We start from the raw sequence: 72089 nt of genomic DNA, 5'->3' as shown, positions 1-72089 counted from the left end.
CGTTCCCTAACCCTAACCCTAGCCCGGAACGGAAACCCACCACCAGCCCTAAACCTTACCCCCAAGCCGTAGCCTACTCCTGGCCCGTACGCTGGCACTGACCCGTGCGTCAGCACGTAGCCTGACCCTCCCACGTTTCCGTACCCTCACCTGTGCCCTAAGCCTTGCCGTTCCCTAACCCTAACCCTAGCCCGTAACGGAAACCCACCACCAGCCATACACCTTACCCCCAAGCCTTAGCCTACTCCTGGCCCGTACACTGGCACTGACCCGTGCGTCAGCACGTAGCCTGACCCTCCCACGTTTCCGTACCCTCACCTGTGCCCTAAGCCTTGCCGTTCCCTAACCCTAACCCTAGCCCAGAACGGAAACCCACCACCAGCCCTACACCTTACCCTACACCGTAGCCTACTCCTGGCCCATACGCTGGCACTGACCCGTGCATCAGCACGTAGCCTGACCCTCCCACGTTTCCGTACCCTCACCTGTGCCCTAAGCCTTGCCGTTCCCTAACCCTAACCCTAGCCCAGAACGGAAACCCACCACCAGCCCTACACCTTACCCAGAAACCGTAGCCTACACCTGGCCGGTACGCTGGCACTGACCCGTGCGTCAGCACGTAGCCTGACCCTCCCACGTTTCCATACCCTCACCTGTGCCCTAAGCCTTGCCGTTCCCTAACCCTAACCCTAGCCCGGAATGGAAACCCACCACCAGCCCTACACCTTACCCTACGCCATAGCCTACTCCAGGCCCGTACGCTGGCACTGACCCGTGCGTCAGCACGTAGCCTGACCCTCCCACGTTTCCGTACCCTCACCTGTGCCCTAAGCCTTGCCGTTCCCTAACCCTAACCCTAGCCCGGAACGGAAACCCACCACCAGCCCTACAACTTACCCCCAAGCTGTACCCTACTCCTGGCCCGTACGCTGGCACTGACCCGTGAGTCAGCACGTAGCCTGACCCTCCCACGTTTACGTACCCTCACCTGTGCCCTAAGCCTTGCGGTTCCCTAACCCTAAGCCTAGCCCGGAACGGAAACCCACCACCAGCCCTACACCTTACCCCCAAGCCGTAGCCTACACCTGGCCTGTACGCTGGCACTGACCCGTGCGTCAGCACGTAGCCTGACCCTCCCACGTTTCCGTACCCTCACCTGTGCCGTAAGCCTTGCCGTTCCCTAACCCTAACCCTAGCCCGGAACGGAAACCCACCACCAGCCCTACACCTTACCCACAAGCCGTAGCCTACACCTGGCCGGTACGCTGGCACTGACCCGTGCGTCAGCACGTAGCCTGACCCTCCCACGTTTCCGTACCCTCACCTGTGCTCTAAGCCTTGCCGTTCGCTAACCCTAACCCTAGCCCGGAACGGAAACCCACCACCAGCCCTACACCTTACCCTACGCCGTAGCCTACTCCAGGCCCGTACGCTGGCACTGACCCGTGCGTCAGCACGTAGCCTGACCCTCCCACGTTTCCGTACCCTCACCTGTGCCCTAAGCCTTGCCGTTCCCTAACCCTAACCCTAGCCCGGAACAGAAACCCACCACCAGCCCTACAGCTTACCCCCAAGCCGTACCCTACTCCTGGCCCGTACGCTGGCACTGACCCGTGCGTCAGCACGTAGCCTGACCCTCCCACGTTTCCGTACCCTGACCTGTGCCCTAAGCCTTGCCGTTCCCTAACCCTAACCCTAGCCCGGAACGGAAACCCACCACCAGCCCTACACCTTACCCTACGCCGTAGCCTAATCCTGGCCCGTACGCTGGCACTGACCCGTGCGTCAGCACGTAGCCTAACCCTCCCACGTTTCCGTACCCTCACCTGTGCCCTAAGCCTTGCCGTTCCCTAACCCTAACCCTAGCCCGGAACGGAAACCCACCATCAGCCCTACACCTTACCCTACGCCGTAGCCTACTCCTGGCCCGTACACTGGCACTGACCCGTGCGTCAGCACGTAGCCTGACCCTCCCAAGTTTCCGTACCCTCACCTGTGCCCTAAGCCTTGCCGTTCCCTAACCCTAACCCTAGCCCGGAAAGGAAACCCGCCAAAAGCCCTACACCTTACACCCAAGCCGTAGCCTACTCCTGGCCCGTACGCTGGCACTGACCCGTGCGTCAGCACGTAGCCTGACCCTCCCACGTTTCTGTACCCTAACCTGTGCCCTAAGCCTTGCCGTTCCCTAACCCTAACCCTAGCCCGGAACAGAAACCCACCACCAGCCCTACAACTTACCCCCAAGCCGTAGCCTACTCCTGGCCCGTACGCTGGCACTGACCCGTGCGTCAGCACGTAGCCTGACCCTCCCACGTTTCCGTACACTCACCTGTGCCCTAAGCCTTGCCGTTCCCTAACCCTAACCCTAGCCCGGAACGGAAATCCACCAGCAGCCCTACACCTTACCCCCAAGCCGTAGCCTACTCCTGGCGTGTACGCTGGCACTGACCCGTGCGTCAGCACGTAGCCTGACCCTCCCACGTTTCCGTACCCTCACCTGTGCCCTAAGCCTTGTCGTTCCCTAACCCTAACCCTAGCACGGAACGGAAACCCACCACCAGCCCTAGACCTTACCCTACACCGTAGCCTACTCCTGGCCCGTACGCTGGCACTGACCCGTGCGTCAGCACGTAGCCTGACCCTCCCACGTTTCCGTACCCTCACCTGTGCCCTAAGCCTTGCCGTTCCCTAACCCTAACCCTAGCCCGGAACGGAAACCCACCACCAGCCCTACAACTTACCCCCAAGCTGTAGCCTACTCCTGGCCGGTACGCTGGCACTGACCCGTGCGTCAGCACGTAGCCTGACCCTCCCACGTTTCCGTACCCTCACCTGTGCCCTAAGCCTTGCCGTTCCCTAACCCTAACCCTAGCCCGAAACGGAAACCCACCACCAGCCCTACACCTTACCCACAAGCCGTAGCCTATACCTGGCCGGTACGCTGGCACTGACCCGTGCGTCAGCACATAGCCTGACCCTCCCACGTTTCCGTACCCTCACCTGTGCCCTAAGCCTTGCCATTCCCTAACCCTAACCCTAGCCCGGAACGGAAACCCACCACCAGCCCTACAACTTACTCTACGCCGTAGCCTACTCCTGGCCCGTACGCTGGCACTGACTCGTGCGTCAGCACGTAGCCTGACCCTCCTACGTTTCCGTACCCTCACCTGTGCCCTAAGCCTTGCCGTTCCCTAACCCTAACCCTAGCACGGAACGGAAACCCACCACCAGCCCTACACCTTACCCTACACCGTAGCCTACTCCTGGCCCATACGCTGGCACTGACCCGTGCATCAGCACGTAGCCTGACCCTCCCACGTTTCCGTACCCTCACCTGTGCCCTAAGCCTTGCCGTTCCCTAACCCTAACCCTAGCCCGGAACGGAAAACCACCACCAGCCATACAACTTACCCACAAGCTGTAGCCTACTCCTGGCCCGTACGCTGGCACTAACCCGTGCGTCAGCACGTAGCCTGACCCTCCCACGTTTCCGTACCCTGACCTGTGCCCTAAGCCTTGCCATTCCCTAACCCTAACCCTAGCCGGGAACGGAAACCCACCACCAGCCCTACACCTTACCCCCAAGCCGTAGCCTACTCCTGGCCCTTACGCTGGCACTGACCCGTGCGTCAGCACGTAGCCTGACCCTCCCACGTTTCCGTACCCTCACCTGTGCCCTAAGCCTTGCCGTTCCCTAACCCTAACCCTAGCCCGGAACGGAAACCCACCACCAGCCCTACACCTTACCCACAAGCCGTAGCCTACACCTGGCCGGTACGCTGGCACTGACCCGTGCATCAGCACGTAGCCTGACCCTCCCACGTTTCCGTACCCTCACCTGTGCCCTAAGCCTTGCCGTTCCCTAACCCTAACCCTAGCCCGGAATGGAAACCCACCACCAGCCCTACACCTTACGCTACACCTTAGCATACTCCTGGCCCGTACACTGGCACTGACCCGTGCGTCACCACGTAGCCTGACCCTCCCACGTTTCCATACCCTCACCTGTGCCCTAAGCCTTGCCGTTCCCTAACCCTAACCCTAGCCCGGAACGGAAACCCACCACCAGCCCTACACCTTACCCCCAAGCCGTAGCCTACTCCTGGCCCGTACGCTGGCACTGACCCGTGCGTCAGCACGTAGCCTGACCCTCCCACGTTTCCGTACCCTCACCTGTGCCCTAAGCCTTGCCGTTCCCTAACCCTAACCCTAGCCCGGAACGGAAACCCACCACCAGCCCTACAACTTGCCCCCAAACTGTAGCCTACTCCTGGCCCGTACGCTGGCACTGACCCGTGCGTCAGCACGTAGCCTGACCCTCCCACGTTTCCGTACACTCACCTGTGCCCTAAGCCTTGCCGTTCCCTAACCCTAACCCTAGCCCGGAACGGAAACCCACCACCAGCCCTACACCTTACCCACAAGCCGTAGCCTACTCCTGGCCCGTACGCTGGCACTGACCCGTGCGTCAGCACGTAGCCTGACCCTCCCACGTTTCCGTACCCTCACCTGTGCCCTAAGCCTTGCCGTTCCCTAACCCTAACCCTAGCCCGGAACGGAAACCCACCACCAGCCCTACACCTTACCCACAACCCGTAGCCTATACCTGGCCGGTACGCTGGCACTGACCCGTGCATCAGCACGTAGCCTGACCCTCCCACGTTTCCGTACCCTCACCTGTGCCCTAAGCCTTGCCGTTCCCTAACCCTAAACCTAGCCCGGAATGGAAACCCACCACCAGCCCTACACCTTAACCTACACCTTAGCATACTCCTGGCCCGTACGCTGGCACTGACCCGTGCGTCACCACGTAGCCTGACCCTCCCACGTTTCCATACCCTCACCTGTGCCCTAAGCCTTGCCGTTCCCTAACCCTAACCCTAGCCCGGAACGGAAACCCACCACCAGCCCTACACCTTACCCTACGCCGTAGCCTACTCCTGGCCCGTACGCTGGCACTGACCCGTGCGTCAGCACGTAGCCTGACCCTCCCACGTTTCCGTACCCTCACCTGTGCCCTAAGCCTTCCGTTCCCTAACCCTAACCCTAGGCCGGAACGGTAACCCACCACCAGCCCTACAACTTACCCCCAAGCCGTAGCCTACTCCTGGCCCGTACGCTGGCACTGACCCGTGCGTCAGCACGTAGCCTGACCCTCCCACGTTTCCGTGCCCTCACCTGTGCCCTAAGCCTTGCCGTTCCCTAACCCTAACTCTAGCCGGAACGGAAAACCACCGCCAGCCCTACACCTTACCCCCAAGCCGTAGCCTACTCCTGGCCCGTACGCTGGCACTGACCCGTGCGTCAGCACGTAGCCTGACCCTCCCTCGTTTCCGTACCCTCACCTGTGCTCTAAACCTTGCCGTTCCCTAACCCTAACCCTAGCACGGAACGGAAACCCACTACCAGCCCTACACCTTACCCTACGCCGTAGCCTACTCCTGGCCCGTACGCTGGCACTGACGCGTGCGTCAGCACGTAGCCTGACCCTCCCACGTTTCCGTACCCTCACCTGTGCCCTAAGCCTTGCCGTTCCCTAACCCTAACGCTAGCCCGGAACGGAAACCCACCACCAGCCCTACACCTGACCCCCAAGCCGTAGCCTACTCCTGGCCCGTACGCTGGCACTGACCCGTGCATCAGCACGTAGCCTGACCCTCCCACGTTTCCGTACCCTCACCTGTACCCTAAGCCTTCCGTTCCCTAACCCTAACCCTAGCCCGGAACTGTAACCCACCACCAGCCCTACAACTTACCCCCAAGCCGTAGCCTACTCCTGGCCCGTACGCTGGCACTGACCCGTGCGTCAGCACGTAGCCTGACCCTCCCACGTTTCCGTACACTCACCTGTGCCCTAAGCCTTGCCGTTCCCTAACCCTAACCCTAGCACGGAACGGAAACCCACCACCAGCCCTACACCTTACCCCCAAGCCGTAGCCTACTCCTGCGTGTACGCTGGCACTGACCCGTGCGTCAGCACGTAGCCTGACCCTCCCACGTTTCCGTACCCTCACCTGTGCCCTAAGCCTTGTCGTTCCCTAACCCTAACCCTAGCACGGAACGGAAACCCACCACCAGCCCTACACCTTACCCTACACCGTAGCCTACTCCTGGCCCGTACGCTGGCACTGACCCGTGCGTCAGCACGTAGCCTGACCCTCCCACGTTTCCGTACCCTCACCTGTGCCCTAAGCCTTGCCGTTCCCTAACCCTAACCCTAGCACGGAACGGAAACCCACCACCAGCCCTACACCTTACCCTACACCGTAGCCTACTCCTGGCCCATACGCTGGCACTGACCCGTGCATCAGCACGTAGCCTGACCCTCCCACGTTTCCGTACCCTCACCTGTGCCCTAAGCCTTGCCGTTCCCTAACCCTAACCCTAGCCCGGAACGGAAACCCACCACCAGCCATACAACTTACCCACAAGCTGTAGCCTACTCCTGGCCCGTACGCTGGCACTGACCCGTGCGTCAGCACGTAGCCTGACCCTCCCACGTTTCCGTACCCTGACCTGTGCCCTAAGCCTTGCCGTTCCCTAACCCTAACCCTAGCCGGGAACGGAAACCCACCACCAGCCCTACACCTTACCCCCAAGCCGTAGCCTACTCCTGGCCCTTACGCTGGCACTGACCCGTGCGTCAGCACGTAGCCTGACCCTCCCACGTTTCCGTACCCTCACCTGTGCCCTAAGCCTTGCCGTTCCCTAACCCTAACCCTAGCCCGGAACGGAAACCCACCACCAGCCCTACACCTTACCCACAAGCCGTAGCCTACACCTGGCCGGTACGCTGGCACTGACCCGTGCATCAGCACGTAGCCTGACCCTCCCACGTTTCCGTACCCTCACCTGTGCCCTAAGCCTTGCCGTTCCCTAACCCTAACCCTAGCCCGGAATGGAAACCCACCACCAGCCCTACACCTTACGCTACACCTTAGCATACTCCTGGCCCGTACACTGGCACTGACCCGTGCGTCACCACGTAGCCTGACCCTCCCACGTTTCCATACCCTCACCTGTGCCCTAAGCCTTGCCGTTCCCTAACCCTAACCCTAGACCGGAACGGAAACCCACCACCAGCCCTACAACTTACCCCCAAGCCGTAGCCTACTCCTGGCCCGTACGCTGGCACTGACCCGTGCGTCAGCACGTAGCCTGACCCTCCCACGTTTCCGTACCCTCACCTGTGCCCTAAGCCTTGCCGTTCCCTAACCCTAACCCTAGCCCGGAACGGAAACCCACCACCAGCCCTACAACTTGCCCCCAAGCTGTAGCCTACTCCTGGCCCGTACGCTGGCACTGACCCGTGCGTCAGCACGTAGCCTGACCCTCCCACGTTTCCGTACCCTCACCTGTGCCCTAAGCCTTGCCGTTCCCTAACCCTAACCCTAGCCCGGAACGGAAACCCACCACCAGCCCTACACCTTACCCACAAGCCGTAGCCTACTCCTGGCCCGTACGCTGGCACTGACCCGTGCGTCAGCACGTAGCCTGACCCTCCCACGTTTCCGTACCCTCACCTGTGCCCTAAGCCTTGCCGTTCCCTAACCCTAACCCTAGCCCGGAACGGAAACCCACCACCAGCCCTACACCTTACCCACAAGCCGTAGCCTATACCTGGCCGGTACGCTGGCACTGACCCGTGCATCAGCACGTAGCCTGACCCTCCCACGTTTCCGTACCCTCACCTGTGCCCTAAGCCTTGCCGTTCCCTAACCCTAAACCTAGCCCGGAATGGAAACCCACCACCAGCCCTACACCTTAACCTACACCTTAGCATACTCCTGGCCCGTACGCTGGCACTGACCCGTGCGTCACCACGTAGCCTGACCCTCCCACGTTTCCATACCCTCACCTGTGCCCTAAGCCTTGCCGTTCCCTAACCCTAACCCTAGCCCGGAACGGAAACCCACCACCAGCCCTACACCTTACCCTACGCCGTAGCCTACTCCTGGCCCGTACGCTGGCACTGACCCGTGCGTCAGCACGTAGCCTGACCCTCCCACGTTTCCGTACCCTCACCTGTGCCCTAAGCCTTGCCGTTCCCTAACCCTAACGCTAGCCCGGAACGGAAACCCACCACCAGCCCTACACCTGACCCCCAAGCCGTAGCCTACTCCTGGCCCGTACGCTGGCACTGACCCGTGCATCAGCACGTAGCCTGACCCTCCCACGTTTCCGTACCCTCACCTGTACCCTAAGCCTTCCGTTCCCTAACCCTAACCCTAGCCCGGAACTGTAACCCACCACCAGCCCTACAACTTACACCCAAGCCGTAGCCTACTCCTGGCCCGTACGCTGGCACTGACCCGTGCGTCAGCACGTAGCCTGACCCTCCCACGTTTCCGTACACTCACCTGTGCCCTAAGCCTTGCCGTTCCCTAACCCTAACTCTAGCCCGGAACGGAAACCCACCACCAGCCCTACACCTTACCCCCAAGCCGTAGCCTACTCCTGCGTGTACGCTGGCACTGACCCGTGCGTCAGCACGTAGCCTGACCCTCCCACGTTTCCGTACCCTCACCTGTGCCCTAAGCCTTGTCGTTCCCTAACCCTAACCCTAGCACGGAACGGAAACCCACCACCAGCCCTACACCTTACCCTACACCGTAGCCTACTCCTGGCCCTTACGCTGGCACTGACCCGTGCGTCAGCACGTAGCCTGACCCTCCCACGTTTCCGTACCCTCACCTGTGCCCTAAGCCTTGCCGTTCCCTAACCCTAACCCTAGCACGGAACGGAAACCCACCACCAGCCCTACACCTTACCCTACACCGTAGCCTACTCCTGGCCCATACGCTGGCACTGACCCGTGCATCAGCACGTAGCCTGACCCTCCCACGTTTCCGTACCCTCACCTGTGCCCTAAGCCTTGCCGTTCCCTAACCCTAACCCTAGCCCGGAACGGAAACCCACCACCAGCCATACAACTTACCCACAAGCTGTAGCCTACTCCTGGCCCGTACGCTGGCACTGACCCGTGCGTCAGCACGTAGCCTGACCCTCCCACGTTTCCGTACCCTGACCTGTGCCCTAAGCCTTGCCGTTCCCTAACCCTAACCCTAGCCGGGAACGGAAACCCACCACCAGCCCTACACCTTACCCCCAAGCCGTAGCCTACTCCTGGCCCTTACGCTGGCACTGACCCGTGCGTCAGCACGTAGCCTGACCCTCCCACGTTTCCGTACCCTCACCTGTGCCCTAAGCCTTGCCGTTCCCTAACCCTAACCCTAGCCCGGAACGGAAACCCACCACCAGCCCTACACCTTACCCACAAGCCGTAGCCTACACCTGGCCGGTACGCTGGCACTGACCCGTGCATCAGCACGTAGCCTGACCCTCCCACGTTTCCGTACCCTCACCTGTGCCCTAAGCCTTGCCGTTCCCTAACCCTAACCCTAGCCCGGAATGGAAACCCACCACCAGCCCTACACCTTACGCTACACCTTAGCATACTCCTGGCCCGTACACTGGCACTGACCCGTGCGTCACCACGTAGCCTGACCCTCCCACGTTTCCATACCCTCACCTGTGCCCTAAGCCTTGCCGTTCCCTAACCCTAACCCTAGACCGGAACGGAAACCCACCACCAGCCCTACAACTTACCCCCAAGCCGTAGCCTACTCCTGGCCCGTACGCTGGCACTGACCCGTGCGTCAGCACGTAGCCTGACCCTCCCACGTTTCCGTACCCTCACCTGTGCCCTAAGCCTTGCCGTTCCCTAACCCTAACCCTAGCCCGGAACGGAAACCCACCACCAGCCCTACAACTTGCCCCCAAGCTGTAGCCTACTCCTGGCCCGTACGCTGGCACTGACCCGTGCGTCAGCACGTAGCCTGACCCTCCCACGTTTCCGTACCCTCACCTGTGCCCTAAGCCTTGCCGTTCCCTAACCCTAACCCTAGCCCGGAACGGAAACCCACCACCAGCCCTACACCTTACCCACAAGCCGTAGCCTATACCTGGCCGGTACGCTGGCACTGACCCGTGCATCAGCACGTAGCCTGACCCTCCCACGTTTCCGTACCCTCACCTGTGCCCTAAGCCTTGCCGTTCCCTAACCCTAAACCTAGCCCGGAATGGAAACCCACCACCAGCCCTACACCTTAACCTACACCTTAGCATACTCCTGGCCCGTACGCTGGCACTGACCCGTGCGTCACCACGTAGCCTGACCCTCCCACGTTTCCATACCCTCACCTATGCCCTAAGCCTTGCCGTTCCCTAACCCTAACCCTAGCCCGGAACGGAAACCCACCACCAGCCCTACACCTTACCCTACGCCGTAGCCTACTCCTGGCCCGTACGCTGGCACTGACCCGTGCGTCAGCACGTAGCCTGACCCTCCCACGTTTCCGTACCCTCACCTGTGCCCTAAGCCTTCCGTTCCCTAACCCTAACCCTAGGCCGGAACGGTAACCCACCACCAGCCCTACAACTTACCCCCAAGCCGTAGCCTACTCCTGGCCCGTACGCTGGCACTGACCCGTGCGTCAGCACGTAGCCTGACCCTCCCACGTTTCCGTGCCCTCACCTGTGCCCTAAGCCTTGCCGTTCCCTAACCCTAACTCTAGCCGGAACGGAAAACCACCGCCAGCCCTACACCTTACCCCCAAGCCGTAGCCTACTCCTGGCCCGTACACTGGCACTGACCCGTGCGTCAGCACGTAGCCTGACCCTCCCACGTTTCCGTACCCTCACCTGTGCTCTAAACCTTGCCGTTCCCTAACCCTAACCCTAGCACGGAACGGAAACCCACTACCAGCCCTACACCTTACCCTACGCCGTAGCCTACTCCTGGCCCGTACGCTGGCACTGACCCGTGCGTCAGCACGTAGCCTGACCCTCCCACGTTTCCGTACCCTCACCTGTGCCCTAAGCCTTGCCGTTCCCTAACCCTAACGCTAGCCCGGAACGGAAACCCACCACCAGCCCTACACCTGACCCCCAAGCCGTAGCCTACTCCTGGCCCGTACGCTGGCACTGACCCGTGCATCAGCACGTAGCCTGACCCTCCCACGTTTCCGTACCCTCACCTGTACCCTAAGCCTTCCGTTCCCTAACCCTAACCCTAGCCCGGAACGGTAACCCACCACCAGCCCTACAACTTACCCCCAAGCCGTAGCCTACTCCTGGCCCGTACGCTGGCACTGACCCGTGCGTCAGCACGTAGCCTGACCCTCCCACGTTTCCGTACACTCACCTGTGCCCTAAGCCTTGCCGTTCCCTAACCCTAACCCTAGCCCGGAACGGAAACCCACCACCAGCCCTACACCTTACCCCCAAGCCGTAGCCTACTCCTGCGTGTACGCTGGCACTGACCCGTGCGTCAGCACGTAGCCTGACCCTCCCACGTTTCCGTACCCTCACCTGTGCCCTAAGCCTTGTCGTTCCCTAACCCTAACCCTAGCACGGAACGGAAACCCACCACCAGCCCTACACCTTACCCTACACCGTAGCCTACTCCTGGCCCGTACGCTGGCACTGACCCGTGCGTCAGCACGTAGCCTGACCCTCCCACGTTTCCGTACCCTCACCTGTGCCCTAAGCCTTGCCGTTCCCTAACCCTAACCCTAGCCCGGAACAGAAACCCACCACCAGCCCTACAACTTACCCCCAAGCCGTAGCCTACTCCTGGCCCGTACGCTGGCACTGACCCGTGCGTCAGCACGTAGCCTGACCCTCCCACGTTTCCGTACACTCACCTGTGCCCTAAGCCTTGCCTTTCCCTAACCCTAACCCTAGCCCGGAACGGAAATCCACCACCAGCCCTACACCTTACCCCCAAGCCGTAGCCTACTCCTGGCGTGTACGCTGGCACTGACCCGTGCGTCAGCACGTAGCCTGACCCTCCCACGTTTCCGTACCCTCACCTGTGCCCTAAGACTTGTCGTTCCCTAACCCTAACCCTAGCACGGAACGGAAACCCACCACCAGCCCTAGACCTTACCCTACACCGTAGCCTACTCCTGGCCCGTACGCTGGCACTGACCCGTGCGTCAGCACGTAGCCTGACCCTCCCACGTTTCCGTACCCTCACCTGTGCCCTAAGCCTTGCCGTTACCTAACCCTAACCCTAGCCCGGAACGGAAACCCACCACCAGCCCTACAACTTACCCCCAAGCCGTAGCCGACTCCTGGCCGGTATGCTGGCACTGACCCGTGCGTCAGCACGTAGCCTGACCCTCCCACGTTTCCGTACCCTCACCTGTGCCCTAAGCCTTGCCATTCCCTAACCCTAACCCTAGCCCGGAACGGAAACCCACCACGAGCCCTACAACTTACCCACAAGCCGTAGCCTATACCTGGCCGGTACGCTGGCACTGACCCATGCGTCAGCACGTAGCCTGACCCTCCCACGTTTCCGTACCCTCACCTGTGCCCTAAGCCTTGCCGTTCCCTAACCCTAACCCTAGCCCGGAACGGAAACCCACCACCAGCCCTACACCTTACTCTACGCCGTAGCCTACTCCTGGCCCGTACGCTGGCACTGACTCGTGTGTCAGCACGTAGCCTGACCCTCCTACGTTTCCGTACCCTCACCTGTGCCCTAAGCCTTGCCGTTCCCTAACCCTAACCCTAGCACGGAACGGAAACCCACCACCAGCCCTACACCTTACCCTACACCGTAGCCTACTCCTGGCCCATACGCTGGCACTGACCCGTGCATCAGCACGTAGCCTGACCCTCCCACGTTTCCGTACCCTCACCTGTGCCCTAAGCCTTGCCGTTCCCTAACCCTAACCCTAGCCCGGAACGGAAACCCACCACCAGCCATACAACTTACCCACAAGCTGTAGCCTACTCCTGGCCCGTACGCTGGCACTGACCCGTGCGTCAGCACGTAGCCTGACCCTCCCACGTTTCCGTACCCTCACCTGTGCCCTAAGCCTTGCCGTTCCCTAACCCTAACCCTAGCCGGGAACGGAAACCCACCACCAGCCCTACACCTTACCCCCAAGCCGTAGCCTACTCCTGGCCCTTACGCTGGCACTGACCCGTGCGTCAGCACGTAGCCTGACCCTCCCACGTTTCCGTACCCTCACCTGTGCCCTAAGCCTTGCCATTCCCTAACCCTAACCCTAGCCCGGAACGGAAACCCACCACCAGCCCTACACCTTACCCACAAGCCGTAGCCTACACCTGGCCGGTACGCTGGCACTGACCCGTGCATCAGCACGTAGCCTGACCCTCACACGTTTCCGTACCCTCACCTGTGCCCTAAGCCTTGCCGTTCCCTAACCCTAACCCTAGCCCGGAATGGAAACCCACCACCAGCCCTACACCTTACGCTACACCTTAGCATACTCCTGGCCCGTACACTGGCACTGACCCCTGCGTCACCACGTAGCCTGACCCTCCCACGTTTCCATACCCTCACCTGTGCCCTAAGCCTTGCCGTTCCCTAACCCTAACCCTAGCCCGGAACGGAAACCCACCACCAGCCCTACAACTTACCCCCAAGCCGTAGCCTACTCCTGGCCCGTACGCTGGCACTGACCCGTGCGTCAGCACGTAGCCTGACCCTCCCACGTTTCCGTACCCTCACCTGTGCCCTAAGCCTTGCCGTTCCCTAACCCTAACCCTAGCACGGAACGGAAACCCACCACCAGCCCTACACCTTACCCTACACCGTAGCCTACTCCTGGCCCGTACGCTGGCACTGACCCGTGCATCAGCACGTAGCCTGACCCTCCCACGTTTCCGTACCCTCACCTGTGCCCTAAGCCTTGCCGTTCCCTAACCCTAACCCTAGCCCGGAACGGAAACCCACCACCAGCCCTACAACTTGCCCCCAAGCTGTAGCCTACTCCTGGCCCGTACGCTGGCACTGACCCGTGCGTCAGCACGTAGCCTGACCCTCCCACGTTTCCGTACCCTCACCTGTGCCCTAAGCCTTGCCGTTCCCTAACCCTAACCCTAGCCCGGAACGGAAACCCACCACCAGCCCTACACCTTACCCCCAAGCCGTAGCCTACTCCTGGCCCGTACGCTGGCACTGACCCGTGCGTCAGCACGTAGCCTGACCCTCCCACGTTTCCGTACCCTCACCTGTGCCCTAAGCCTTGCCGTTCCCTAACCCTAACCCTAGCCCGGAACGGAAACCCACCACCAGCCCTACACCTTACCCACAAGCCGTAGCCTATACCTGGCCGGTACGCTGGCACTGACCCGTGCATCAGCACGTAGCCTGACCCTCCCACGTTTCCGTACCCTCACCTGTGCCCTAAGCCTTGCCGTTCCCTAACCCTAACCCTAGCCCGGAATGGAAACCCACCACCAGCCCTACACTTTACCCTACACCTTAGCATACTCCTGGCCCGTACGCTGGCACTGACCCGTGCGTCACCACGTAGCCTGACCCTCCCACGTTTCCATACCCTCACCTGTGACCTAAGCCTTGCCGTTCCCTAACCCTAACCCTAGCCCGGAACGGAAACCCACCACCAGCCCTACACCTTACCCTACGCCGTAGCCTACTCCTGGCCCGTACGCTGGCACTGACCCGTGCGTCAGCACGTAGCCTGACCCTCCCACGTTTCCATACCCTCACCTGTGCCCTAAGCCTTCCGTTCCCTAACCCTAACCCTAGGCCGGAACGGTAACCCACCACCAGCCCTACAACTTACCCCCAAGCCGTAGCCTACTCCTGGCCCGTACGCTGGCACTGACCCGTGCGTCAGCACGTAGCCTGACCCTCCCACGTTTCCGTGCCCTCACCTGTGCCCTAAGCCTTGCCGTTCCCTAACCCTAACTCTAGCCGGAACGGAAAACCACCGCCAGCCCTACACCTTACCCCCAAGCCGTAGCCTACTCCTGGCCCGTACACTGGCACTGACCCGTGCGTCAGCACGTAGCCTGACCCTCCCTCGTTTCCGTACCCTCACCTGTGCTCTAAACCTTGCCGTTCCCTAACCCTAACCCTAGCACGGAACGGAAACCCACTACCAGCCCTACACCTTACCCTACGCCGTAGCCTACTCCTGGCCCGTACGCTGGCACTGACCCGTGCGTCAGCACGTAGCCTGACCCTCCCACGTTTCCGTACCCTCACCTGTGCCCTAAGCCTTGCCGTTCCCTAACCCTAACGCTAGCCCGGAACGGAAACCCACCACCAGCCCTACACCTGACCCCCAAGCCGTAGCCTACTCCTGGCCCGTACGCTGGCACTGACCCGTGCATCAGCACGTAGCCTGACCCTCCCACGTTTCCGTACCCTCACCTGTACCCTAAGCCTTCCGTTCCCTAACCCTAACCCTAGCCCGGAACTGTAACCCACCACCAGCCCTACAACTTACCCCCAAGCCGTAGCCTACTCCTGGCCCGTACGCTGGCACTGACCCGTGCGTCAGCACGTAGCCTGACCCTCCCACGTTTCCGTACCCTCACCTGTGCCCTAAGCCTTGTCGTTCCCTAACCCTAACCCTAGCACGGAACGGAAACCCACCACCAGCCCTACACCTTACCCTACACCGTAGCCTACTCCTGGCCCGTACGCTGGCACTGACCCGTGCGTCAGCACGTAGCCTGACCCTCCCACGTTTCCGTACCCTCACCTGTACCCTAAGCCTTCCGTTCCCTAACCCTAACCCTAGCCCGGAACTGTAACCCACCACCAGCCCTACAACTTACACCCAAGCCGTAGCCTACTCCTGGCCCGTACGCTGGCACTGACCCGTGCGTCAGCACGTAGCCTGACCCTCCCACGTTTCCGTACACTCACCTGTGCCCTAAGCCTTGCCGTTCCCTAACCCTAACTCTAGCCCGGAACGGAAACCCACCACCAGCCCTACACCTTACCCCCAAGCCGTAGCCTACTCCTGCGTGTACGCTGGCACTGACCCGTGCGTCAGCACGTAGCCTGACCCTCCCACGTTTCCGTACCCTCACCTGTGCCCTAAGCCTTGTCGTTCCCTAACCCTAACCCTAGCACGGAACGGAAACCCACCACCAGCCCTACACCTTACCCTACACCGTAGCCTACTCCTGGCCCTTACGCTGGCACTGACCCGTGCGTCAGCACGTAGCCTGACCCTCCCACGTTTCCGTACCCTCACCTGTGCCCTAAGCCTTGCCGTTCCCTAACCCTAACCCTAGCACGGAACGGAAACCCACCACCAGCCCTACACCTTACCCTACACCGTAGCCTACTCCTGGCCCATACGCTGGCACTGACCCGTGCATCAGCACGTAGCCTGACCCTCCCACGTTTCCGTACCCTCACCTGTGCCCTAAGCCTTGCCGTTCCCTAACCCTAACCCTAGCCCGGAACGGAAACCCACCACCAGCCATACAACTTACCCACAAGCTGTAGCCTACTCCTGGCCCGTACGCTGGCACTGACCCGTGCGTCAGCACGTAGCCTGACCCTCCCACGTTTCCGTACCCTGACCTGTGCCCTAAGCCTTGCCGTTCCCTAACCCTAACCCTAGCCGGGAACGGAAACCCACCACCAGCCCTACACCTTACCCCCAAGCCGTAGCCTACTCCTGGCCCTTACGCTGGCACTGACCCGTGCGTCAGCACGTAGCCTGACCCTCCCACGTTTCCGTACCCTCACCTGTGCCCTAAGCCTTGCCGTTCCCTAACCCTAACCCTAGCCCGGAACGGAAACCCACCACCAGCCCTACACCTTACCCACAAGCCGTAGCCTACACCTGGCCGGTACGCTGGCACTGACCCGTGCATCAGCACGTAGCCTGACCCTCCCACGTTTCCGTACCCTCACCTGTGCCCTAAGCCTTGCCGTTCCCTAACCCTAACCCTAGCCCGGAATGGAAACCCACCACCAGCCCTACACCTTACGCTACACCTTAGCATACTCCTGGCCCGTACACTGGCACTGACCCGTGCGTCACCACGTAGCCTGACCCTCCCACGTTTCCATACCCTCACCTGTGCCCTAAGCCTTGCCGTTCCCTAACCCTAACCCTAGACCGGAACGGAAACCCACCACCAGCCCTACAACTTACCCCCAAGCCGTAGCCTACTCCTGGCCCGTACGCTGGCACTGACCCGTGCGTCAGCACGTAGCCTGACCCTCCCACGTTTCCGTACCCTCACCTGTGCCCTAAGCCTTGCCGTTCCCTAACCCTAACCCTAGCCCGGAACGGAAGCCCACCACCAGCCCTACAACTTGCCCCCAAGCTGTAGCCTACTCCTGGCCCGTACGCTGGCACTGACCCGTGCGTCAGCACGTAGCCTGACCCTCCCACGTTTCCGTACCCTCACCTGTGCCCTAAGCCTTGCCGTTCCCTAACCCTAACCCTAGCCCGGAACGGAAACCCACCACCAGCCCTACACCTTACCCACAAGCCGTAGCCTATACCTGGCCGGTACGCTGGCACTGACCCGTGCATCAGCACGTAGCCTGACCCTCCCACGTTTCCGTACCCTCACCTGTGCCCTAAGCCTTGCCGTTCCCTAACCCTAAACCTAGCCCGGAATGGAAACCCACCACCAGCCCTACACCTTAACCTACACCTTAGCATACTCCTGGCCCGTACGCTGGCACTGACCCGTGCGTCACCACGTAGCCTGACCCTCCCACGTTTCCATACCCTCACCTATGCCCTAAGCCTTGCCGTTCCCTAACCCTAACCCTAGCCCGGAACGGAAACCCACCACCAGCCCTACACCTTACCCTACGCCGTAGCCTACTCCTGGCCCGTACGCTGGCACTGACCCGTGCGTCAGCACGTAGCCTGACCCTCCCACGTTTCCGTACCCTCACCTGTGCCCTAAGCCTTCCGTTCCCTAACCCTAACCCTAGGCCGGAACGGTAACCCACCACCAGCCCTACAACTTACCCCCAAGCCGTAGCCTACTCCTGGCCCGTACGCTGGCACTGACCCGTGCGTCAGCACGTAGCCTGACCCTCCCACGTTTCCGTGCCCTCACCTGTGCCCTAAGCCTTGCCGTTCCCTAACCCTAACTCTAGCCGGAACGGAAAACCACCGCCAGCCCTACACCTTACCCCCAAGCCGTAGCCTACTCCTGGCCCGTACACTGGCACTGACCCGTGCGTCAGCACGTAGCCTGACCCTCCCACGTTTCCGTACCCTCACCTGTGCTCTAAACCTTGCCGTTCCCTAACCCTAACCCTAGCACGGAACGGAAACCCACTACCAGCCCTACACCTTACCCTACGCCGTAGCCTACTCCTGGCCCGTACGCTGGCACTGACCCGTGCGTCAGCACGTAGCCTGACCCTCCCACGTTTCCGTACCCTCACCTGTGCCCTAAGCCTTGCCGTTCCCTAACCCTAACGCTAGCCCGGAACGGAAACCCACCACCAGCCCTACACCTGACCCCCAAGCCGTAGCCTACTCCTGGCCCGTACGCTGGCACTGACCCGTGCATCAGCACGTAGCCTGACCCTCCCACGTTTCCGTACCCTCACCTGTACCCTAAGCCTTCCGTTCCCTAACCCTAACCCTAGCCCGGAACGGTAACCCACCACCAGCCCTACAACTTACCCCCAAGCCGTAGCCTACTCCTGGCCCGTACGCTGGCACTGACCCGTGCGTCAGCACGTAGCCTGACCCTCCCACGTTTCCGTACACTCACCTGTGCCCTAAGCCTTGCCATTCCCTAACCCTAACCCTAGCCCGGAACGGAAACCCACCACCAGCCCTACACCTTACCCCCAAGCCGTAGCCTACTCCTGCGTGTACGCTGGCACTGACCCGTGCGTCAGCACGTAGCCTGACCCTCCCACGTTTCCGTACCCTCACCTGTGCCCTAAGCCTTGTCGTTCCCTAACCCTAACCCTAGCACGGAACGGAAACCCACCACCAGCCCTACACCTTACCCTACACCGTAGCCTACTCCTGGCCCGTACGCTGGCACTGACCCGTGCGTCAGCACGTAGCCTGACCCTCCCACGTTTCCGTACCCTCACCTGTGCCCTAAGCCTTGCCGTTCCCTAACCCTAACCCTAGCCCGGAACGGAAACCCACCACCAGCCCTACACCTTACCCTACGCCGTAGCCTACTCCTGGCCCGTACGCTGGCACTGACCCGTGCGTCAGCACGTAGCCTGACCCTCCCACGTTTCCGTACCCTCACCTGTGCCCTAAGACTTGCCGTTCCCTAACCCCAACCCTAGCCCGGAACGGAAACCCACCACCAGCCCTACAACTTACCCCCAAGCCGTAGCCTACTCCTGGCCCGTACGCTGGCACTGACCAGTGCGTCAGCACGTAGCCTGACCCTCCCACGTTTCTGTACCCTAACCTGTGCCCTAAGCCTTGCCGTTCCCTAACCCTAACCCTAGCCCGGAACAGAAACCCACCACCAGCCCTACAACTTACCCCCAAGCCGTAGCCTACTCCTGGCCCGTACGCTGGCACTGACCCGTGCGTCAGCACGTAGCCTGACCCTCCCACGTTTCCGTACACTCACCTGTGCCCTAAGCCTTGCCTTTCCCTAACCCTAACCCTAGCCCGGAACGGAAATCCACCACCAGCCCTACACCTTACCCCCAAGCCGTAGCCTACTCCTGGCGTGTACGCTGGCACTGACCAGTGCGTCAGCACGTAGCCTGACCCTCCCACGTTTCCGTACCCTCACCTGTGCCCTAAGACTTGTCGTTCCCTAACCCTAACCCTAGCACGGAACGGAAACCCACCACCAGCCCTAGACCTTACCCTACACCGTAGCCTACTCCTGGCCCGTACGCTGGCACTGACCCGTGCATCAGCACGTAGCCTGACCCTCCCACGTTTCCGTACCCTCACCTGTGCCCTAAGCCTTGCCGTTACCTAACCCTAACCCTAGCCCGGAACGGAAACCCACCACCAGCCCTACAACTTACCCCCAAGCCGTAGCCGACTCCTGGCCGGTATGCTGGCACTGACCCGTGCGTCAGCACGTAGCCTGACCCTCCCACGTTTCCGTACCCTCACCTGTGCCCTAAGCCTTGCCATTCCCTAACCCTAACCCTAGCCCGGAACGGAAACCCACCACGAGCCCTACAACTTACCCACAAGCCGTAGCCTATACCTGGCCGGTACGCTGGCACTGACCCATGCGTCAGCACGTAGCCTGACCCTCCCACGTTTCCGTACCCTCACCTGTGCCCTAAGCCTTGCCGTTCCCTAACCCTAACCCTAGCCCGGAACGGAAACCCACCACCAGCCCTACACCTTACTCTACGCCGTAGCCTACTCCTGGCCCGTACGCTGGCACTGACTCGTGTGTCAGCACGTAGCCTGACCCTCCTACGTTTCCGTACCCTCACCTGTGCCCTAAGCCTTGCCGTTCCCTAACCCTAACCCTAGCACGGAACGGAAACCCACCACCAGCCCTACACCTTACCCTACACCGTAGCCTACTCCTGGCCCATACGCTGGCACTGACCCGTGCATCAGCACGTAGCCTGACCCTCCCACGTTTCCGTACCCTCACCTGTGCCCTAAGCCTTGCCGTTCCCTAACCCTAACCCTAGCCCGGAACGGAAACCCACCACCAGCCATACAACTTACCCACAAGCTGTAGCCTACTCCTGGCCCGTACGCTGGCACTGACCCGTGCGTCAGCACGTAGCCTGACCCTCCCACGTTTCCGTACCCTCACCTGTGCCCTAAGCCTTGCCGTTCCCTAACCCTAACCCTAGCCGGGAACGGAAACACACCACCAGCCCTACACCTTACCCCCAAGCCGTAGCCTACTCCTGGCCCTTACGCTGGCACTGACCCGTGCGTCAGCACGTAGCCTGACCCTCCCACGTTTCCGTACCCTCACCTGTGCCCTAAGCCTTGCCATTCCCTAACCCTAACCCTAGCCCGGAACGGAAACCCACCACCAGCCCTACACCTTACCCACAAGCCGTAGCCTACACCTGGCCGGTACGCTGGCACTGACCCGTGCATCAGCACGTAGCCTGACCCTCCCACGTTTCCGTACCCTCACCTGTGCCCTAAGCCTTGCCGTTCCCTAACCCTAACCCTAGCCCGGAATGGAAACCCACCACCAGCCCTACACCTTACGCTACACCTTAGCATACTCCTGGCCCGTACACTGGCACTGACCCCTGCGTCACCACGTAGCCTGACCCTCCCACGTTTCCATACCCTCACCTGTGCCCTAAGCCTTGCCGTTCCCTAACCCTAACCCTAGCCCGGAACGGAAACCCACCACCAGCCCTACAACTTACCCCCAAGCCGTAGCCTACTCCTGGCCCGTACGCTGGCACTGACCCGTGCGTCAGCACGTAGCCTGACCCTCCCACGTTTCCGTACCCTCACCTGTGCCCTAAGCCTTGCCGTTCCCTAACCCTAACCCTAGCACGGAACGGAAACCCACCACCAGCCCTACACCTTACCCTACACCGTAGCCTACTCCTGGCCCGTACGCTGGCACTGACCCGTGCATCAGCACGTAGCCTGACCCTCCCACGTTTCCGTACCCTCACCTGTGCCCTAAGCCTTGCCGTTCCCTAACCCTAACCCTAGCCCGGAACGGAAACCCACCACCAGCCCTACAACTTGCCCCCAAGCTGTAGCCTACTCCTGGCCCGTACGCTGGCACTGACCCGTGCGTCAGCACGTAGCCTGACCCTCCCACGTTTCCGTACCCTCACCTGTGCCCTAAGCCTTGCCGTTCCCTAACCCTAACCCTAGCCCGGAACGGAAACCCACCACCAGCCCTACACCTTACCCCCAAGCCGTAGCCTACTCCTGGCCCGTACGCTGGCACTGACCCGTGCGTCAGCACGTAGCCTGACCCTCCCACGTTTCCGTACCCTCACCTGTGCCCTAAGCCTTGCCGTTCCCTAACCCTAACCCTAGCCCGGAACGGAAACCCACCACCAGCCCTACACCTTACCCACAAGCCGTAGCCTATACCTGGCCGGTACGCTGGCACTGACCCGTGCATCAGCACGTAGCCTGACCCTCCCACGTTTCCGTACCCTCACCTGTGCCCTAAGCCTTGCCGTTCCCTAACCCTAACCCTAGCCCGGAATGGAAACCCACCACCAGCCCTACACTTTACCCTACACCTTAGCATACTCCTGGCCCGTACGCTGGCACTGACCCGTGCGTCACCACGTAGCCTGACCCTCCCACGTTTCCATACCCTCACCTGTGACCTAAGCCTTGCCGTTCCCTAACCCTAACCCTAGCCCGGAACGGAAACCCACCACCAGCCCTACACCTTACCCTACGCCGTAGCCTACTCCTGGCCCGTACGCTGGCACTGACCCGTGCGTCAGCACGTAGCCTGACCCTCCCACGTTTCCGTACCCTCACCTGTGCCCTAAGCCTTCCGTTCCCTAACCCTAACCCTAGGCCGGAACGGTAACCCACCACCAGCCCTACAACTTACCCCCAAGCCGTAGCCTACTCCTGGCCCGTACGCTGGCACTGACCCGTGCGTCAGCACGTAGCCTGACCCTCCCACGTTTCCGTGCCCTCACCTGTGCCCTAAGCCTTGCCGTTCCCTAACCCTAACTCTAGCCGGAACGGAAAACCACCGCCAGCCCTACACCTTACCCCCAAGCCGTAGCCTACTCCTGGCCCGTACACTGGCACTGACCCGTGCGTCAGCACGTAGCCTGACCCTCCCTCGTTTCCGTACCCTCACCTGTGCTCTAAACCTTGCCGTTCCCTAACCCTAACCCTAGCACGGAACGGAAACCCACTACCAGCCCTACACCTTACCCTACGCCGTAGCCTACTCCTGGCCCGTACGCTGGCACTGACCCGTGCGTCAGCACGTAGCCTGACCCTCCCACGTTTCCGTACCCTCACCTGTGCCCTAAGCCTTGCCGTTCCCTAACCCTAACGCTAGCCCGGAACGGAAACCCACCACCAGCCCTACACCTGACCCCCAAGCCGTAGCCTACTCCTGGCCCGTACGCTGGCACTGACCCGTGCATCAGCACGTAGCCTGACCCTCCCACGTTTCCGTACCCTCACCTGTACCCTAAGCCTTCCGTTCCCTAACCCTAACCCTAGCCCGGAACTGTAACCCACCACCAGCCCTACAACTTACCCCCAAGCCGTAGCCTACTCCTGGCCCGTACGCTGGCACTGACCCGTGCGTCAGCACGTAGCCTGACCCTCCCACGTTTCCGTACCCTCACCTGTGCCCTAAGCCTTGTCGTTCCCTAACCCTAACCCTAGCACGGAACGGAAACCCACCACCAGCCCTACACCTTACCCTACACCGTAGCCTACTCCTGGCCCGTACGCTGGCACTGACCCGTGCGTCAGCACGTAGCCTGACCCTCCCACGTTTCCGTACCCTCACCTGTGCCCTAAGCCTTGCCTTTCCCTAACCCTAACCCTAGCCCGGAACGGAAACCCACCACCAGCCCTACACCTTACCCCCAAGCCGTAGCCTACTCCTGGCCGGTACGCTGGCACTGACCCGTGCGTCAGCACGTAGCCTGACCCTCCCACGTTTCCGTACCCTCACCTGTACCCTAAGCCTTGCCGTTCCCTAACCCTAACCCTAGCCCGGAACGGAAACTCACCACCAGCCCTACACCTTACCCACAAGCCGTAGCCTATACCTGGCCGGTACGCTGGCACTGACCCGTGCGTCAGCACGTAGCCTGACCCTCCCACGTTTCCGTACCCTCACCTGTGCCCTAAGCCTTGCCGTTCCCTAACCCTAACCCTAGCCCGGAACGGAAACCCACCACCAGCCCTACACCTTACCCTACGCCGTAGCTTACACCTGGCCAGTACGCTGGCACTGACCCGTGCATCAGCACGTAGCCTGACCCTCCCACGTTTCTGTACCCTCACCTGTGCACTAAGCCTTGCCGTTCCCTAACCCTAACCCTAGCCCGGAACGGAAACCCACCACCAGCCCTACACCTTACCCTACACCTTAGCCTACTCCTGGCCCGTACGCTGGCACTGACCCGTTCGTCACCACGTAGCCTGACCCTCCCACGTTTCCATACCCTCACCTATGCCCTAAGCCTTGCCGTTCCCTAACCCTAACCCTAGCCCGGAACGGAAACCCACCACCAGCCCTACACCTTACCCTACGCCGTAGCCTACTCCTGGCCCGTACGCTGGCACTGACCCGTGCGTCAGCACGTAGCCTGACCCTCCCACGTTTCCGTACCCTCACCTGTGCCCTAAGACTTGCCGTTCCCTAACCCCAACCCTAGCCCGGAACGGAAACCCACCACCAGCCCTACAACTTACCCCCAAGCCGTAGCCTACTCCTGGCCCGTACGCTGGCACTGACCCGTGCGTCAGCACGTAGCCTGACCCTCCCACGTTTCTGTACCCTAACCTGTGCCCTAAGCCTTGCCGTTCCCTAACCCTAACCCTAGCCCGGAACAGAAACCCACCACCAGCCCTACAACTTACCCCCAAGCCGTAGCCTACTCCTGGCCCGTACGCTGGCACTGACCCGTGCGTCAGCACGTAGCCTGACCCTCCCACGTTTCCGTACACTCACCTGTGCCCTAAGCCTTGCCGTTCCCTAACCCTAACCCTAGCCCGGAACGGAAATCCACCACCAGCCCTACACCTTACCCCCAAGCCGTAGCCTACTCCTGGCGTGTACGCTAGCACTGACCCGTGCGTCAGCACGTAGCCTGACCCTCCCACGTTTCCGTACCCTCACCTGTGCCCTAAGCCTTGTCGTTCCCTAACCCTAACCCTAGCACGGAACGGAAACCCACCACCAGCCCTACAACTTACCCCCAAGCCGTAGCCGACTCCTGGCCGGTACGCTGGCACTGACCCGTGCGTCAGCACGTAGCCTGACCCTCCCACGTTTCCGTACCCTCACCTGTGCCCTAAGCCTTGCCATTCCCTAACCCTAACCCTAGCCCGGAACGGAAACCCACCACGAGCCCTACAACTTACCCACAAGCCGTAGCCTATACCTGGCCGGTACGCTGGCACTGACCCATGCGTCAGCACGTAGCCTGACCCTCCCACGTTTCCGTACCCTCACCTGTGCCCTAAGCCTTGCCGTTCCCTAACCCTAACCCTAGCCCGGAACGGAAACCCACCACCAGCCCTACACCTTACCCTACGCCGTAGCCTACTCCTGGCCCGTACGCTGGCACTGACCCGTGCGTCAGCACGTAGCCTGACCCTCCTACGTTTCCGTACCCTCACCTGTGCCCTAAGCCTTGCCGTTCCCTAACCCTAACCCTAGCCCGGAACGGAAACCCACCACCAGCCCTACAACTTACCCCCAAGCCGTAGCCTACTCCTGGCCTGTACGCTGGCACTGACCCGTGAGTCAGCACGTAGCCTGACCCTCCCACGTTTCCGTACCCTCACCTGTGCCCTAAGCCTTGCCGTTCCCTAACCCTAACCCTAGCCCGGAACGGAAACCCACCAACAGCCCTACACCTTACCCACAAGCCGTAGCCTATACCTGGCCGGTACGCTGGCACTGACCCGTGCATCAGCACGTAGCCTGACCCTCCCACGTTTCCGTACCCTCACCTGTGCCCTAAGCCTTGCCGTTCCCTAACCCTAAACCTAGCCCGGAATGGAAACCCACCACCAGCCCTACACCTTAACCTACACCTTAGCATACTCCTGGCCCGTACGCTGGCACTGACCCGTGCGTCACCACGTAGCCTGACCCTCCCACGTTTCCATACCCTCACCTGTGCCCTAAGCCTTGCCGTTCCCTAACCCTAACCCTAGCCCGGAACGGAAACCCACCACCAGCCCTACACCTTACCCTACGCCGTAGCCTACTCCTGGCCCGTACGCTGGCACTGACCCGTGCGTCAGCACGTAGCCTGACCCTCCCACGTTTCCGTACCCTCACCTGTGCCCTAAGCCTTCCGTTCCCTAACCCTAACCCTAGGCCGGAACGGTAACCCACCACCAGCCCTACAACTTACCCCCAAGCCGTAGCCTACTCCTGGCCCGTACGCTGGCACTGACCCGTGCGTCAGCACGTAGCCTGACCCTCCCACGTTTCCGTGCCCTCACCTGTGCCCTAAGCCTTGCCGTTCCCTAACCCTAACTCTAGCCGGAACGGAAAACCACCGCCAGCCCTACACCTTACCCCCAAGCCGTAGCCTACTCCTGGCCCGTACACTGGCACTGACCCGTGCGTCAGCACGTAGCCTGACCCTCCCACGTTTCCGTACCCTCACCTGTGCTCTAAACCTTGCCGTTCCCTAACCCTAACCCTAGCACGGAACGGAAACCCACTACCAGCCCTACACCTTACCCTACGCCGTAGCCTACTCCTGGCCCGTACGCTGGCACTGACCCGTGCGTCAGCACGTAGCCTGACCCTCCCACGTTTCCGTACCCTCACCTGTGCCCTAAGCCTTGCCGTTCCCTAACCCTAACGCTAGCCCGGAACGGAAACCCACCACCAGCCCTAAACCTGACCCCCAAGCCGTAGCCTACTCCTGGCCCGTACGCTGGCACTGACCCGTGCATCAGCACGTAGCCTGACCCTCCCACGTTTCCGTACCCTCACCTGTACCCTAAGCCTTCCGTTCCCTAACCCTAACCCTAGCCCGGAACGGTAACCCACCACCAGCCCTACAACTTACCCCCAAGCCGTAGCCTACTCCTGGCCCGTACGCTGGCACTGACCCGTGCGTCAGCACGTAGCCTGACCCTCCCACGTTTCCGTACACTCACCTGTGCCCTAAGCCTTGCCGTTCCCTAACCCTAACCCTAGCCCGGAACGGAAACCCACCACCAGCCCTACACCTTACCCCCAAGCCGTAGCCTACTCCTGCGTGTACGCTGGCACTGACCCGTGCGTCAGCACGTAGCCTGACCCTCCCACGTTTCCGTACCCTCACCTGTGCCCTAAGCCTTGTCGTTCCCTAACCCTAACCCTAGCACGGAACGGAAACCCACCACCAGCCCTACACCTTACCCTACACCGTAGCCTACTCCTGGCCCGTACGCTGGCACTGACCCGTGCGTCAGCACGTAGCCTGACCCTCCCACGTTTCCGTACCCTCACCTGTGCCCTAAGCCTTGCCGTTCCCTAACCCTAACCCTAGCCCGGAACGGAAACCCACCACCAGCCCTACACCTTACCCTACGCCGTAGCCTACTCCTGGCCCGTACGCTGGCACTGACCCGTGCGTCAGCACGTAGCCTGACCCTCCCACGTTTCCGTACCCTCACCTGTGCCCTAAGACTTGCCGTTCCCTAACCCCAACCCTAGCCCGGAACGGAAACCCACCACCAGCCCTACAACTTACCCCCAAGCCGTAGCCTACTCCTGGCCCATACGCTGGCACTGACCAGTGCGTCAGCACGTAGCCTGACCCTCCCACGTTTCTGTACCCTAACCTGTGCCCTAAGCCTTGCCGTTCCCTAACCCTAACCCTAGCCCGGAACAGAAACCCACCACCAGCCCTACAACTTACCCCCAAGCCGTAGCCTACTCCTGGCCCGTACGCTGGCACTGACCCGTGCGTCAGCACGTAGCCTGACCCTCCCACGTTTCCGTACACTCACCTGTGCCCTAAGCCTTGCCTTTCCCTAACCCTAACCCTAGCCCGGAACGGAAATCCACCACCAGCCCTACACCTTACCCCCAAGCCGTAGCCTACTCCTGGCGTGTACGCTGGCACTGACCCGTGCGTCAGCACGTAGCCTGACCCTCCCACGTTTCCGTACCCTCACCTGTGCCCTAAGACTTGTCGTTCCCTAACCCTAACCCTAGCACGGAACGGAAACCCACCACCAGCCCTAGACCTTACCCTACACCGTAGCCTACACCTGGCCCGTACGCTGGCACTGACCCGTGCGTCAGCACGTAGCCTGACCCTCCCACGTTTCCGTACCCTCACCTGTGCCCTAAGCCTTGCCGTTACCTAACCCTAACCCTAGCCCGGAACGGAAACCCACCACCAGCCCTACAACTTACCCCCAAGCCGTAGCCGACTCCTGGCCGGTATGCTGGCACTGACCCGTGCGTCAGCACGTAGCCTGACCCTCCCACGTTTCCGTACCCTCACCTGTGCCCTAAGCCTTGCCATTCCCTAACCCTAACCCTAGCCCGGAACGGAAACCCACCACGAGCCCTACAACTTACCCACAAGCCGTAGCCTATACCTGGCCGGTACGCTGGCACTGACCCATGCGTCAGCACGTAGCCTGACCCTCCCACGTTTCCGTACCCTCACCTGTGCCCTAAGCCTTGCCGTTCCCTAACCCTAACCCTAGCCCGGAACGGAAACCCACCACCAGCCCTACACCTTACTCTACGCCGTAGCCTACTCCTGGCCCGTACGCTGGCACTGACTCGTGTGTCAGCACGTAGCCTGACCCTCCTACGTTTCCGTACCCTCACCTGTGCCCTAAGCCTTGCCGTTCCCTAACCCTAACCCTAGCACGGAACGGAAACCCACCACCAGCCCTACACCTTACCCTACACCGTAGCCTACTCCTGGCCCATACGCTGGCACTGACCCGTGCATCAGCACGTAGCCTGACCCTCCCACGTTTCCGTACCCTCACCTGTGCCCTAAGCCTTGCCGTTCCCTAACCCTAACCCTAGCCCGGAACGGAAACCCACCACCAGCCATACAACTTACCCACAAGCTGTAGCCTACTCCTGGCCCGTACGCTGGCACTGACCCGTGCGTCAGCACGTAGCCTGACCCTCCCACGTTTCCGTACCCTCACCTGTGCCCTAAGCCTTGCCGTTCCCTAACCCTAACCCTAGCCGGGAACGGAAACCCACCACCAGCCCTACACCTTACCCCCAAGCCGTAGCCTACTCCTGGCCCTTACGCTGGCACTGACCCGTGCGTCAGCACGTAGCCTGACCCTCCCACGTTTCCGTACCCTCACCTGTGCCCTAAGCCTTGCCATTCCCTAACCCTAACCCTAGCCCGGAACGGAAACCCACCACCAGCCCTACACCTTACCCACAAGCCGTAGCCTACACCTGGCCGGTACGCTGGCACTGACACGTGCATCAGCACGTAGCCTGACCCTCCCACGTTTCCGTACCCTCACCTGTGCCCTAAGCCTTGCCGTTCCCTAACCCTAACCCTAGCCCGGAATGGAAACCCACCACCAGCCCTACACCTTACGCTACACCTTAGCATACTCCTGGCCCGTACACTGGCACTGACCCCTGCGTCACCACGTAGCCTGACCCTCCCACGTTTCCATACCCTCACCTGTGCCCTAAGCCTTGCCGTTCCCTAACCCTAACCCTAGCCCGGAACGGAAACCCACCACCAGCCCTACAACTTACCCCCAAGCCGTAGCCTACTCCTGGCCCGTACGCTGGCACTGACCCGTGCGTCAGCACGTAGCCTGACCCTCCCACGTTTCCGTACCCTCACCTGTGCCCTAAGCCTTGCCGTTCCCTAACCCTAACCCTAGCACGGAACGGAAACCCACCACCAGCCCTACACCTTACCCTACACCGTAGCCTACTCCTGGCCCGTACGCTGGCACTGACCCGTGCATCAGCACGTAGCCTGACCCTCCCACGTTTCCGTACCCTCACCTGTGCCCTAAGCCTTGCCGTTCCCTAACCCTAACCCTAGCCCGGAACGGAAACCCACCACCAGCCCTACAACTTGCCCCCAAGCTGTAGCCTACTCCTGGCCCGTACGCTGGCACTGACCCGTGCGTCAGCACGTAGCCTGACCCTCCCACGTTTCCGTACCCTCACCTGTGCCCTAAGCCTTGCCGTTCCCTAACCCTAACCCTAGCCCGGAACGGAAACCCAACACCAGCCCTACACCTTACCCCCAAGCCGTAGCCTACTCCTGGCCCGTACGCTGGCACTGACCCGTGCGTCAGCACGTAGCCTGACCCTCCCACGTTTCCGTACCCTCACCTGTGCCCTAAGCCTTGCCGTTCCCTAACCCTAACCCTAGCCCGGAACGGAAACCCACCACCAGCCCTACACCTTACCCACAAGCCGTAGCCTATACCTGGCCGGTACGCTGGCACTGACCCGTGCATCAGCACGTAGCCTGACCCTCCCACGTTTCCGTACCCTCACCTGTGCCCTAAGCCTTGCCGTTCCCTAACCCTAACCCTAGCCCGGAATGGAAACCCACCACCAGCCCTACACTTTACCCTACACCTTAGCATACTCCTGGCCCGTACGCTGGCACTGACCCGTGCGTCACCACGTAGCCTGACCCTCCCACGTTTCCATACCCTCACCTGTGACCTAAGCCTTGCCGTTCCCTAACCCTAACCCTAGCCCGGAACGGAAACCCACCACCAGCCCTACACCTTACCCTACGCCGTAGCCTACTCCTGGCCCGTACGCTGGCACTGACCCGTGCGTCAGCACGTAGCCTGACCCTCCCACGTTTCCGTACCCTCACCTGTGCCCTAAGCCTTCCGTTCCCTAACCCTAACCCTAGGCCGGAACGGTAACCCACCACCAGCCCTACAACTTACCCCCAAGCCGTAGCCTACTCCTGGCCCGTACGCTGGCACTGACCCGTGCGTCAGCACGTAGCCTGACCCTCCCACGTTTCCGTGCCCTCACCTGTGCCCTAAGCCTTGCCGTTCCCTAACCCTAACTCTAGCCGGAACGGAAAACCACCGCCAGCCCTACACCTTACCCCCAAGCCGTAGCCTACTCCTGGCCCGTACACTGGCACTGACCCGTGCGTCAGCACGTAGCCTGACCCTCCCTCGTTTCCGTACCCTCACCTGTGCTCTAAACCTTGCCGTTCCCTAACCCTAACCCTAGCACGGAACGGAAACCCACTACCAGCCCTACACCTTACCCTACGCCGTAGCCTACTCCTGGCCCGTACGCTGGCACTGACCCGTGCGTCAGCACGTAGCCTGACCCTCCCACGTTTCCGTACCCTCACCTGTGCCCTAAGCCTTGCCGTTCCCTAACCCTAACGCTAGCCCGGAACGGAAACCCACCACCAGCCCTACACCTGACCCCCAAGCCGTAGCCTACTCCTGGCCCGTACGCTGGCACTGACCCGTGCATCAGCACGTAGCCTGACCCTCCCACGTTTCCGTACCCTCACCTGTACCCTAAGCCTTCCGTTCCCTAACCCTAACCCTAGCCCGGAACAGTAACCCACCACCAGCCCTACAACTTACCCCCAAGCCGTAGCCTACTCCTGGCCCGTACGCTGGCACTGACCCGTGCGTCAGCACGTAGCCTGACCCTCCCACGTTTCCGTACCCTCACCTGTGCCCTAAGCCTTGTCGTTCCCTAACCCTAACCCTAGCACGGAACGGAAACCCACCACCAGCCCTACACCTTACCCTACACCGTAGCCTACTCCTGGCCCGTACGCTGGCACTGACCCGTGCGTCAGCACGTAGCCTGACCCTCCCACGTTTCCGTACCCTCACCTGTGCCCTAAGCCTTGCCGTTCCCTAACCCTAACCCTAGCCCGGAACGGAAACCCACCACCAGCCCTACACCTTACCCCCAAGCCGTAGCCTACTCCTGGCCGGTACGCTGGCACTGACCCGTGCGTCAGCACGTAGCCTGACCCTCCCACGTTTCCGTACCCTCACCTGTACCCTAAGCCTTGCCGTTCCCTAACCCTAACCCTAGCCCGGAACGGAAACTCACCACCAGCCCTACACCTTACCCACAAGCCGTAGCCTATACCTAGCCGGTACGCTGGCACTGACCCGTGCGTCAGCACGTAGCCTGACCCTCCCACGTTTCCGTACCCTCACCTGTGCCCTAAGCCTTGCCGTTCCCTAACCCTAACCCTAGCCCGGAACGGAAACCCACCACCAGCCCTACACCTTACCCTACGCCGTAGCTTACACCTGGCCAGTACGCTGGCACTGACCCGTGCATCAGCACGTAGCCTGACCCTCCCACGTTTCTGTACCCTCACCTGTGCACTAAGCCTTGCCGTTCCCTAACCCTAACCCTAGCCCGGAACGGAAACCCACCACCAGCCCTACACCTTACCCTACACCTTAGCCTACTCCTGGCCCGTACGCTGGCACTGACCCGTTCGTCACCACGTAGCCTGACCCTCCCACGTTTCCATACCCTTACCTATGCCCTAAGCCTTGCCGTTCCCTAACCCTAACCCTAGCCCGGAACGGAAACCCACCACCAGCCCTACACCTTACCCTACGCCGTAGCCTACTCCTGGCCCGTACGCTGGCACTGACCCGTGCGTCAGCACGTAGCCTGACCCTCCCACGTTTCCGTACCCTCACCTGTGCCCTAAGACTTGCCGTTCCCTAACCCCAACCCTAGCCCGGAACGGAAACCCACCACCAGCCCTACAACTTACCCCCAAGCCGTAGCCTACTCCTGGCCCGTACGCTGGCACTGACCCGTGCGTCAGCACGTAGCCTGACCCTCCCACGTTTCTGTACCCTAACCTGTGCCCTAAGCCTTGCCGTTCCCTAACCCTAACCCTAGCCCGGAACAGAAACCCACCACCAGCCCTACAACTTACCCCCAAGCCGTAGCCTACTCCTGGCCCGTACGCTGGCACTGACTCGTGCGTCAGCACGTAGCCTGACCCTCCCACGTTTCCGTACACTCACCTGTGCCCTAAGCCTTGCCGTTCCCTAACCCTAACCCTAGCCCGGAACGGAAATCCACCACCAGCCCTACACCTTACCCCCAAGCCGTAGCCTACTCCTGGCGTGTACGCTAGCACTGACCCGTGCGTCAGCACGTAGCCTGACCCTCCCACGTTTCCGTACCCTCACCTGTGCCCTAAGCCTTGTCGTTCCCTAACCCTAACCCTAGCACGGAACGGAAACCCACCACCAGCCCTACAACTTACCCCCAAGCCGTAGCCGACTCCTGGCCGGTACGCTGGCACTGACCCGTGCGTCAGCACGTAGCCTGACCCTCCCACGTTTCCGTACCCTCACCTGTGCCCTAAGCCTTGCCATTCCCTAACCCTAACCCTAGCCCGGAACGGAAACCCACCACGAGCCCTACAACTTACCCACAAGCCGTAGCCTATACCTGGCCGGTACGCTGGCACTGACCCATGCGTCAGCACGTAGCCTGACCCTCCCACGTTTCCGTACCCTCACCTGTGCCCTAAGCCTTGCCGTTCCCTAACCCTAACCCTAGCCCGGAACGGAAACCCACCACCAGCCCTACACCTTACCCTACGCCGTAGCCTACTCCTGGCCCGTACGCTGGCACTGACCCGTGCGTCAGCACGTAGCCTGACCCTCCTACGTTTCCGTACCCTCACCTGTGCCCTAAGCCTTGCCGTTCCCTAACCCTAACCCTAGCCCGGAACGGAAACCCACCACCAGCCCTACAACTTACCCCCAAGCCGTAGCCTACTCCTGGCCTGTACGCTGGCACTGACCCGTGAGTCAGCACGTAGCCTGACCCTCCCACGTTTCCGTACCCTCACCTGTGCCCTAAGCCTTGCCGTTCCCTAACCCTAACCCTAGCCCGGAACGGAAACCCACCAACAGCCCTACACCTTACCCTACGCCGTAGCCTACTCCTGGCCCGTACGCTGGCACTGACCCGTGCGTCAGCACGTAGCCTGACCCTCCCACGTTTCCGTACCCTCACCTGTGCCCTAAGCCTTGCCGTTCCCTAACCCTAACCCTAGCCCGGAACGGAAACCCACCACCAGCCCTACACCTTACCCCCAAGCCGTAGCCTACTCCTGGCCCGTACGCTGGCACTGACCCGTGCGTCAGCACGTACCCTGACCCTCCCACGTTTCCGTACCCTCACCTGTGCCCTAAGCCTTGCCGTTCCCTAACCCTAACCCTAGCCCGGAACGGAAACCCACCACCAGCCCTACAACTTACCCCCAAGCCGTAGCCTACTCCTGGCCCGTACGCTGGCACTGACCCTTGCGTCAGCACGTAGCCTGACCCTCCCACGTTTCCGTACCCTCACCTGTGCCCTAAGCCTTGCCGTTCCCTAACCCTAACCCTAGCCCGGAACGGAAACCCACCACCAGCCCTACACCTTACCCCCAAGCCGTAGCCTACTCCTGGCCCGTACGCTGGCACTGACCCATGCGTCAGCACGTAGCCTGACCCTCCCACGTTTCCGTACCCTCACCTGTGCCCTAAGCCTTGCCGTTCCCTAACCCTAACCCTAGCCCGTAACGGAAACCCACCACCAGCCATACACCTTACCCCCAAGCCGTAGCCTACTCCTGGCCCGTACACTGGCACTGACCCGTGCGTCAACACATAGCCTGACCCTCCCACGTTTCCGTACCCTCACCTGTGCCCTAAGCCTTGCCGTTCCCTAACCCTAACCCTAGCCCGAAACGGAAACCCACCACCAGCCCTACACCTTACCCACAAGCCGTAGCCTATACCTGGTCGGTACGCTGGCACTGACCCGTGCGTCAGCACATAGCCTGACCCTCCCACGTTTCCGTACCCTCAACTGTGCCCTAAGCCTTGCCGTTCCCTAACCCTAACCCTAGCCCGGAACGGAAACCCACCACCAGCCCTACACCTTACTCTACGCCGTAGCCTACTCCTGGCCCGTACGCTGGCACTGACTCGTGCGTCAGCACGTAGCCTGACCCTCCTACGTTTCCGTACCCTCACCTGTGCCCTAAGCCTTGCCGTTCCCTAACCCTAACCCTAGCACGGAACGGAAACCCACCACCAGCCCTACACCTTACCCTACACCGTAGCCTACTCCTGGCCCATACGCTGGCACTGACCCGTGCATCAGCACGTAGCCTGACCCTCCCACGTTTCCGTACCCTCACCTGTGCCCTAAGCCTTGCCGTTCCCTAACCCTAACCCTAGCCCAGAACGGAAACCCACCACCAGCCATACAACTTACCCACAAGCTGTAGCCTACTCCTGGCCCGTACGCTGGCACTGACCCGTGCGTCAGCACGTAGCCTGACCCTCCCACGTTTCCGTACCCTCACCTGTGCCCTAAGCCTTGCCGTTCCCTAACCCTAACCCTAGCCGGGAACGGAAACCCACCACCAGCCCTACACCTTACCCCCAAGCCGTAGCCTACTCCTGGCCCTTACGCTGGCACTGACCCGTGCGTCAGCACGTAGCCTGACCCTCCCACGTTTCCGTACCCTCACCTGTGCCCTAAGCCTTGCCGTTCTCTAACCCTAACCCTAGCCCGGAACGGAAACCCACCACCAGCCCTACACCTTACCCACAAGCCGTAGCCTACACCTGGCCGGTACGCTGGCACTGACCCGTGCATCAGCACGTAGCCTGACCCTCCCACGTTTCCGTACCCTCACCTGTGCCCTAAGTCTTGCCGTTCCCTAACCCTAACCCTAGCCCGGAATGGAAACCCACCACCAGCCCTACACCTTACGCTACACCTTAGCATACTCCTGGCCCGTACACTGGCACTGACCCGTGCGTCACCACGTAGCCTGACCCTCCCACGTTTCCATACCCTCACCTGTGCCCTAAGCCTTGCCGTTCCCTAACCCTAACCCTAGCCCGGAACGGAAACCCACCACCAGCCCTACACCTTACTCTACGCCGTAGCCTACTCCTGGCCCGTACGCTGGCACTGACCCGTGCGTCAGCACGTAGCCTGACCCTCCCACGTTTCCGTACCCTCACCTGTGCCCTAAGCCTTGCCGTTCCCTAACCCTAACCCTAGCACGGAACGGAAACCCACCACCAGCCCTACACCTTACCCTACACCGTAGCCTACTCCTGGCCCGTACGCTGGCACTGACCCGTGCATCAGCACGTAGCCTGACCCTCCCACGTTTCCGTACCCTCACCTGTGCCCTAAGCCTTGCCGTTCCCTAACCCTAACGCTAGCCCGGAACGGAAACCCACCACCAGCCCTACACCTGACCCCCAAGCCGTAGCCTACTCCTGGCCCGTACGCTGGCACTGACCCGTGCATCAGCACGTAGCCTGACCCTCCCACGTTTCCGTACCCTCACCTGTACCCTAAGCCTTCCGTTCCCTAACCCTAACCCTAGCCCGGAACAGTAACCCACCACCAGCCCTACAACTTACCCCCAAGCCGTAGCCTACTCCTGGCCCGTACGCTGGCACTGACCCGTGCGTCAGCACGTAGCCTGACCCTCCCACGTTTCCGTACCCTCACCTGTGCCCTAAGCCTTGTCGTTCCCTAACCCTAACCCTAGCACGGAACGGAAACCCACCACCAGCCCTACACCTTACCCTACACCGTAGCCTACTCCTGGCCCGTACGCTGGCACTGACCCATGCGTCAGCACGTAGCCTGACCCTCCCACGTTTCCGTACCCTCACCTGTGCCCTAAACCTTGCCGTTCCCTAACCCTAACCCTAGCCCGGAACGGAAACCCACCACCAGCCCTACACCTTACCCCCAAGCCGTAGCCTACTCCTGGCCGGTACGCTGGCACTGACCCGTGCGTCAGCACGTAGCCTGACCCTCCCACGTTTCCGTACCCTCACCTGTACCCTAAGCCTTGCCGTTCCCTAACCCTAACCCTAGCCCGGAACGGAAACTCACCACCAGCCCTACACCTTACCCACAAGCCGTAGCCTATACCTGGCCGGTACGCTGGCACTGACCCGTGCGTCAGCACGTAGCCTGACCCTCCCACGTTTCCGTACCCTCACCTGTGCCCTAAGCCTTGCCGTTCCCTAACCCTAACCCTAGCCCGGAACGGAAACCCACCACCAGCCCTACACCTTACCCTACGCCGTAGCTTACACCTGGCCAGTACGCTGGCACTGACCCGTGCATCAGCACGTAGCCTGACCCTCCCACGTTTCTGTACCCTCACCTGTGCACTAAGCCTTGCCGTTCCCTAACCCTAACCCTAGCCCGGAACGGAAACCCACCACCAGCCCTACACCTTACCCTACACCTTAGCCTACTCCTGGCCCGTACGCTGGCACTGACCCGTTCGTCACCACGTAGCCTGACCCTCCCACGTTTCCATACCCTCACCTATGCCCTAAGCCTTGCCGTTCCCTAACCCTAACCCTAGCCCGGAACGGAAACCCACCACCAGCCCTACACCTTACCCTACGCCGTAGCCTACTCCTGGCCCGTACGCTGGCACTGACCCGTGCGTCAGCACGTAGCCTGACCCTCCCACGTTTCCGTAACCTCACCTGTGCCCTAAGCCTTGCCGTTCCCTAACCCCAACCCTAGCCCGGAACGGAAACCCACCACCAGCCCTACAACTTACCCCCAAGCCGTAGCCTACTCCTGGCCCGTACGCTGGCACTGACCCGTGCGTCAGCACGTAGCCTGACCCTCCCACGTTTCTGTACCCTAACCTGTGCCCTAAGCCTTGCCGTTCCCTAACCCTAACCCTAGCCCGGAACAGAAACCCACCAGCAGCCCTACAACTTACCCCCAAGCCGTAGCCTACTCCTGGCCCGTACGCTGGCACTGACCCGTGCGTCAGCACGTAGCCTGACCCTCCCACGTTTCCGTACACTCACCTGTGCCCTAAGCCTTGCCGTTCCCTAACCCTAACCCTAGCCCGGAACGGAAATCCACCACCAGCCCTACACCTTACCCCCAAGCCGTAGCCTACTCCTGGCGTGTACGCTAGCACTGACCCGTGCGTCAGCACGTAGCCTGACCCTCCCACGTTTCCGTACCCTCACCTGTGCCCTAAGCCTTGTCGTTCCCTAACCCTAACCCTAGCACGGAACGGAAACCCACCACCAGCCCTACAACTTACCCCCAAGCCGTAGCCGACTCCTGGCCAGTACGCTGGCACTGACCCGTGCGTCAGCACGTAGCCTGACCCTCCCACGTTTCCGTACCCTCACCTGTGCCCTAAGCCTTGCCATTCCCTAACCCTAACCCTAGCCCGGAACGGAAACCCACCACGAGCCCTACAACTTACCCACAAGCCGTAGCCTATACCTGGCCGGTACGCTGGCACTGACCCATGCGTCAGCACGTAGCCTGACCCTCCCACGTTTCCGTACCCTCACCTGTGCCCTAAGCCTTGCCGTTCCCTAACCCTAACCCTAGCCCGGAACGGAAACCCACCACCAGCCCTACACCTTACCCTACGCCGTAGCCTACTCCTGGCCCGTACGCTGGCACTGACCCGTGCGTCAGCACGTAGCCTGACCCTCCTACGTTTCCGTACCCTCACCTGTGCCCTAAGCCTTGCCGTTCCCTAACCCTAACCCTAGCCCGGAACGGAAACCCACCACCAGCCCTACAACTTACCCCCAAGCCGTAGCCTACTCCTGGCCCGTACGCTGGCACTGACCCGTGAGTCAGCACGTAGCCTGACCCTCCCACGTTTCCGTACCCTCACCTGTGCCCTAAGCCTTGCCGTTCCCTAACCCTAACCCTAGCCCGGAACGGAAACCCACCAACAGCCCTACACCTTACCCTACGCCGTAGCCTACTCCTGGCCCGTACGCTGGCACTGACCCGTGCGTCAGCACGTAGCCTGACCCTCCCACGTTTCCGTACCCTCACCTGTGCCCTAAGCCTTGCCGTTCCCTAACCCTAACCCTAGCCCGGAACGGAAACCCACCACCAGCCCTACACCTTACCCCCAAGCCGTAGCCTACTCCTGGCCCGTACGCTGGCACTGACCCGTGCGTCAGCACGTAGCCTGACCCTCCCACGTTTCCGTACCCTCACCTGTGCCCTAAGCCTTGCCGTTCCCTAACCCTAACCCTAGCCCGGAACGGAAACCCACCACCAGCCCTACAACTTACCCCCAAGCCGTAGCCTACTCCTGGCCCGTACGCTGGCACTGACCCTTGCGTCAGCACGTAGCCTGACCCTCCCACGTTTCCGTACCCTCACCTGTGCCCTAAGCCTTGCCGTTCCCTAACCCTAACCCTAGCCCGGAACGGAAACCCACCACCAGCCCTACACCTTACCCCCAAGCCGTAGCCTACTCCTGGCCCGTACGCTGGCACTGACCCGTGCGTCAGCACGTAGCCTGACCCTCCCACGTTTCCGTACCCTCACCTGTGCCCTAAGCCTTGCCGTTCCCTAACCCTAACCCTAGCCCGTAACGGAAACCCACAACCAGCCATACACCTTACCCCCAAGCCGTAGCCTACTCCTGGCCCGTACACTGGCACTGACCCGTGCGTCAGCACGTAGCCTGACCCTCCCACGTTTCCGTACCCTCACCTGTGCCCTAAGCCTTGCCGTTCCCTAACCCTAACCCTAGCCCGAAACGGAAACCCACCACCAGCCCTACACCTTACCCACAAGCCGTAGCCTATACCTGGCCGGTACGCTGGCACTGACCCGTGCGTCAGCACATAGCCTGACCCTCCCACGTTTCCGTACCCTCACCTGTGCCCTAAGCCTTGCCGTTCCCTAACCCTAACCCTAGCCCGGAACGGAAACCCACCACCAGCCCTACACCTTACTCTACGCCGTAGCCTACTCCTGGCCCGTACGCTGGCACTGACTCGTGCGTCAGCACGTAGCCTGACCCTCCTACGTTTCCGTACCCTCACCTGTGCCCTAAGCCTTGCCGTTCCCTAACCCTAACCCTAGCACGGAACGGAAACCCACCACCAGCCCTACACCTTACCCTACACCGTAGCCTACTCCTGGCCCATACGCTGGCACTGACCCGTGCATCAGCACGTAGCCTGACCCTCCCACGTTTCCGTACCCTCACCTGTGCCCTAAGCCTTGCCGTTCCCTAACCCTAACCCTAGCCCGGAACGGAAACCCACCACCAGCCATACAACTTACCCACAAGCTGTAGCCTACTCCTGGCCCGTACGCTGGCACTGACCCGTGCGTCAGCACGTAGCCTGACCCTCCCACGTTTCCGTACCCTCACCTGTGCCCTAAGCCTTGCCGTTCCCTAATCCTAACCCTAGCCGGGAACGGAAACCCACCACCAGCCCTACACCTTACCCCCAAGCCGTAGCCTACTCCTGGCCCTTACGCTGGCACTGACCCGTGCGTCAGCACGTAGCCTGACCCTCCCACGTTTCCGTACCCTCACCTGTGCCCTAAGCCTTGCCGTTCCCTAACCCTAACCCTAGCCCGGAACGGAAACCCACCACCAGCCCTACACCTTACCCACAAGCCGTAGCCTACACCTGGCCGGTACGCTGGCACTGACCCGTGCATCAGCACGTAGCCTGACCCTCCCACGTTTCCGTACCCTCACCTGTGCCCTAAGTCTTGCCGTTCCCTAACCCTAACCCTAGCCCGGAATGGAAACCCACCACCAGCCCTACACCTTACGCTACACCTTAGCATACTCCTGGCCCGTACACTGGCACTGACCCGTGCTTCACCACGTAGCCTGACCCTCCCACGTTTCCATACCCTCACCTGTGCCCTAAGCCTTGCCGTTCCCTAACCCTAACCCTAGCCCGGAACGGAAACCCACCACCAGCCCTACACCTTACTCTACGCCGTAGCCTACTCCTGGCCCGTACGCTGGCACTGACCCGTGCGTCAGCACGTAGCCTGACCCTCCCACGTTTCCGTACCCTCACCTGTGCCCTAAGCCTTGCCGTTCCCTAACCCTAACCCTAGCACGGAACGGAAACCCACCACCAGCCCTACACCTTACCCTACACCGTAGCCTACTCCTGGCCCGTACGCTGGCACTGACCCGTGCATCAGCACGTAGCCTGACCCTCCCACGTTTCCGTACCCTCACCTGTGCCCTAAGCCTTGCCGTTCCCTAACCCTAACCCTAGCCCGGAACGGAAACCCACCACCAGCCCTACACCTTACCCACAAGCCGTAGCCTATACCTGGCCGGTACGCTGGCACTGACCCGTGCATCAGCACGTAGCCTGACCCTCCCACGTTTCCGTACCCTCACCTGTGCCCTAAGCCTTGCCGTTCCCTAACCCTAACCCTAGCCCGGAATGGAAACCCACCACCAGCCCTACACCTTAACCTACACCTTAGCATACTCCTGGCCCGTACGCTGGCACTGACCCGTGCGTCACCACGTAGCCTGACCCTCCCACGTTTCCATACCCTCACCTGTGCCCTAAGCCTTGCCGTTCCCTAACCCTAACCCTAGCACGGAACGGAAACCCACCACCAGCCCTACACCTTACCCTACGCCGTAGCCTACTCCTGGCCCGTACGCTGGCACTGACCCGTGCGTCAGCACGTAGCCTGACCCTCCCACGTTTCCGTACCCTCACCTGTGCCCTAAGCCTTCCGTTCCCTAACCCTAACCCTAGCCCGGAACGGTAACCCACCAGCAGCCCTACAACTTACCCCCAAGCCGTAGCCTACTCCTGGCCCGTACGCTGGCACTGACCCGTGCGTCAGCACGTAGCCTGACCCTCCCACGTTTCCGTGCCCTCACCTGTGCCCTAAGCCTTGCCGTTCCCTAACCCTAACTCTAGCCGGAACGGAAAACCACCGCCAGCCCTACACCTTACCCCCAAGCCGTAGCCTACTCCTGGCCCGTACACTGGCACTGACCCGTGCGTCAGCACGTAGCCTGACCCTCCCTCGTTTCCGTACCCTCACCTGTGCTCTAACCCTTGCCGTTCCCTAACCCTAACCCTAGCACGGAACGGAAACCCACTACCAGGCCTACACCTTACCCTACGCCGTAGCCTACTCCTGGCCCGTACGCTGGCACTGACCCGTGCGTCAGCACGTAGCCTGACCCTCCCACGTTTCCGTACCCTCACCTGTGCCCTAAGCCTTGCCGTTCCCTAACCCTAACCCTAGCCCGGAACGGAAACCCACCACCAGCCCTACACCTGACCCCCAAGCCGTAGCCTACTCCTGGCCCGTACGCTGGCACTGACCCGTGCATCAGCACGTAGCCTGACCCTCCCACGTTTCCGTACCCTCACCTGTACCCTAAGCCTTCCGTTCCCTAACCCTAACCCTAGCCCGGAACGGTAACCCACCACCAGCCCTACAACTTACCCCCAAGCCGTAGCCTACTCCTGGCCCGTACGCTGGCACTGACCCGTGCGTCAGCACGTAGCCTGACCCTCCCACGTTTCCGTACACTCACCTGTGCCCTAAGCCTTGCCGTTCCCTAACCCTAACCCTAGCCCGGAACGGAAACCCACCACCAGCCCTACAACTTACCCCCAAGCCGTAGCCGACTCCTGGCCGGTACGCTGGCACTGACCCGTGCGTCAGCACGTAGCCTGACCCTCCCACGTTTCCGTACCCTCACCTGTGCCCTAAGCCTTGCCATTCCCTAACCCTAACCCTAGCCCGGAACGGAAACCCACCACGAGCCCTACAACTTACCCACAAGCCGTAGCCTATACCTGGCCGGTACGCTGGCACTGACCCATGCGTCAGCACGTAGCCTGACCCTCCCACGTTTCCGTACCCTCACCTGTGCCCTAAGCCTTGCCGTTCCCTAACCCTAACCCTAGCCCGGAACGGAAACCCACCACCAGCCCTACACCTTACCCTACGCCGTAGCCTACTCCTGGCCCGTACGCTGGCACTGACCAGTGCGTCAGCACGTAGCCTGACCCTCCTACGTTTCCGTACCCTCACCTGTGCCCTAAGCCTTGCCGTTCCCTAACCCTAACCCTAGCCCGGAACGGAAACCCACCACCAGCCCTACAACTTACCCCCAAGCCGTAGCCTACTCCTGGCCCGTACGCTGGCACTGACCCGTGAGTCAGCACGTAGCCTGACCCTCCCACGTTTCCGTACCCTCACCTGTGCCCTAAGCCTTGCCGTTCCCTAACCCTAACCCTAGCCCGGAACGGAAACCCACCAACAGCCCTACACCTTACCCTACGCCGTAGCCTACTCCTGGCCCGTACGCTGGCACTGACCCGTGCGTCAGCACGTAGCCTGACCCTCCCACGTTTCCGTACCCTCACCTGTGCCCTAAGCCTTGCCGTTCCCTAACCCTAACCCTAGCCCGGAACGGAAACCCACCACCAGCCCTACACCTTACCCCCAAGCCGTAGCCTACTCCTGGCCCGTACGCTGGCACTGACCCGTGCGTCAGCACGTAGCCTGACCCTCCCACGTTTCCGTACCCTCACCTGTGCCCTAAGCCTTGCCGTTCCCTAACCCTAACCCTAGCCCGGAACGGAAACCCACCACCAGCCCTACAACTTACCCCCAAGCCGTAGCCTACTCCTGGCCCGTACGCTGGCACTGACCCTTGCGTCAGCACGTAGCCTGACCCTCCCACGTTTCCGTACCCTCACCTGTGCCCTAAGCCTTGCCGTTCCCTAACCCTAACCCTAGCCCGGAACGGAAACCCACCACCAGCCCTACACCTTACCCCCAAGCCGTAGCCTACTCCTGGCCCGTACGCTGGCACTGACCCGTGCGTCAGCACGTAGCCTGACCCTCCCACGTTTCCGTACCCTCACCTGTGCCCTAAGCCTTGCCGTTCCCTAACCCTAACCCTAGCCCGTAACGGAAACCCACCACCAGCCATACACCTTACCCCCAAGCCTTAGCCTACTCCTGGCCCGTACACTGGCACTGACCCGTGCGTCAGCACGTAGCCTGACCCTCCCACGTTTCCGTACCCTCACCTGTGCCCTAAGCCTTGCCGTTCCCTAACCCTAACCCTAGCCCGAAACGGAAACCCACCACCAGCCCTACACCTTACCCACAAGCTGTAGCCTATACCTGGCCGGTACGCTGGCACTGACCCGTGCGTCAGCACGTAGCCTGACCCTCCCACGTTTCCGTACCCTCACCTGTGCCCTAAGCCTTGCCGTTCCCTAACCCTAACCCTAGCCCGGAACGGAAACCCACCACCAGCCCTACACCTTACTCTACGCCGTAGCCTACTCCTGGCCCGTACGCTGGCACTGACCCGTGCGTCAGCACGTAGCCTGACCCTCCTACGTTTCCGTACCCTCACCTGTGCCCTAAGCCTTGCCGTTCCCTAACCCTAACCCTAGCCCGGAACGGAAACCCACCACCAGCCCTACAACTTACCCCCAAGCCGTAGCCTACTCCTGGCCCGTACGCTGGCACTGACCCTTGCGTCAGCACGTAGCCTGACCCTCCCACGTTTCCGTACCCTCACCTGTGCCCTAAGCCTTGCCGTTCCCTAACCCTAACCCTAGCCCGGAACGGAAACCCACCACCAGCCCTACACCTTACCCCCAAGCCGTAGCCTACTCCTGGCCCGTACGCTGGCACTGACCCGTGCGTCAGCACGTAGCCTGACCCTCCCACGTTTCCGTACCCTCACCTGTGCCCTAAGCCTTGCCGTTCCCTAACCCTAACCCTAGCCGGGAACGGAAACCCACCACCAGCCCTACACCTTACCCCCAAGCCGTAGCCTACTCCTGGCCCTTACGCTGGCACTGACCCGTGCGTCAGCACGTAGCCTGACCCTCCCACGTTTCCGTACCCTCACCTGTGCCCTAAGCCTTGCCGTTCCCTAACCCTAACCCTAGCCCGGAACGGAAACCCACCACCAGCCCTACACCTTACCCACAAGCCGTAGCCTACACCTGGCCGGTACGCTGGCACTGACCCGTGCATCAGCACGTAGCCTGACCCTCCCACGTTTCCGTACCCTCACCTGTGCCCTAAGTCTTGCCGTTCCCTAACCCTAACCCTAGCCCGGAATGGAAACCCACCACCAGCCCTACACCTTACGCTACACCTTAGCATACTCCTGGCCCTTACACTGGCACTGACCCGTGCGTCACCACGTAGCCTGATCCTCCCACGTTTCCATACCCTCACCTGTGCCCTAAGCCTTGCCGTTCCCTAACCCTAACCCTAGCCCGGAACGGAAACCCACCACCAGCCCTACACCTTACTCTACGCCGTAGCCTACTCCTGGCCCGTACGCTGGCACTGACCCGTGCGTCAGCACGTAGCCTGACCCTCCCTCGTTTCCGTACCCTCACCTGTGCCCTAAGCCTTGCCGTTCCCTAACCCTAACCCTAGCACGGAACGGAAACCCACCACCAGCCCTACACCTTACCCTACACCGTAGCCTACTCCTGGCCCGTACGCTGGCACTGACCCGTGCATCAGCACGTAGCCTGACCCTCCCACGTTTCCGTACCCTCACCTGTGCCCTAAGCCTTGCCGTTCCCTAACCCTAACGCTAGCCCGGAACGGAAACCCACCACCAGCCCTACACCTGACCCCCAAGCCGTAGCCTACTCCTGGCCCGTACGCTGGCACTGACCCGTGCATCAGCACGTAGCCTGACCCTCCCACGTTTCCGTACCCTCACCTGTACCCTAAGCCTTCCGTTCCCTAACCCTAACCCTAGCCCGGAACAGTAACCCACCACCAGCCCTACAACTTACCCCCAAGCCGTAGCCTACTCCTGGCCCGTACGCTGGCACTGACCCGTGCGTCAGCACGTAGCCTGACCCTCCCACGTTTCCGTACCCTCACCTGTGCCCTAAGCCTTGTCGTTCCCTAACCCTAACCCTAGCACGGAACGGAAACCCACCACCAGCCCTACACCTTACCCTACACCGTAGCCTACTCCTGGCCCGTACGCTGGCACTGACCCGTGCGTCAGCACGTAGCCTGACCCTCCCACGTTTCCGTACCCTCACCTGTGCCCTAAGCCTTGCCGTTCCCTAACCCTAACCCTAGCCCGGAACGGAAACCCACCACCAGCCCTACACCTTACCCCCAAGCCGTAGCCTACTCCTGGCCGGTACGCTGGCACTGACCCGTGCGTCAGCACGTAGCCTGACCCTCCCACGTTTCCGTACCCTCACCTGTACCCTAAGCCTTGCCGTTCCCTAACCCTAACCCTAGCCCGGAACGGAAACTCACCACCAGCCCTACACCTTACCCACAAGCCGTAGCCTATACCTGGCCGGTACGCTGGCACTGACCCGTGCGTCAGCACGTAGCCTGACCCTCCCACGTTTCCGTACCCTCACCTGTGCCCTAAGCCTTGCCGTTCCCTAACCCTAACCCTAGCCCGGAACGGAAACCCACCACCAGCCCTACACCATACCCTACGCCGTAGCTTACACCTGGCCAGTACGCTGGCACTGACCCGTGCATCAGCACGTAGCCTGACCCTCCCACGTTTCTGTACCCTCACCTGTGCACTAAGCCTTGCCGTTCCCTAACCCTAACCCTAGCCCGGAACGGAAACCCACCACCAGCCCTACACCTTACCCTACACCTTAGCCTACTCCTGGCCCGTACGCTGGCACTGACCCGTTCGTCACCACGTAGCCTGACCCTCCCACGTTTCCATACCCTCACCTATGCCCTAAGCCTTGCCGTTCCCTAACCCTAACCCTAGCCCGGAACGGAAACCCACCACCAGCCCTACACCTTACCCTACGCCGTAGCCTACTCCTGGCCCGTACGCTGGCACTGACCCGTGCGTCAGCACGTAGCCTGACCCTCCCACGTTTCCGTACCCTCACCTGTGCCCTAAGCCTTGCCGTTCCCTAACCCCAACCCTAGCCCGGAACGGAAACCCACCACCAGCCCTACAACTTACCCCCAAGCCGTAGCCTACTCCTGGCCCGTACGCTGGCACTGACCCGTGCGTCAGCACGTAGCCTGACCCTCCCACGTTTCTGTACCCTAACCTGTGCCCTAAGCCTTGCCGTTCCCTAACCCTAACCCTAGCCCGGAACAGAAACCCACCACCAGCCCTACAACTTACCCCCAAGCCGTAGCCTACTCCTGGCCCGTACGCTGGCACTGACCCGTGCGTCAGCACGTAGCCTGACCCTCCCACGTTTCCGTACACTCACCTGTGCCCTAAGCCTTGCCGTTCCCTAACCCTAACCCTAGCCCGGAACGGAAATCCACCACCAGCCCTACACCTTACCCCCAAGCCGTAGCCTACTCCTGGCGTGTACGCTAGCACTGACCCGTGCGTCAGCACGTAGCCTGACCCTCCCACGTTTCCGTACCCTCACCTGTGCCCTAAGCCTTGTCGTTCCCTAACCCTAACCCTAGCACGGAACGGAAACCCACCACCAGCCCTACAACTTACCCCCAAGCCGTAGCCGACTCCTGGCCGGTACGCTGGCACTGACCCGTGCGTCAGCACGTAGCCTGACCCACCCACGTTTCCGTACCCTCACCTGTGCCCTAAGCCTTGCCATTCCCTAACCCTAACCCTAGCCCGGAACGGAAACCCACCACGAGCCCTACAACTTACCCACAAGCCGTAGCCTATACCTGGCCGGTACGCTGGCACTGACCCATGCGTCAGCACGTAGCCTGACCCTCCCACGTTTCCGTACCCTCACCTGTGCCCTAAGCCTTGCCGTTCCCTAACCCTAACCCTAGCCCGGAACGGAAACCCACCACCAGCCCTACACCCTTACCCTACGCCGTAGCCTACTCCTGGCCCGTACGCTGGCACTGACCCGTGCGTCAGCACGTAGCCTGACCCTCCTACGTTTCCGTACCCTCACCTGTGCCCTAAGCCTTGCCGTTCCCTAACCCTAACCCTAGCCCGGAACGGAAACCCACCACCAGCCCTACAACTTACCCCCAAGCCGTAGCCTACTCCTGGCCCGTACGCTGGCACTGACCCGTGAGTCAGCACGTAGCCTGACCCTCCCACGTTTCCGTACCCTCACCTGTGCCCTAAGCCTTGCCGTTCCCTAACCCTAACCCTAGCCCGGAACGGAAACCCACCAACAGCCCTACACCTTACCCTACGCCGTAGCCTACTCCTGGCCCGTACGCTGGCACTGACCCGTGCGTCAGCACGTAGCCTGACCCTCCCACGTTTCCGTACCCTCACCTGTGCCCTAAGCCTTGCCGTTCCCTAACCCTAACCCTAGCCCGGAACGGAAACCCACCACCAGCCCTACACCTTACCCCCAAGCCGTAGCCTACTCCTGGCCCGTACGCTGGCACTGACCCGTGCGTCAGCACGTAGCCTGACCCTCCCACGTTTCCGTACCCTCACCTGTGCCCTAAGCCTTGCCGTTCCCTAACCCTAACCCTAGCCCGGAACGGAAACCCACCACCAGCCCTACAACTTACCCCCAAGCCGTAGCCTACTCCTGGCCCGTACGCTGGCACTGACCCTTGCGTCAGCACGTAGCCTGACCCTCCCACGTTTCCGTACCCTCACCTGTGCCCTAAGCCTTGCCGTTCCCTAACCCTAACCCTAGCCCGGAACGGAAACCCACCACCAGCCCTACACCTTACCCCCAAGCCGTAGCCTACTCCTGGCCCGTACGCTGGCACTGACCCGTGCGTCAGCACGTAGCCTGACCCTCCCACGTTTCCGTACCCTCACCTGTGCCCTAAGCCTTGCCGTTCCCTAACCCTAACCCTAGCCCGTAACGGAAACCCACCACCAGCCATACACCTTACCCCCAAGCCGTAGCCTACTCCTGGCCCGTACACTGGCACTGACCCGTGCGTCAGCACGTAGCCTGACCCTCCCACGTTTCCGTACCCTCACCTGTGCCCTAAGCCTTGCCGTTCCCTAACCCTAACCCTAGCCCGAAACGGAAACCCACCACCAGCCCTACACCTTACCCACAAGCCGTAGCCTATACCTGGCCGGTACGCTGGCACTGACCCGTGCGTCAGCACATAGCCTGACCCTCCCACGTTTCCGTACCCTCACCTGTGCCCTAAGCCTTGCCGTTCCCTAACCCTAACCCTAGCCCGGAACGGAAACCCACCACCAGCCCTACACCTTACTCTACGCCGTAGCCTACTCCTGGCCCGTACGCTGGCACTGACTCGTGCGTCAGCACGTAGCCTGACCCTCCTACGTTTCCGTACCCTCACCTGTGCCCTAAGCCTTGCCGTTCCCTAACCCTAACCCTAGCACGGAACGGAAACCCACCACCAGCCCTACACCTTACCCTACACCGTAGCCTACTCCTGGCCCATACGCTGGCACTGACCCGTGCATCAGCACGTAGCCTGACCCTCCCACGTTTCCGTACCCTCACCTGTGCCCTAAGCCTTGCCGTTCCCTAACCCTAACCCTAGCCCGGAACGGAAACCCACCACCAGCCATACAACTTACCCACAAGCTGTAGCCTACTCCTGGCCCGTACGCTGGCACTGACCCGTGCGTCAGCACGTAGCCTGACCCTCCCACGTTTCCGTACCCTCACCTGTGCCCTAAGCCTTGCCGTTCCCTAACCCTAACCCTAGCCGGGAACGGAAACCCACCACCAGCCCTACACCTTACCCCCAAGCCGTAGCCTACTCCTGGCCCTTACGCTGGCACTGACCCGTGCGTCAGCACGTAGCCTGACCCTCCCACGTTTCCGTACCCTCACCTGTGCCCTAAGCCTTGCCGTTCCCTAACCCTAACCCTAGCCCGGAACGGAAACCCACCACCAGCCCTACACCTTACCCACAAGCCGTAGCCTACACCTGGCCGGTACGCTGGCACTGACCCGTGCATCAGCACGTAGCCTGACCCTCCCACGTTTCCGTACCCTCACCTGTGCCCTAAGTCTTGCCGTTCCCTAACCCTAACCCTAGCCCGGAATGGAAACCCACCACCAGCCCTACACCTTACGCTACACCTTAGCATACTCCTGGCCCGTACACTGGCACTGACCCGTGCGTCACCACGTAGCCTGACCCTCCCACGTTTCCATACCCTCACCTGTGCCCTAAGCCTTGCCGTTCCCTAACCCTAACCCTAGCCCGGAACGGAAACCCACCACCAGCCCTACACCTCACCCAGAAGCCGTAGCCTACACCTGGCCGGTACGCTGGCACTGACCCGTGCGTCAGCACGTAGCCTGACCCTCCCACGTTTCCGTACCCTCACCTGTGCCCTAAGCCTTGCCGTTCCCTAACCCTAACCCTAGCCCGGAACGGAAACCCACCACCAGCCCTACATCTTACCCAGAAGCCGTAGCCTATTCCAGGCCCGTACGCTGGCACTGACGCGTGCGTCAGCACGTAGCCTGACCCTCCCACGTTTCCGTACCCTCACCTGTGCCCTAAGCCTTGCCGTTCCCTAACCCTAACCCTAGCCCGGAACAGAAACCCACCACCAGCCCTACAACTTACCCCCAAGCCGTACCCTATTCCTGGCCCGTACGCTGGCACTGACCCGTGAGTCAGCATGTAGCCTGACCCTCCCACGTTTCCGTACCCTCACCTGTGCCCTAAGCCTTGCCGTTCCCTAACCCTAACCCTAGCCCGGAACGGAAACCCACCACCAGCCCTACATCTTACCCAGAAGCCGTAGCCTACTCCAGGCCCGTACGCTGGCACTGACCCGTGCGTCAGCACGTAGCCTGACCCTCCCACGTTTCCGTACCCTCACCTGTGCCCTAAGCCTTGCCGTTCCCTAACCCTAACCCTAGCCCGGAACGGAAACCCACCACCAGCCCTACACCTTACCCCCAAGCCGTAGCCTACTCCTGGCGTGTACGCTGGCACTGACCCGTGCGTCAGCACGTAGCCTGACCCTCCCACGTTTCCGTACCCTCACCTGTGCCCTAAGCCTTGTCGTTCCCTAACCCTAACCCTAGCACGGAACGGAAACCCACCACCAGCCCTACACCTTACCCTACACCGTAGCCTACTCCTGGCCCGTACGCTGGCACTGACCCATGCGTCAGCATGTAGCCTGACCCTCCCACGTTTCCGTACCCTCACCTGTGCCCTAAGCCTTGCCGTTCCCTAACCCTAATCCTAGCCCGGAACGGAAACCCACCACCAGCCCTACACCTTACCCCCAAGCCGTAGCCTACACCTGGCCGGTACGCTGGCACTGACCCGTGAGTCAGCACGTAGCCTGACCCTCCCACGTTTCCGTACCCTCACCTGTGCCCTAAGCCTTGCCGTTCCCTAACCCTAACCCTAGCCCGGAACGGAAACCCACCACGAGCCCTACACCTTACCCACAAGCCGTAGCCTATACCTGGCCGGTACGCTGGCACTGACCCGTGCGTCACCACGTAGCCTGACCCTCCCACGTTTCCGTACCCTCACCTGTGCCCTAAGCCTTGCCGTTCCCTAACCCTAACCCTAGCCCGGAACGGAAACCCACCACCAGCCCTACACCTTACCCTACGCCGTAGCCTACTCCTGACCCGTACGCTGGCACTGACCCGTGCGTCAGCACGTAGCCTGACCCTCCTACGTTTCCGTACCCTCACCTGTGCCCTAAGCCTTGCCGTTCCCTAACCCTAACCCTAGCCTGGAACGGAAACCCACCACCAGCCCTACAACTTACCCCCAAGCCGTAGCCTACTCCTGGCCCGTACGCTGGCACTGACCCGTGAGTCAGCACGTAGCCTGACCCTCCCACGTTTCCGTACCCTCACCTGTGCCCTAAGCCTTGCTGTTCCCTAACCCTAACCCTTGCCCGGAACGGAAACCCACCACCAGCCCTACACCTTACCCTACGCCGTAGCCTACTCCAGGCCCGTACGCTGGCACTGACCCGTGCGTCAGCACGTAGCCTGACCCTCCCACGTTTCCGTACCCTCACCTGTGCCCTAAGCCTTGCCGTTCCCTAACCCTAACCCTAGCCCGGAACGGAAACCCACCACCAGCCCTACACCTTACCCCCAAGCCGTAGCCTACTCCTGGCCCGTACGCTGGCACTGACCCGTGCGTCAGCACGTAGCCTGACCCTCCCACGTTTCTGTACCCTCACCTGTGCCCTAAGCCTTGCCGTTCCCTAAACCTAACCCTAGCCCGGAACGGAAACCCACCACCAGCCCTACAACTTACCCCCAAGCCGTAGCCTACTCCTGGCCCGTACGCTGGCACTGACCCGTGAGTCAGCACGTAGCCTGACCCTCCCACGTTTCCGTACCCTCACCTGTGCCCTAAGCCTTGCCGTTCCCTAACCCTAACCCTAGCCCGGAACGGAAACCCACCACCAGCCCTACACCTTACCCTACGCCGTAGCCTACTCCTGGCCTGTACGCTGGCACTGACCCGTGCGTCACCACGTAGCCTGACCCTCCCACGTTTCCGTACCCTCACCTGTGCCCTAAGCCTTGCCGTTCCCTAACCCTAACCCTTGCCCGGAACGGAAACACACCACCAGCCCTGCACCTTACCCTATGCCGTAGCCTACTCCTGGCCCGTACGCTGGCACTGACCCGTGCGTCAGCACGTAGCCTAACCCTCCCAAGTTTCCGTACACTCACCTGTGCCCTAAGCCTTGCCGTTCCCTAACCCTAACCCTAGCCTGGAACGGAAACCAACCACCAGCCCTACACCTTACCCTACGCCGTAGCCTACTCCTAGCCCGTACGCTGGCACTGACCCATGCGTCAGCACGTAGCCTCACCCTCCCACTTTTCCGTACCCTCACCTGTGCCCTAAGCCTTGCCGTTCCCTAACCCTAACCCTAGCCCGGAACGGAAACCCACCACCAGCCCTACACCTTACCCACAAGCCGTAGCCTACACCTGGCCGGTACGCTGGCACTGACCCGTGCGTCAGCACGTAGCCTGACCCTCCCACGTTTCCGTACCCTCACCTGTGCCCTAAGCCTTGCCGTTCCCTAACCCTAACCCTAGCCCGGAACGGAAACCCACCACCAGCCTACACCTTACCCTACACCTTAGCCTACTCCTGGCCCGTACGCTGGCACTGACCCGTGCGTCACCACGTAGCCTGACCCTCCCACGTTTCCATACCCTCACCTATGCCCTAAGCCTTGCCGTTCCCTAACCCTAACCCTAGCCCGGAACGGAAACCCACCACCAGCCCTACAACTTACCCCCAAGCCGTAGCCTACTCCTGGCCCATACGCTGGCACTGACCCGTGCGTCAGCACGTAGCCTGACCCTCCCACGTTTCCGTACCCTCACCTGTGCCCTAAGCCTTGCCGTTCCCTAACCCTAACTCTAGCCGGAACGGAAAACCACCGCCAGCCCTACACCTTACCCCCAAGCCGTAGCCTACTCCTGGCCCGTACGCTGGCACTGACCCGTGCGTCAGCACGTAGCCTGACCCTCCCACGTTTCCGTACCCTCACCTGTGCTCTAAACCTTGCCGTTCCCTAACCCTAACCCTAGCACGTAACGGAAACCCACTACCAGCCCTACACATTACCCTACGCCGTAGCCTACTCCTGGCCCGTACGCTGGCACTGACCCGTGCGTCAGCACGTAGCCTGACCCTCCCACGTTTCCGTACCCTCACCTGTGCCCTAAGCCTTGCCGTTCCCTAACCCTAACCCTAGCCCGGAACGGAAACCCACAACCAGCCCTACACCTTACCCACAAGCCGTAGCCTACTCCTGGCCCGTACGCTGGCACTGACCCGTGCATCAGCACGTAGCCTGACCCTCCCACGTTTCCGTACCCTCACCTGTGCCCTAAGCCTTGCCGTTCCCTAACCCTAACCCTAGCCCGGAACGGAAACCCACCACCAGCCCTACACCTCACCCAGAAGCCGTAGCCTACACCTGGCCGGTACGCTGGCACTGACCCGTGCGTCAGCACGTAGCCTGACCCTCCCACGTTTCCATACCCTCACCTGTGCCCTAAGCCTTGCCGTTCCCTAACCCTAACCCTAGCCCGGAACGGAAACCCACCACCAGCCCTACACCTTACCCACAAGCCGTAGCCTACACCTGGCCGGTATGCTGGCACTGACCCGTGCGTCAGCACGTAGCCTGACCCTCCCACGTTTCCGTACCCTCACCTGTGCCCTAAGCCTTGCCGTTCCCTAACCCTAACCCTAGCCCAGAACGGAAACCCACCACCAGCCCTACATCTTACCCAGAAGCCGTAGCCTATTCCAGGCCCGTACGCTGGCACTGACGCGTGCGTCAGCACGTAGCCTGAACCTCCCACGTTTCCGTACCCTCACCTATGCCCTAAGCCTTGCCGTTCCCTAACCCTAACCCTAGCCCGGAACAGAAACCCACCACCAGCCCTACAACTTACCCCCAAGCCGTACCCTATTCCTGGCCCGTACGCTGGCACTGACCCGTGAGTCAGCATGTAGCCTGACCCTCCCACGTTTCCGTACCCTCACCTGTGCCCTAAGCCTTGCCGTTCCCTAACCCTAACCCTAGCCCGGAACGGAAACCCACCACCAGCCCTACATCTTACCCAGAAACCGTAGCCTACTCCAGGCCCGTACGCTGGCACTGACCCGTGCGTCAGCACGTAGCCTGACCCTCCCACGTTTCCGTACCCTCACCTGTGCCCTAAGCCTTGCCGTTCCCTAACCCTAAGCCTAGCCCGGAACGGAAACCCACCACCAGCCCTACACCTTACCCCCAAGCCGTAGCCTACACCTGGCCTGTAGGCTGGCACTGACTCGTGCGTCAGCACGTAGCCTGACCCTCCCACGTTTCCATACCCTCACCTGTGCCCTAAGCCTTGCCGTTCCCTAACCCTAACCCTAGCCCGGAACGGAAACCCACCACCAGCCCTACACCTTACCCTACGCCGTAGCCTACTCCAGGCCCGTACGCTGGCACTGACCCGTGCGTCAGCACGTAGCCTGACCCTCCCACGTTTCCGTACCCTCACCTGTGCCCTAACCCTTGCCGTTCCCTAACCCTAACCCTAGCCCGGAACAGAAACCCACCACCAGCCCTACAACTTACCCCCAAGCCGTACCCTACTCCTGGCCCGTACGCTGGCACTGACCCGTGCGTCAGCACATAGCCTGACCCTCCTACGTTTCCGTACCCTCACCTGTGCCCTAAGCCTTGCCGTTCCCTAACCCTAACCCTAGCCCGGAACGGAAACCCACCACCAGCCCTACACCTTACCCCCAAGCCGTAGCCTACTCCTGGCCCGTACGCTGGCACTGACACGTGCGTCAGCACGTAGCCTGACCCTCCCACGTTTCCGTACCCTCACCTGTGCCCTAAGCCTTGCCGTTCCCTAACCCTAACCCTAGCCCGGAACGGAAACCCACCACCTGCCCTACACCTTACCCCCAAGCCGTAGCCTACTCCTGGCCCGTACGCTGGCACTGACCCGTGCGTCAGCACGTAGTCTGACCCTCTCACGTTTCCGTACCCTCACCTGTGCCCTAAGCCTTGCCGTTCCCTAACCCTAACCCTAGCCCGGAACGGAAACCCACCACCAGCCCTACACCTTACCCTACGCAGTAGCCTACTCCTGGCCCGTACGCTGGCACTGACCCGTGCGTCAGCACGTAGCCTGACCCTCCCAAGTTTCCGTACCCTCACCTGTGCCCTAAGCCTTGCCGTTCCCTAACCCTAACCCTAGCCCGGAACGGAAACCCACCAAAAGCCCTACACCTTACCCCCAAGCCGCAGCCTACTCCTGGCCCGAACGCTGGCACTGACCCGTGCGTCAGCACGTAGCCTGACCCTCCCACGTTTCTGTACCCTAACCTGTGCCCTAAGCCTTGCCGTTCCCTAACCCTAACCCTAGCCCGGAACAGAAACCCACCACCAGCCCTACAACTTACCCCCAAGCCGTAGCCTACTCCTGGCCCGTACGCTGGCACTGACCCGTGCGTCAGCACGTAGCCTGACCCTCCCACGTTTCCCTACACTCACCTGTGCCCTAAGCCTTGCCGTTCCCTAACCCTAACCCTAGCCCGGAACGGAAACCCACCACCAGCCCTACACCTTACCCCCAAGCCGTAGCCTACTCCTGCGTGTACGCTGGCACTGACCCGTGCGTCAGCACGTAGCCTGACCCTCCCACGTTTCCGTACCCTCACCTGTGCCCTAAGCCTTGTCGTTCCCTAACCCTAACCCTAGCACGGAACGGAAACCCACCACCAGCCCTACACCTTACCCTACACCGTAGCCTACTCCTGGCCCGTACGCTGGCACTGACCCGTGCGTCAGCACGTAGCCTGACCCTCCCACGTTTCCGTACCCTCACCTGTGCCCTAAGCCTTGCCGTTCCTTAACCCTAACCCTAGCCCGGAACGGAAACCCACCACCAGCCCTACACCTTACCCCCAAGCCGTAGCCTACTCCTGGCCGGTACGCTGGCACTGACCCGTGCGTCAGCACGTAGCCTGACCCTCCCACGTTTCCGTACCCTCACCTGTGCCCTAAGCCTTGCCGTTCCCTAACCCTAACCCTAGCCCGGAACGGAAACCCACCACCAGCCCTACACCTTACCCACAAGCCGTAGCCTATACCTGGCCGGTACGCTGGCACTGACCCGTGCGTCAGCACGTAGCCTGACCCTCCCACGTTTCCGTACCCTCACCTGTGCCCTAAGCCTTGCCGTTCCCTAACCCTAACCCTAGCCCGGAACGGAAACCCACCACCAGCCCTACACCTTACCCTACGCCGTAGCTTACACCTGGCCGGTACGCTGGCACTGACCCGTGCATCAGCACGTAGCCTGACCCTCCCACGTTTCCGTACCCTCACCTGTGCCCTAAGCCTTGCCGTTCCCTAACCCTAACCCTAGCCCGGAACGGAAACCCACCACCAGCCCTACACCTTACTCTACACCTTAGCCTACTCCTGGCCCGTACGCTGGCACTGACCCGTTCGTCACCACTTTGCCTGACCCTCCCACGTTTCCATACCCTCACCTATGCCCTAAGCCTGGCCGTTCCCTAACCCTAACCCTAGCCCTGAACGGAAACCCACCACCAGCCCTACACCTTACCCTACGCCGTAGCCTACTCCTGGCCCGTACGCTGGCACTGACCCGTGCGTCAGCACGTAGCCTGACCCTCCCACGTTTCCGTACCCTCACCTGTGCCCTAAGACTTGCCGTTCCCTAACCCCAACCCTAGCCCGGAACGGAAACCCACCACCAGCCCTACAACTTACCCCCAAGCCGTAGCCTACTCCTGGCCCATACGCTGGCACTGACCCGTGCGTCAGCACGTAGCCTGACCCTCCCACGTTTCCGTAACCTCACCTGTGCCCTAAGCCTTGCCGTTCCCTAACCCTAACTCTAGCCGGAACGGAAAACCACCGCCAGCCCTACACCTTACCTCCAAGCCGTATCCTACTCCTGGCCCGTACGCTGGCACTGACCCGTGCGTCAGCACGTAGCCTGACCCTCCCACGTTTCCGTACCACCTGTGCTCTAAACCTTGCCGTTCCCTAACCCTAACCCTAGCACGGAACGGAAACCCACTACCAGCCCTACACATGACCCTACGCCGTAGCCTACTCCTGGCCCGTACGCTGGCACTGACCCGTGCGTCAGCACGTAGCCTGACCCTCCCACGTTTCCGTACCCTCACCTGTGCCCTAAGCCTTGCCGTTCCCTAACCCTAACCCTAGCCCGGAACGGAAACGCACCACCAGCCCTACACCTTACCCACAAGCCGTAGCCTACTCCTCGCCCGTACGCTGGCACTGACACGTGCATCAGCACGTAGCCTGACCCTCCCACGTTTCCGTACCCTCACCTGTGCCCTAAGCCTTGCCGTTCCCTAACCCTAACCCTAGCCCGGAACGGAAACCCACCACCAGCCCTACACCTTACCCAGAAGCCGTAGCCTACACCTGGCCGGTACGCTGGCACTGACCCGTGCGTCAGCACGTAGCCTGACCCTCCCACGTTTCCATACCCTCACCTGTGCCCTAAGCCTTGCCGTTCCCTAACCCTAACCCTAGCCCGGAACGGAAACCCACCACCAGCCCTACACCTTAACCACAAGCCGTAGCCTACACCTGGCCGGTATGCTGGCACTGACCCGTGCGTCAGCACGTAGCCTGACCCTCCCACGTTTCCGTACCCTCACCTGTGCCCTAAGCCTTGCCGTTCCCTAACCCTAACCTTAGCCCGGAACGGAAACCCACCACCAGCCCTACACCTTACCCTACGCCGTAGCCTACTCCAGGCCCGTACGCTGGCACTGACCCGTGCGTCAGCACGTAGCCTGACCCTCCCACGTTTCCGTACCCTCACCTGTGCCCTAAGCCTTGCCGTTCCCTAACCCTAACCCTAGCCCGGAACAGAAACCCACCACCAGCCCTACAACTTACCCCCAAGCCGTACCCTACTCCTGGCCCGTACGCTGGCACTGACCCGTGAGTCAGCACGTAGCCTGACCCTCCCACGTTTCTGTACCCTCACCTGTACCCTAAGCCTTGCCGTTCCCTAACCCTAACCCTAGCCCGGAATGGAAACCCGCCACCAGCCCTATACCTTACCCTACGCCGTAGCCTAATCCTGGCCCGTACGCTGGCACTGACCCGTGCGTCAGCACGTAGCCTGACCCTCCCACGTTTACGTACCCTCACCTGTGCCCTAAGCCTTGCCGTTCCCTAACCCTAAGCCTAGCCCGGAACGGAAACCCACCACCAGCCCTACACCTTACCCCCAAGCCGTAGCCTACACCTGGCCTGTACGCTGGCACTGACACGTGCGTCAGCACGTAGCCTGACCCTCCCACGTTTCCGTACCCTCACCTGTGCCGTAAGCCTTGCCGTTCCCTAACCCTAACCCTAGCCCGGAACGGAAACCCAAAACCAGCCCTACACCTTACCCACAAGCCGTAGCCTATACCTGGCCGGTACGCTGGCACTGACCCGTGCGTCAGCACGTAGCCTGACCCTCCCACGTTTCCGTACCCTCACCTGTGCCCTAAGCCTTGCCGTTCCCTAACCCTAACCCTAGCCCGGAACGGAAACCCACCACCAGCCCTACACCTTACCCTACGCCGTAGCTTACACCTGGCCGGTACGCTGGCACTGACCCGTGCATCAGCACGTAGCCTGACCCTCCCACGTTTCCGTACCCTCACCTGTGCCCTAAGCCTTGCCGTTCCCTAACCCTAACCCTAGCCCGGAACGGAAACCCACCACCAGCCCTACACCTTACTCTACACCTTAGCCTACTCCTGGCCCGTACGCTGGCACTGACCCGTTCGTCACCACTTTGCCTGACCCTCCCACGTTTCCATACCCTCACCTATGCCCTAAGCCTGGCCGTTCCCTAACCCTAACCCTAGCCCTGAACGGAAACCCACCACCAGCCCTACACCTTACCCTACGCCGTAGCCTACTCCTGGCCCGTACGCTGGCACTGACCCGTGCGTCAGCACGTAGCCTGACCCTCCCACGTTTCCGTACCCTCACCTGTGCCCTAAGACTTGCCGTTCCCTAACCCCAACCCTAGCCCGGAACGGAAACCCACCACCAGCCCTACAACTTACCCCCAAGCCGTAGCCTACTCCTGGCCCATACGCTGGCACTGACCCGTGCGTCAGCACGTAGCCTGACCCTCCCACGTTTCCGTAACCTCACCTGTGCCCTAAGCCTTGCCGTTCCCTAACCCTAACTCTAGCCGGAACGGAAAACCACCGCCAGCCCTACACCTTACCTCCAAGCCGTATCCTACTCCTGGCCCGTACGCTGGCACTGACCCGTGCGTCAGCACGTAGCCTGACCCTCCCACGTTTCCGTACCCTCACCTGTGCTCTAAACCTTGCCGTTCCCTAACCCTAACCCTAGCACGGAACGGAAACCCACTACCAGCCCTACACATGACCCTACGCCGTAGCCTACTCCTGGCCCGTACGCTGGCACTGACCCGTGCGTCAGCACGTAGCCTGACCCTCCCACGTTTCCGTACCCTCACCTGTGCCCTAAGCCTTGCCGTTCCCTAACCCTAACCCTAGCCCGGAACGGAAACGCACCACCAGCCCTACACCTTACCCACAAGCCGTAGCCTACTCCTCGCCCGTACGCTGGCACTGACACGTGCATCAGCACGTAGCCTGACCCTCCCACGTTTCCGTACCCTCACCTGTGCCCTAAGCCTTGCCGTTCCCTAACCCTAACCCTAGCCCGGAACGGAAACCCACCACCAGCCCTACACCTTACCCAGAAGCCGTAGCCTACACCTGGCCGGTACGCTGGCACTGACCCGTGCGTCAGCACGTAGCCTGACCCTCCCACGTTTCCATACCCTCACCTGTGCCCTAAGCCTTGCCGTTCCCTAACCCTAACCCTAGCCCGGAACGGAAACCCACCACCAGCCCTACACCTTAACCACAAGCCGTAGCCTACACCTGGCCGGTATGCTGGCACTGACCCGTGCGTCAGCACGTAGCCTGACCCTCCCACGTTTCCGTACCCTCACCTGTGCCCTAAGCCTTGCCGTTCCCTAACCCTAACCTTAGCCCGGAACGGAAACCCACCACCAGCCCTACACCTTACCCTACGCCGTAGCCTACTCCAGGCCCGTACGCTGGCACTGACCCGTGCGTCAGCACGTAGCCTGACCCTCCCACGTTTCCGTACCCTCACCTGTGCCCTAAGCCTTGCCGTTCCCTAACCCTAACCCTAGCCCGGAACAGAAACCCACCACCAGCCCTACAACTTACCCCCAAGCCGTACCCTACTCCTGGCCCGTACGCTGGCACTGACCCGTGAGTCAGCACGTAGCCTGACCCTCCCACGTTTCTGTACCCTCACCTGCACCCTAAGCCTTGCCGTTCCCTAACCCTAACCCTAGCCCGGAATGGAAACCCGCCACCAGCCCTATACCTTACCCTACGCCGTAGCCTAATCCTGGCCCGTACGCTGGCACTGACCCGTGCGTCAGCACGTAGCCTGACCCTCCCACGTTTACGTACCCTCACCTGTGCCCTAAGCCTTGCCGTTCCCTAACCCTAAGCCTAGCCCGGAACGGAAACCCACCACCAGCCCTACACCTTACCCCCAAGCCGTAGCCTACACCTGGCCTGTACGCTGGCACTGACACGTGCGTCAGCACGTAGCCTGACCCTCCCACGTTTCCGTACCCTCACCTGTGCCGTAAGCCTTGCCGTTCCCTAACCCTAACCCTAGCCCGGAACGGAAACCCAAAACCAGCCCTACACCTTACCCACAAGCCGTAGCCTACACCTGGCCGGTACGCTGGCACTGACCCGTGCGTCAGCAGGTAGCCTGACCCTCCCACGTTTCCGTACCCTCACCTGTGCCCTAAGCCTTGCCGTTCCCTAACCCTAACCCTAGCCCGGAACGGAAACCCACCACCAGCCCTACACCTTACCCTACGCTGTAGCCTACTCCAGGCCCGTACGCTGGCACTGACCCGTGCGTCAGCACGTAGCCTGACCCTCCCACGTTTCCGTACACTCACCTGTGCCCTAAGCCTTGCCGTTCCCTAACCCTAACCCTAGCCCGGAACAGAAACCCACCACCAGCCCTATAACTTACCCCCAAGCCGTACCCTACTCCTGGCCCGTACGCTGGCACTGACCCGTGCGTCAGCACGTAGCCTGACCCTCCCACGTTTCCGTACCCTCACCTGTGCCCTAAGCCTTGCCGTTCCCTAACCCTAACCCTCGCCCGGAACGGAAACCCACCACCAGCCGTACACCTTACGCTACGCCGTAGCCTACTCCTGGCCCGTACACTGGCACTGACCCGTGCGTCAGCACGTAGCCTGACCCTCCCACGTTTCCGTACCCTCACCTGTGCCCTAAGCCTTGCGGTTCCCTAACCCTAACCCTAGCACGGAACGGAAACCCACCACCAGCCCTACACCTTACCCTACACCGTAGCCTACTCCTGGCCCGTACGCTGGCACTGACCCGTGAATCAGCACGTAGCCTGACCCTCCCACGTTTCCGTACCCTCACCTGTGCCCTAAGACTTGCCGTTCCCTAACCCTAACCCTAGCCCGGAACGGAAACCCACCACCAGCCCTACAACTTGCCCCCAAGCTGTAGCGTACTCCTGGCCCGTACGCTGGCACTGACCCGTGCGTCAGCACGTAGCCTGACCCTCCCAAGTTTCCGTACCCTCACCTGTGCCCTAAGCCTTGCCGTTCCCTAACCCTAACCCTAGCCCGGAACGGAAACCCACCACCAGCCCTACACCTTACCCACAAGCCGTAGCCTATACCTGGCCGGTACGCTGGCACTGACCCGTGCGTCAGCACGTAGCCTGACCCTCCCACGTTTCCGTACCCTCACCTGTGCCCTAAGCCTTGCCGTTCCCTAACCCTAACCCTAGCCCGGAACGGAAACCCACCACCAGCCCTACACCTTACCCTACGCCGTAGCTTACACCTGGCCGGTACGCTGGCACTGACCCGTGCATCAGCACGTAGCCTGACCCTCCCACGTTTCCGTACCCTCACCTGTGCCCTAAGCCTTGCCGTTCCCTAACCCTAACCCTAGCCCGGAACGGAAACCCACCACCAGCCCTACACCTTACTCTACACCTTAGCCTACTCCTGGCCCGTACGCTGGCACTGACCCGTTCGTCACCACTTTGCCTGACCCTCCCACGTTTCCATACCCTCACCTATGCCCTAAGCCTGGCCGTTCCCTAACCCTAACCCTAGCCCTGAACGGAAACCCACCACCAGCCCTACACCTTACCCTACGCCGTAGCCTACTCCTGGCCCGTACGCTGGCACTGACCCGTGCGTCAGCACGTAGCCTGACCCTCCCACGTTTCCGTACCCTCACCTGTGCCCTAAGACTTGCCGTTCCCTAACCCCAACCCTAGCCCGGAACGGAAACCCACCACCAGCCCTACAACTTACCCCCAAGCCGTAGCCTACTCCTGGCCCATACGCTGGCACTGACCCGTGCGTCAGCACGTAGCCTGACCCTCCCACGTTTCCGTAACCTCACCTGTGCCCTAAGCCTTGCCGTTCCCTAACCCTAACTCTAGCCGGAACGGAAAACCACCGCCAGCCCTACACCTTACCTCCAAGCCGTATCCTACTCCTGGCCCGTACGCTGGCACTGACCCGTGCGTCAGCACGTAGCCTGACCCTCCCACGTTTCCGTACCCTCACCTGTGCTCTAAACCTTGCCGTTCCCTAACCCTAACCCTAGCACGGAACGGAAACCCACTACCAGCCCTACACATGACCCTACGCCGTAGCCTACTCCTGGCCCGTACGCTGGCACTGACCCGTGCGTCAGCACGTAGCCTGACCCTCCCACGTTTCCGTACCCTCACCTGTGCCCTAAGCCTTGCCGTTCCCTAACCCTAACCCTAGCCCGGAACGGAAACGCACCACCAGCCCTACACCTTACCCACAAGCCGTAGCCTACTCCTCGCCCGTACGCTGGCACTGACACGTGCATCAGCACGTAGCCTGACCCTCCCACGTTTCCGTACCCTCACCTGTGCCCTAAGCCTTGCCGTTCCCTAACCCTAACCCTAGCCCGGAACGGAAACCCACCACCAGCCCTACACCTTACCCAGAAGCCGTAGCCTACACCTGGCCGGTACGCTGGCACTGACCCGTGCGTCAGCACGTAGCCTGACCCTCCCACGTTTCCATACCCTCAGCTGTGCCCTAAGCCTTGCCGTTCCCTAACCCTAACCCTAGCCCGGAACGGAAACCCACCACCAGCCCTACACCTTAACCACAAGCCGTAGCCTACACCTGGCCGGTATGCTGGCACTGACCCGTGCGTCAGCACGTAGCCTGACCCTCCCACGTTTCCGTACCCTCACCTGTGCCCTAAGCCTTGCCGTTCCCTAACCCTAACCTTAGCCCGGAACGGAAACCCACCACCAGCCCTACACCTTACCCTACGCCGTAGCCTACTCCAGGCCCGTACGCTGGCACTGACCCGTGCGTCAGCACGTAGCCTGACCCTCCCACGTTTCCGTACCCTCACCTGTGCCCTAAGCCTTGCCGTTCCCTAACCCTAACCCTAGCCCAGAACAGAAACCCACCACCAGCCCTACAACTTACCCCCAAGCCGTACCCTACTCCTGGCCCGTACGCTGGCACTGACCCGTGAGTCAGCACGTAGCCTGACCCTCCCACGTTTCTGTACCCTCACCTGTACCCTAAGCCTTGCCGTTCCCTAACCCTAACCCTAGCCCGGAATGGAAACCCGCCACCAGCCCTATACCTTACCCTACGCCGTAGCCTAATCCTGGCCCGTACGCTGGCACTGACCCGTGCGTCAGCACGTAGCCTGACCCTCCCACGTTTACGTACCCTCACCTGTGCCCTAAGCCTTGCCGTTCCCTAACCCTAAGCCTAGCCCGGAACGGAAACCCACCACCAGCCCTACACCTTACCCCCAAGCCGTAGCCTACACCTGGCCTGTACGCTGGCACTGACACGTGCGTCAGCACGTAGCCTGACCCTCCCACGTTTCCGTACCCTCACCTGTGCCGTAAGCCTTGCCGTTCCCTAACCCTAACCCTAGCCCGGAACGGAAACCCAAAACCAGCCCTACACCTTACCCACAAGCCGTAGCCTACACCTGGCCGGTACGCTGGCACTGACCCGTGCGTCAGCAGGTAGCCTGACCCTCCCACGTTTCCGTACCCTCACCTGTGCCCTAAGCCTTGCCGTTCCCTAACCCTAACCCTAGCCCGGAACGGAAACCCACCACCAGCCCTACACCTTACCCTACGCTGTAGCCTACTCCAGGCCCGTACGCTGGCACTGACCCGTGCGTCAGCACGTAGCCTGACCCTCCCACGTTTCCGTACACTCACCTGTGCCCTAAGCCTTGCCGTTCCCTAACCCTAACCCTAGCCCGGAACAGAAACCCACCACCAGCCCTACAACTTACCCCCAAGCCGTACCCTACTCCTGGCCCGTACGCTGGCACTGACCCGTGCGTCAGCACGTAGCCTGACCCTCCCACGTTTCCGTACCCTCACCTGTGCCCTAAGCCTTGCCGTTCCCTAACCCTAACCCTCGCCCGGAACGGAAACCCACCACCAGCCGTACACCTTACGCTACGCCGTAGCCTACTCCTGGCCCGTACACTGGCACTGACCCGTGCGTCAGCACGTAGCCTGACCCTCCCACGTTTCCGTACCCTCACCTGTGCCCTAAGCCTTGCGGTTCCCTAACCCTAACCCTAGCACGGAACGGAAACCCACCACCAGCCCTACACCTTACCCTACACCGTAGCCTACTCCTGGCCCGTACGCTGGCACTGACCCGTGAATCAGCACGTAGCCTGACCCTCCCACGTTTCCGTACCCTCACCTGTGCCCTAAGACTTGCCGTTCCCTAACCCTAACCCTAGCCCGGAACGGAAACCCACCACCAGCCCTACAACTTGCCCCCAAGCTGTAGCGTACTCCTGGCCCGTACGCTGGCACTGACCCGTGCGTCAGCACGTAGCCTGACCCTCCCAAGTTTCCGTACCCTCACCTGTGCCCTAAGCCTTGCCGTTCCCTAACCCTAACCCTAGCCCGGAACGGAAACCCACCACCAGCCCTACACCTTACCCCCAAGCCGTAGCCTACTCCTGGCCCGTACGCTGGCACTGACCCGTGCGTCAGCACGTAGCCTGACCCTCCCACGTTTCCGTACCCTCACCTGTGCCCTAAGCCTTGCCGTTCCCTAACCCTAACCCTAGCCCGGAACGGAAACCCACCACCAGCCCTACACCTTACCCACAAGCCGTAGCCTATACCTGGCCGGTACGCTGGCACTGACCCGTGCATCAGCACGTAGCCTGACCCTCCCACGTTTCAGTACCCTCACCTGTGCCCTAAGCCTTGCCGTTCCCTAACCCTAACCCTAGCCCGGAATGGAAACCCACCACCAGCCCTACACCTTAACCTACACCTTAGCCTACTCCTGGCCCGTACGCTGGCACTGACACGTGCGTCAGCACGTAGCCTGACCCTCCCACGTTTCCATACCCTCACCTGTGCCCTAAGCCTTGCCGTTCCCTAACCCTAACCCTAGCCCGGAACGGAAACCCACCACCAGCCCTACACCTTACCCTACGCCGTAGCCTACTCCTGGCCCGTATGCTGGCACTGACCCGTGCGTCAGCACGTAGCCTGACCCTCCCACGTTTCCGTACCCTCACCTGTGCCCTAAGCCTTCCGTTCCCTAACCCTAACCCTAGCCCGGAACGGTAACCCACCACCAGCCCTACAACTTACCCCCAAGCCGTAGCCTACTCCTGGCCCGTACGCTGGCACTGACCCGTGCGTCAGCACGTAGCCTGACCCTCCCACGTTTCCGTGCCCTCACCTGTGCCCTAAGCCTTGCCGTTCCCTAACCCTAACTCTAGCCGGAACGGAAAACCACCGCCAGCCCTACACCTTACCCCCAAGCCGTAGCCTGCTCCTGGCCCGTACGCTGGCACTGACCCGTGCGTCAGCACGTAGCCTGACCCTCCCTCGTTTCCGTACCCTCACCTGTGCTCTAAACCTTGCCGTTCCCTAACCCTAACCCTAGCACGGAACGGAAACCCACTACCAGCCCTACACCTTACCCTACGCCGTAGCTTACTCCTGGCCCGTACGCTGGCACTGACCCGTGCGTCAGCACGTAGCCTGACCCTCCCACGTTTCCGTACCCTCACCTGTGCCCTAAGCCTTGCCGTTCCCTAACCCTAACCCTAGCCCGGAACGGAAACCCACCACCAGCCCTACACCTGACCCCCAAGCCGTAGCCTACTCCTGGCCCGTACGCTGGCACTGACCCGTGCATCAGCACGTAGCCTGACCCTCCCACGTTTCCGTACCCTCACCTGTTCCCTAAGCCTTGCCGTTCCCTAACCCTAACCCTAGCCCGGAACGGAAACCCCCCACCAGCCCTACACCTTACCCAGAAGCCGTAGCCTACACCTGGCCGGTACGCTGGCAATGACCCGTGCGTCAGCACGTAGCCTGGCCCTCCCACGTTTCCATACCCTCACCTGTGCCCTAAGCCTTGCCGTTCCCTAACCCTAACCCTAGCCCGGAACGGAAACCCACCACCAGGCCTACACCTTACCCACAAGCCGTAGCCTACTCCTGGCCGGTACGCTGGCACTGACCCGTGCGTCAGCACGTAGCCTGACCCTCCCTCGTTTCCGTACCCTCACCTGTTCCCTAAGCCTTGCCGTTCCCTAACCCTAACCCTAGCCCGGAACGGAAACCCACCACCAGCCCTACACCTTACCCCCAAGCCGTAGCCTACTCCTGGCCCGTACGCTGGCACTGACCCGTGCGTCAGCACGTAGCCTGATCCTCCCACGTTTCCGTACCCTCACCTGTGCCCTAAGCCTTGCCGTTCCCTAACCCTAACCCTAGCCCGGAACGGAAACCCACCACCAGCCCTAGACCTTACCCCCAAGCCGTAGCCTACACCTGGCCTGTACGCTGGCACTGACCCGTGCGTCAGCACGTAGCCTGACCCTCCCACGTTTCCGTACCCTCACCTGTGCCCTAAGCCTTGCAGTTCCCTAACCCTAACCCTAGCCCGGAACGGAAACCCACCACCAGCCCTACACCTTACCCTACACCGTAGCCTACTCCTGGCCCGTACGCTGGCACTGACCCGTGCGTCAGCACGTAGCCTGACCCTCCCAAGTTTCCATACCCTCACCTGTGCCCTAAGCCTTGCCGTTCCCTAACCCTAACCCTAGCCCGGAACGGAAACCCACCAAAAGCCCTACAGCTTACCCCCAAGCCGTAGCCTACTCCTGGCCCGTACGCTGGCACTGACCCGTGCGTCAGCACGTAGCCTGACCCTCCCACGTTTCCGTACCCTCACCTGTGCCCTAAGCCTTGCCGTTCCCTAACCCTAACCCTAGCCCCGAACGGAAACCCACCACCAGCCCTACACCTTACCCTACGTCGTAGCCTACTCCAGGCCCGTACGCTGGCACTGACCCGTGCGTCAGCACGTAGCCTGACCCTCCCACGTTTCCGTACCCTCACCTGTGCCCTAAGCCTTGCCGTTCCCTAACCCTAACCCTACCCGGAACAGAAACCCACCACCAGCCCTACACCTTACCGTACGCCGTAGCCTAATCCTGGCCCGTACGCTGGCACTGACCCGTGCGTCAGCACGTAGCCTGACCCTCCCACGTTTCCGTACCCTCACCTGTGCCCTAAGCCTTGCCGTTCCCTAAACCTAATCCTAGCCCGGAACGGAAACCCACCACCAGCCCTACACCTTACCCTACGCCGTAGCATAATCCTGGCCCGTAAGCTGGCACTGACCCGTGCGTCAGCACGTAGCCTGACCCTCCCACGTTTCCGTACCCTCACCTGTGCCCTAAGCCTTGCCGTTCCCTAACCCTAACCCTAGCCCGGAACGGAAACCCACCACCAGCCCTACACCTTACCCCCAAGCCGTAGCCTACTCCTGGCCCGTACGCTGGCACTGACTCGTGCGTCAGCACGTAGCCTGACCCTCCCACGTTTCCATACCCTCACCTGTGCCCTAAGCCTTGCTGTTCCCTAACCCTAACCCTAGCCCGGAACGGAAACCCACCACCAGCCCTACACCTTACCCACAAGCCGTAGCCTACACCTGGCCGGTACGCTGGCACTGACCCATGCATCAGCACGTAGCCTGACCCTCCCACGTTTCCGTACCCTCACCTGTGCCCTAAGCCTTGCCGTTCCCTAACCCTAACCCTAGCCCGGAACGGAAACCCACCACCAGCCCTACACCTTACCCTACGCCGTAGCCTAATCCTGGCCCGTACGCTGGCACTGACCCGTGCGTCAGCACGTAGCCTGACCCTGCCACGTTTCCGTACCCTCACCTGTGCCCTAAGCCTTGCCGTTCCCTAACCCTAACCCTAGCCCGGAACGGAAACCCACCACCAGCCCTACAACTTACCCCCAAGCCGTAGCCTACACCTGGCCCTTACGCTGGCACTGACCCGTGCGTCAGCACGTAGCCTGACCCTCCCACGTTTCCGTACCCTCACCTGTGCCCTAAGCCTTGCCGTTCCCTAACCCTAACCCTAGCCCGGAACGGAAACCCACCACCAGCCCTACACCTTACCCCCAAGCCGTAGCCTACTCCTGGCCCGTACGCTGGCACTGACCCGTGCGTCAGCACGTAGCCTGACCCTCCCACGTTTCCGTACCCTCACCTGTGCTCTAAACCTTGCCGTTCCCTAACCCTAACCCTAGCACGTAACGGAAACCCACTACCAGCCCTACACATTACCCTACGCCGTAGCCTACTCCTGGCCCGTACGCTGGCACTGACCCGTGCGTCAGCACGTAGCCTGACCCTCCCACGTTTCCGTACCCTCACCTGTGCCCTAAGCCTTGCCGTTCCCTAACCCTAACCCTAGCCCGGAACGGAAACCCACCACCAGCCCTACACCTTACCCCCAAGCCGTAGCCTACTCCTGGCCCGTACGCTGGCACTGACCCGTGCATCAGCACGTAGCCTGACCCTCCCACGTTTCCGTACCCTCACCTGTGCCCTAAGCCTTGCCGTTCCCTAACCCTAACCCTAGCCCGGAACGGAAACCCACCACCAGCCCTACACCTCACCCAGAAGCCGTAGCCTACACCTGGCCGGTACGCTGGCACTGACACGTGCGTCAGCACGTAGCCTGACCCTCCCACGTTTCCGTACCCTCACCTGTGCCCTAAGCCTTGCCGTTCCCTAACCCTAACCCTAGCCCGGAACGGAAACCCACCACCAGCCCTACACCTTACCCACAAGCCGTAGCATACACCTGGCCGGTATGCTGGCACTGACCCGTGCGTCAGCACGTAGCCTGACCCTCCCACGTTTCCGTACCCTCACCTGTGCCCTAAGCCTTGCCGTTCCCTAACCCTAACCCTCGCCCGGAACGGAAACCCACCACCAGCCCTACACCTTACCCAGAAGCCGTAGCCTACCCCAGGCCCGTACGCTGGCACTGACGCGTGCGTCAGCACGTAGCCTGACCCTCCCACGTTTCCGTACCCTCACCTGTGCCCTAAGCCTTGCCGTTCCCTAACCCTAAGCCTAGCCCGGAACGGAAACCCACCACCAGGCCTACACCTTACCCCCAAGCCGTAGCCTACACCTGGCCTGTAGGCTGGCACTGACCCGTGCGTCAGCACGTAGCCTGACCCTCCCACGTTTCCGTACCCTCACCTGTGCCCTAACCCTTGCCGTTCCCTAACCCTAACCCTAGCCCGGAACGGAAACCCACCACCAGCCCTACACCTTACCCACAAGCCGTAGCCTACACCTGGCCGGTACGCTGGCACTGACCCGTGCGTCAGCACGTAGCCTGACCCTCCCACCTTTCCGTACCCTCACCTGTGCCCTAAGCCTTGCCGTTCCCTAACCCTAACCCTAGCCCGGAACGGAAACCCACCACCAGCCCTACACCTTACCCTACGCCGTAGCCTACTCCAGGCCCGTACGCTGGCACTGACCCGTGCGTCAGCACGTAGCCTGACCCTCCCACGTTTCCGTACCCTCACCTGTGCCCTAACCCTTGCCGTACCCTAACCCTAACCCTAGCCCGGAACAGAAACCCACCACCAGCCCTACAACTTACCCCCAAGCCGTACCCTACTCCTGGCCCGTACGCTGGCACTGACCCGTGCGTCAGCACGTAGCCTGACCCTCCTACGTTTCCGTACCCTCACCTGTGCCCTAAGCCTTGCCGTTCCCTAACCCTAACCCTAGCCCGGAACGGAAACCCACCACCAGCCCTACACCTTACCCCCAAGCCGTAGCCTACTCCTGGCCCGTACGCTGGCACTGACCCGTGCGTTAGCACGTAGCCTGACCCTCCCACGTTTCCGTACCCTCACCTGTGCCCTAAGCCTTACCGTTCCCTAACCCTAACCCTAGCCCGGAACGGAAACCCACCACCAGCCCTACACCTTACCCCCAAGCCGTAGCCTACTCCTGGCCCGTACGCTTGCACTGACCCGTGCGTCAGCACGTAGCCTGACCCTCTCACGTTTCCGTACCCTCACCTGTGCCCTAAGCCTTGCCGTTCCCTAACCCTAACCCTAGCCCGGAACGGAAACCCACCACCAGCCCTACACCTTACCCTACGCCGTAGCCTACTCCTGGCCCGTACGCTGGCACTGACCCGTGCGTCAGCACGTAGCCTGACCCTCCCAAGTTTCCGTACCCTCACCTGTGCCCTAAGCCTTGCCGTTCCCTAACCCTAACCCTAGCCCGGAACGGAAACACACCAAAAGCCCTACACCTTACCCCCAAGCCATAGCCTACTCCTGGCCCGTACGCTGGCACTGACCCGTGCGTCAGCACGTAGCCTGACCCTCCCACGTTTCTGTACCCTAACCTGTGCCCTAAGCCTTGCCGTTCCCTAACCCTAACCCTAGCCCGGAACAGAAACCCACCACCAGCCCTACAACTTACCCCCAAGCCGTAGCCTACTCCAGGCCCGTACGCTGGCACTGACCCGTGCGTCAGCACGTAGCCTGACCCTCCCACGTTTCCGTATACTCACCTGTGCCCTAAGCCTTGCCGTTCCCTAACCCTAACGCTAGCCCGAAACGGAAACCAACCACCAGCCCTACACCTTACCCCCAAGCCGTAGCCTACTCCTGCGTGTACGCTGGCACTGACCCGTGCGTCAGCACGTAGCCTGACCCTCCCACGTTTCCGTACCCTCACCTGTGCCCTAAGCCTTGTCGTTCCCTAACCCTAACCCTAGCACGGAACGGAAACCCACCACCAGCACTACACCTTAGCCTACACCGTAGCCTACTCCTGGCCCGTACGCTGGCACTGACCCGTGCGTCAGCACGTAGCCTGACCCTCCCACGTTTCCGTACCCTCACCTGTGCCCTAAGCCTTGCCGTTCCCTAACCCTAACCCTAGCCCGGAACGGAAACCCACCACCAGCCCTACACCTTACCCCCAAGCCGTAGCCTACTCCTGGCCGGTACGCTGGCACTGACCCGTGCGTCAGCACGTAGCCTGACCCTCCCACGTTTCCGTACCCTCACCTGTGCCCTAAGCCTTGCCGTTCCCTAACCCTAACCCTAGCCCGGAATGGAAACTCACCACCAGCCCTACACCTTACCCACAAGCCGTAGCCTATACCTGGCCGGTACGCTGGCACTGACCCGTGCGTCAGCACGTAGCCTGACCCTCCCACGTTTCCGTACCCTCACCTGTGCCCTAAGCCTTGCCGTTCCCTAACCCTAACCCTAGCCCGGAACGGAAACCCACCACCAGCCCTACACCTTACCCTACGCTGTAGCTTACACCTGGCCAGTACGCTGGCACTGACCCGTGCATCAGCACGTAGCCTGACCCTCCCACGTTTCCGTACCCTCACCTGTGCCCTAAGCCTTGCCGTTCCCTAACCCTAACCCTAGCCCGTAACGGAAACCCACCACCAGCCCTACACCTTACCCTACACCTTAGCCTACTCCTGGCCCGTACGCTGGCACTGACCCGTTCGTCACCACGTAGCCTGACCCTCCCACGTTTCCATACCCTCACCTATGCCCTAAGCCTTGCCGTTCCATAACCCTAACCCTAGCCCGGAACGGAAACCCACCACCAGCCCGACACCTTACCCTACGCCGTAGCCTACTCCTGGCCCGTACGCTGGCACTGACCCGTGCGTCAGCACGTAGCCTGACCCTCCCACGTTTCCGTACCCTCACCTGTGCCCTAAGACTTGCCGTTCCCTAACCCCAACCCTAGCCCGGAACGGAAACCCACCACCAGCCCTAC

This window comes from Mesoplodon mirus, assembly GCF_964341445.2.
Source record: "Mesoplodon mirus genome assembly, chromosome: 16".
In the NCBI taxonomy this organism is placed as follows: Eukaryota; Metazoa; Chordata; class Mammalia; order Artiodactyla; family Ziphiidae; genus Mesoplodon; species Mesoplodon mirus.
Note: the sequence above shows the minus strand (reverse complement) of the source record.